The sequence below is a fragment of the Grus americana genome, chromosome 2, assembly GCF_028858705.1.
Source record: "Grus americana isolate bGruAme1 chromosome 2, bGruAme1.mat, whole genome shotgun sequence".
Taxonomy (NCBI): Eukaryota; Metazoa; Chordata; class Aves; order Gruiformes; family Gruidae; genus Grus; species Grus americana.
In genome coordinates, this window is record NC_072853.1 from 50,159,228 (window position 1) to 50,231,316 (window position 72,089).

Consider the following 72,089-nt stretch of genomic DNA (forward strand, 5'->3'; position numbering starts at 1 on the left):
GGCACCAAAAAGCAAGTGTGTTGTCAGGGCAAAGCTATGAAAGCAAACTCAGCCCTGATTTCAAACAGCCAGCTCCAAAACTGGAAAGAAATTTGAGGTTTGTATGGATGCCTTTTGTTGCTTTTGGAATAACAGAGGAAAGGATTTGTATGACAGAAGTAGTCGTGGCATAAAAGGCTGAAATAATCAGATAATGACTTCGCCAAATGCAGGTGCAAAAAGATGTGGCACATTCAAGCCACATTAAGGGAAGCCACGGGTGTTTGAAACAGAACACTAAAAAGCTGTTTGTACAGTAATTCCTGACAGAGGGGAAAAAGGGAATAGGGGTAAAAACCCCTTTATACAGAGGAATAACCTAACTGAAATCCTTTCACTGTGAGAAACTCCTCCTGCAGCCTTGACAGAATAAGTTTATCTGTGAGTATATGAAGCATGCGATGGGCTTATGTGTCAATAAAACAGTGTTAGGACTTGAAGTTTCTAGAATCACTGTGGCAGGCTGTGGAGGGCATAGATTGAAAAACCAAACACACCAAACGAAAGAGCAGAGCTGTGTAATGATGACTGCACCCCCTCTTGACTAAGCTCAAGACCTAAGCAAATGAAGCAAAGCTTGAAAACAAGGCAGGCAAACATCCAGCCAGCTGTTCTTTTGCCATCAAATTGTGAATGTCTGTTGCTATCCTTTATGACATGGCTTTAGGGGAAAAGCAGGCGAACGTGAGAGAAACACCTACATTTGTACTTTATGATCACCTGCATTTACCATAAACTGTGATCGGTAAGTACTTAACACACGGGCATGACTTTTTTTATTGCTGTGTGTACAATTTTTTCCAGGGCATCCTGAATTGATAGTGTTATACATTACACTTGCTTTTCGCTGGTGTAAATTTTTGCCTACAGTCTCCTAGCAGAAACTAAGAGAGGACTTTCTGTCCATGGTTTCCATGCCCAAAGTAGTTCTTCAGATCTTGCACTGTTTTCTAATGGTCAGAGGGATTATCTGGTACAGATATCTGGTCCCCATACAGGCTGGCTGATCATCATGCCAAACTTTGATTCTTTCTCTGTTGCTGCATGGATGGATGGCAGTAGATGGAGTTTCCCTGTGCGTGCTATTTTAACCTCATTTAACACTTGAACGTGTCCCTTAAAACATTTTCTATATAACTTATCCACAGATTCTTTTACTGCCTGCAAAGGTCTAAGCCACTGAAGAAAGGGATTTTCTAGATACTTTGTTCCATTTTCACCCCTGTCTTCTTCAAACATTCTATAACGAAATAATTGTATCTGGAAACTTAGGCAACTTTGGGTTTTGCTTATTACATGAAGGGCTGTTTTTTCATTGGACAGTTTTCATGCTGAAATACAGCATGAAAATTAGACTATGATGCTGTCGATCAAATTCAGATGGTCCCCACCTTGAGAAGAACCTGTATACAGTGAATTAGCTCAACAGCATCATGGTCTAATTTCAACAGTTCTTTTCAGTGGCTTCCACTGGCTTTCCACACCAGGCAAAACTGTTGAATTTAGTAACTTCCAACAAATAAAACCCCTTTGCCTCTTTTATAATCAGTAGAGTTCTAGTAAGGTACTAATGGGCATTTCAGATGGATAAAGCTCCCTGGCTGCAGAGTTGCTTAGACTGTTTTTTTTCTTCTTTCTTTCAATACAGTGCATGGCAGAGAAGAAACTGAGAAACCTTGGAGTCCTTCCCCGTGCTGTGCAGCCCCCGCTGCAGAAGCACAGCGAGTTCGCTTCGGCCGCAGCTCCTTCTTTTAACAAGCAGCCGCGAACCCCCTGAATTAATCTGCATATTCACATGATCGCAAATGACCGGCAGCCGGTGCTCCGGCGGCACTTTCTCAAGTACCCTTCGCCCCGCACGGAGCAGCAGGTAGGGGATCGCGGCTGGGCAGCGCGGCGCTGGCCGGCCGCATGGTTGGGAGCCGTGCCACCCCCCCGCCCCGCGCCCCGAGCCCACCCCGCCGAGCGCCGCTCACCCCCCGCCCGCGCTGCCGCGGCTCCGCGCCCGCCGGGGAGGCATGAGCGACGGAGCGGCCGCTCCGCGCCGCGGGTGAGTGCGCGGCCCTCCGCGGGGCGCGGAGGGAGGGAGAGAGGGAGAGAAGGAGGGAGGGGGTGGCCCACCCAAAGCGAAGATGATTTTATGGGAAAACTTGGGGAAGAGGGGAGGGGAGAGCGATGCGGCTGCGGGAGGAGACCCCCCTCTCCGCGCCCGCGGGGAACCCCTGGTTGTCCGGCCCCGGGAGGAGTGCGCAGCAGGGTCGCCCTCGCTGCGCTGGCGGGGGGCTCGGGGGTGCGGGAGCTGCCTTTCCCCCGTGTTTTGCACCAAGGGATAGCTCCCAGGCGCCGAGCAGCCCCACCGTTCCCTCTCCCCGAAGGTACTATCGGAGCCTTTCAGTCGTCCTTGGGTTTTAACACTGGAGGTGCAATGGGGGGCAGAGGGTTGCAAACCTCCCTCCTTTTCCTAAAACTTTTTTTGCCACTTGTGGTCTCGCGACAGGGATGCATGTGCAGAACGCGCAGCTCCTGCACAGCCATACGGCTGCGGTACTGGGCTCCCATGCCTCCCCTTCCCACCTCCTGTAGATAGCCATGTCAGTCGCTCATTCAACATCACATTGGAAAATGAGGCAAAATGGTTAAAAGCAAGCCCTGCGATAGTGTATTTGTTTTGCAACAGCGGCCTGTCCCCCTTCTCCCCCCAAGCTGGCAAGCCGGTGCCTAACGTCCATTTGAGCTACCGCCGGCTGTGCCAGCACAGGTCGGGGAGTATGTGGGTTTGCTGCGGAGATGCAACTGTAAATAGCTGCCGCACGCACAAAACTTCTGTGCGACAGTGGTGTCATGTTGAGTGGCTGGCTGCAAGCCCAAGTCCGGGCTGTTTGCTCTGCTCCTTGAAGTGATATTAGTTAGAAGAGTTTTAAAAATACTGTTCAACTTCGGTACTGAAGCCTTTGTTATTATTTATAACATAAACATTATATGTTATGGCTTTGAAGCCATAATCATGTCTGCAGTCCTGATGGCAATGTGACCTGTAAAAACCCACCTTGCATCCTGTCAGACACAATCCACTGTTTAATCTTGTAGTCCAGACCAGAGAATTTCAAGTGTGACTGCATGTGAAATTAATGTGTGATCATAACATGTAAGTGTGTTTCTGTTTTTCTGCTGTGTTTTATATTTATCTAAGGCAACCATGAACAACAACTACTCCAAAAAAAATTGTTTTGCAACTTTGATGGCAAATCTTAGCTGCTGGAAATTCACATTTTGGCTTCAGACCGGCACAACCATCCATCACTCACTCTCTGTCTCATCTCAAACCTTTAAATTAACTGCATGCTGAAAAAAATAGTGGATGTTGGAGATGGTGTTGATTTCTAAGTTGCTGATAGCCTTTGCATTTAAGTGAAAACCTGGATTTGGGGCTCAAAGGCAGTATTAAGCTTTTATTAACATTCGTAGGGTTTTTTTGCTGTGGGGAAGAAAGGTGTGCCGTTCGAAAGAAAAATTTGGCCATGACAGCTGGGCATTTTGCTGGGTGTTGAAATCATAGAAAACCAGGCTGCTTCAGAAAAACATGTGTGCATTAAAAACAGATGTTTAGATCATTAACTATCAAAGTATGGCTGACAGTGTAGTTCTACCATTTTGATTTTTTTTCCATGTAGCATGCTGTTTTAGAAGAACAGAAACTTTCTTTATGTCGATGAGCAAGCTTCTGTGTTTCATTTATGCTTTTGACTTGCATGCAGCATTCTTGCATTTTCAGGGCTGTAAATAATATTGACTGAAGTGTTTGAGCATGGTCTCAGCTGGAGAAGCAGTATGAGATCTGGCCTTCATAAGTGGTGGCCTCCTTCTAGACAGGCCCATCAGCAGTTCAGTAGAAGGTGTGATCTTCAAGACCCTCCGTGTCTCTCTCTTGCACACGTGCATGCATGCGCACACACGCTCACTCTTAATGTGTTCTTCCAAGAAGTTCCACAACTAGAGGGAAGCTAACTGCATGATTTTGATACCAAATACAAACACCCCTTTCTGTCCACTTTTACAGGATGAAGGCATGTAATTAATTTGCAGATCTCACTATTCTCTGCATACAGAAAGACATGGTCAGGCACACTCGGGCAAAGAAGTCAGAAGTCGCCATACCCCTCTTTCCCATACTCCAAAAACCTAAATTCCCCTCATAGTGCCCTTGGTAGTTGGAAATTTTGCAGAAGTCCGGAATATAACACCAGGGCTTGCATTTTGCTTAGGGAAATCCAGGTTGCATCCCAACTGAGCTGAGGGTGAAAGGGTGAAATAGTGCTGCTTCCCTTGCCTGTGCATCCAGGTTTCTTTTCCATGGGCTTCAGGATATGCTTCATCCCTATATGAAATGTTCACCTGGTTCATTCCGTGGGAAAATGAGCTTTTTTCAGTATGGATATAGCACCTGTCTTAGGCCACTAAAATAAAGTATTAGTGAGGAAGTAGTAAGGGTGTCAGAGGTAAGCCTTTAGGTTTCAGTGGTAATCTGGGCACAGGGTTCAAAGGTAAGGATGACCAAATACCTGTGAGCTTCATCATTGGGGGAGGCAATGATTTTGGAGCCATTTGGAACAAAAGGTCTAGTCTAGGTAGTTGGTCATTAACTGTTAATATGAGATCTTACAAAAACATCTTTCTATTTGTCTCGAGTTTAACCCAAAATCAGATTTTGGGGTTATTTTTTTCTCTTTTGAGGTTCTGGCTTCAATTCTTCTCTAGCAGAGCAAGTCCCACTCAAGTCTCTCAGATCACTTCACAAGCACTTTACGACAGCCATTTTCAGGAGATAATGTAATTCTTGTTCTCATCTGAGAGTCTAGAGAACTGAGATAGAGTTCAAATGACCTATCCAAAATATACAGTAAATTAGCATAAGAAATGAGACAGGGAAACAAATTATTTGCTCCAGTCACAGGATTAAATTGCCTTTCCCTAACTCACTGCAACTGCTAAGAAATTCATGGGCCATTCCTCTTGCAATAACTTGAAAAGGGCAGACATGCTTTTTATGCTTCTTTCTGATGTAAGTGGTATTAAATATGCATTGTTGCTCAGTTACCTTAAATAACTGAGCATAAATTCATCCATCTTCCACTTGAAATTCTGTTCCCAAATGTAGCAGCTGAATATTCTTTGTTTTCTACTTTTTGAAGGGGTTGGATTTTTTTTTTGCTTTTGTTTTTAGAGAAGAATCTTGTTAGCATTCCTTAGAAACTCATTAAAATGCTTCCCTTTTGGCTCATTCTCCTAATTTATTAATACCACAAATAACTTTTCTTTGGTGACCCACTTTCATAGGTATCTGAACATCTAGCAAAATTGTAAGTCATCAGGAACACAGTGTAGACTAATAAATAGCATCTCCAGACAGAGGAAAATCAAGACACTTCTTCCTTTGCCACACAGAATTCTACACACAACACATACAGAAAATATTGCTCTATTCCACAGCTTACTTGGCACCTTTAGTCTAAAAGAAAGCACTTTATTGATTGCGTGAGTACTTTAAAGGTCAGAATTCAGGATTGCATCTATTCTCCTGGCTGAATTCAATTTTTACCTTACATTCACGGTGAAGAAACTGCTCGTTGCATAAATATAAATTGAAATATTGTTTTGTGTGAGTGTTCAAACAAATAGACTTTCTCTTACAGCTCCCAGGGCAACCTCCCAAGTCTACACTGTTATCAAAACCATTAGGGTTTGACTAATATATTGGTTTTTATTGAACTATCATACCTGCTTTGTGATAAGTATAGATTTGCTTAGAAAAAGAAGATAGTGATTTAATGAGTATGATGGTCAACAGGCCACTGGAAGTGGTAGGCTTTACAGACTCTAAGTGTAGAGGCTAGGTAGTGTAGAAGAATACACTTATTTTCACACTCACTTATTTCAAAAGGTAGAGAGGTTACTTTTTGTGAACTGAAGCTGTACAGACAGACTTATCACAAGGGGCGATTAATCACCTTTTGTCCTGCAGACGCTCAAACACTGTCCATGGGTTAAGGGCAGTCTGCCCAGAGAGTGCAGTCTGTGGTTGTCCCAGCCCAAGGATACTCAGCATTGCCGCCTTCTCTCTGAATTCTGCTGGATAGCGACCCCCTAACAGGAGAGCATAAGGCTTATTCAGTGACTTCTGATGAAGCTTTGTTTTCCTTTTCAGTAAGTGTGGACGTCTGTGTAAGTGTGAGAACATCATGGTGGCGTTTAAAGGAGTCTGGACTCAGCCCTTCTGGAAAGCCGTTTCGGCAGAATTTTTGGCCATGCTCATTTTTGTCCTCCTTAGCCTCGGCTCCACGATCAACTGGGGTGGAGCAGAGAAGCCCCTGCCTGTAGACATGGTCCTTATCTCCCTCTGCTTTGGACTCAGCATTGCAACCATGGTGCAGTGCTTTGGGCACATCAGCGGAGGCCACATTAATCCTGCTGTGACCGTGGCAATGGTCTGCACGAGGAAGATCAGCCTCGCCAAGTCAGTCTTCTACATTCTTGCCCAGTGCCTGGGAGCCATCGTGGGCGCAGGCATCCTTTACCTCGTCACACCACCAAGCGTGGTGGGAGGCCTGGGAGTCACTGCGGTAATCACTTCTCCTCCGGCTCTTGAACTAGACTAGCTTAGAGCCTGAGAAAATATAATCAGTGTCACGCAGAATAAGGAGAGCTCAAGTAGAGATTTTAAGAGCTTGCTGGTTTATTTACAACATCTAGACAGGGCTTAAAGCTCTCCTTATGATGGGTTTATGCAATGTAATATCTATAGCTGTTCTTTTTATAGAAGTTCTCTTTCCTAGAACTTCTCCAAATCTGATGACAGCAGGTAATGTTAATTTGCATACAAAATTTAAATAATATATGCGTGAAATGCCATTTTTATATGGGCTGGGGAGGGGGAAATTAATTCTATACCATTATGATGGGGATTGAAAAAACATCAATTTAAAATGACATACTTTTGAAACAGATTGTGGCTTAGATTTCAGCTTTGTTCTAAACTAATAAGGAATGCCATCAGTTAGCCCTGTTGCAGGACTTATTAAAAATGCACTTGAGCCGCACACTGCTTAATTTTTAATTGAAATTTAAATTAATTAAGTCAGGGCTAATTAATGAATTTATAATTGAATAGTAAATTACAGTGATCCCAAGAAAAAAAAATGGTGAAGGGGAAGTGCAGCATTTGCAAATCCCTGTGTAAAAATAAACTATACTTCTGCAGTCTAACTTTGAAGTTCTTGTTGGATGTTACTTTTAAGCCTTCTGTTCTCAGTCCAGCAGTAGTTTTCCATGGCTCTCAAAAAAAAAATTTTTTTTGAAAAAAGGGGAGAGGGAAAGTGTTGGGGGAACCCATATCTCTAAATTTCATTGTTATCTTTCACTGTGTACCATTTAGAAATACCTTTCATTGAAATACAATTAATGTATGTGGTGGCTTTCTGATTTATGAAATCACCTTTGTTTCATCTCCGGTGTTTCTTTCCCTTCTTCCAGGTACACAGGGATCTTTCCGCTGGCCATGGACTCCTGGTGGAGTTGATAATTACATTCCAGCTGGTTTTTACTATTTTTGCCAGCTGTGATTCAAAACGAAGTGATGTCACTGGTTCAGTAGCTTTAGCAATTGGATTTTCTGTTGCAATTGGACATTTATTTGCTGTAAGTTAATGGCTACTCTTTAAAAAATAAGCCCCTTTTGTCCCTTTATGACTATTTCAGAAGTAAATGGAAAGTTCTGTGACCTTTATAGCTGCTATAGCTATATAGCTGCTATATTCTTCATGGATCCACACCAAAACCCTTTGGAGTAGGAGGAGGGTCCCCTTGGACAGGGTGTTGCATCAGAGGTTTTGTTAATTTTGCGGTAAGACTTGGGAGAGTGACAATACTTGCTGTCAAGATCAGAAGCCATGCAAAAACAGGGTGTCCCCATAGTACAAGGACCAGCAGAAATGGAACCTTCAAGATTTAATAACAGGTAGCATTTTGTGTCTGTTTTAGATCAATTACACCGGTGCCAGTATGAACCCTGCTCGATCATTTGGACCTGCTGTCATCATGGGGAGATGGGAGAACCAATGGGTAACTCTGCTTTCATGCTTCCTTCACCGTAGTGACAAACAGCTATCAGGGTTTTTCATACATCATTTGCTGTTAGTTATCTATCCCAGTACGACCCATAGAGACCATCACTGAGGAAGGCAGGCACTGACCTGCCACAAACTTAGGTACAGTTATGCTCCTCACCTAGGACTGCGGTGCAGTATGCAGCACATTGGAATAGCGTCTTGCTATTTGGGGGCCGTTTTGTGGAGGTAGTAGCTGGGGTAGAAAGGAAATCATACAAAAAGGTAAAAATAAAAAAGCAATCCAGTGAGACCGAAAGAAGAATTGAACTGCTAGAAAGAAAAATCCTCCAAGGCAGATTCCAAACCCCCCAGTCACGCTGGTGAGAAGTTATGGAAGTAATTCTGTCGGCTTCACGTTTCACCTGGTTCTGCGGCAAACTGGGGCAGACGTATAAAATGAGAGCAGAGACCCTCTGTGATCTGGTTCCCTGGGGAGAACCTGCCTCCGCAAATGCCCGCAGTGAGAGATGAAGGGGTTGCAGTCTGGTCTTTGCAGACCAGACCAGATGTTACCTGCTTCAATTTGAAAGCGTCGGCTTAACTAGGAGTGTTTGCGCAGGAAACAATTTGATAAACGGATTGTGAATGATGCAGTCATTTTCCATAGCATCCCACTATTAAACTTATTAAAAACCAATTTGCATTTTATAAAGGAGAGATGGATTGCAGCTCAGCCTCACCTAATTAAAGACAGGGAAAGCACTTCTAGGGACAGTTTCAATGCTAACTGTAAGAGCTGCATATTGAGTGTATATAGGGATTTTCTTGATTTTTAAAGTATGAAGCCCACATTGCTCCCACTGCAGCTAATACCAGAAATGGCATTGTCTTCAGGCCCTAAGGCTCCAATTCTGCAAACACGATACCATGTGTAACTTTGTTCCCAAGAGTTACCCTATTGAGGCAGATTTACCCAGTTACCAGAGAATGGCTTGTTCATACGAAAAACTGCTGTAGTTTTTCACAAGATTAATTTTCCATACTCTGAGGGAGCCTGTAATTTATAACTAAAGCGGTAAACAATAAACGAATGTACCATGGAGAAACTTGTAGGAAAAGCCTAGCTACGGTCCTGGTCACTTGGAAGGATGGTGTCTTCTCCAGTGCAGTGACATTGGCATGCCATTGACAGAAGCCCGTGGGCTTCTGCACCTACTAATGTTACACAACTGCTGCCTGTCATGCTGAAATAGATAGGTACCCTACAAAGTTGTGTCTGTCAGTTGTATTTGCTTGCCCAAATTAGATAATCAGGTAGCTGCTTGTTGGTTTCTGCAGGATCAGAAGACAGATTTGGATTATTTTGGAAATGGGAGTCTGAAACAGTGAAGTAGAACTGTTCGTGTGTATGCTAGGAAAGGTTTTGTTTCCTTAAAAGTTTGTTGTCACCTTGGGTGAAAATGAGAAATCAGTTTTCTGCGTTATTGTTTATTTTGTGTGTCATCTTGCAGACACTCCATATGTGTTGTTTACAGCTGACAGTAAGTGACGAAAATTTAGAGGAGGGCTCTTGGAAAGAAATGGCTCAATAAAACTTGATAAAACTGTTTCTCTTCAAAGATGTGGGCCTGCTTCTCAGTCATCGTACCCCTGCTAGTTTAAAAGCAAAGCTATGACAGAGCAGCTGTACGTTGTATGTGACTACAGAGCTGTATTTGACAAGTCATACATGACTCCGACAGGATCTGTGGCCTTTTTTGTTTTTTCTCAAGAAGTGTTATAGCTATGGTTGATCTAACTAAGGATGATGAACCACCTGTACTTTTTTGTTATTGGACAAAGTTTAAAAAAGTAAGTTAAATCTCCCATAAAGAAGGGGGGGGGAAAGCTGCTTTCTATTAACAGAAGGTAGGGCAGCCAGAGAGGATGCCTGTGTGGCTGTCCATGGGAGATGTCCATAGCTTTGCTGCCGCTCAGCTGGTCTGCTTGAGAAGGTTGGTAACCAGACATACAGACTGAAATCTTTTTCAGGCATCGGGAAAGTAGTAACCGTACCTCACTGACATGTCAGTGTAGGTCTCTCTTCTTTGCTCTGTGGGCTCCACTGGCTGGCGACTTCCTAAACGCTGGCACAAGAGGAGTTTTTAGGGAACAGCTGCACCCACGGATGCGAGGTGGTTTTGATGACTGGACTCAAGGTGACTAGGGAGAATTTCTGAAGGGGTTGAAATACATGTGAGAGAGAGAGAGAGACTGGGAGCAGGCAGAAAAGAAAAAAAACCATGATAAAGGACTAATGCCGTTAACCACCTAAGAGACTGCCTTTTGACCAACTTCATACGTGATTTTTTAGAGCAGTCACTTAATTGCTGATCTCCAGGTCACCATCTGTGAAACCTATGGTAGTTACACTTCTCTGCCTAATAAACTGGTATGATGGCAGATTTCATCCCAGTTCATGAAAGCCAGGGAACTATGTGACCACACATTTCTGGAAAGCAGACTTGGTTTGAATGATTGGGCATGGGTATTTCGCAGAAAGTTTTCTGGGTGAAGTCTGTAGTGACATGCTTTTCTCTGAGACCCTGGCGTCTTTATTTGCTCTAGAGCTTAATGCCTGTCTTTTTTCCACCTCTTTTTGCAGGTATATTGGGTGGGACCAATAATAGGAGCAGTCCTTGCTGGTGCTCTTTATGAGTATGTCTATTGCCCAGATGTTGAACTCAAGCGCCGTTTTAAAGATGTCTTCAGTAAGGCTACCCAGCCATCCAAAGGGAAATACATTGAGGTGGATGATAACAGGAGCCACGTAGAGACCGATGACCTGATCCTGAAGCCTGGCATAGTTCATGTGATTGATATCGACAGGGGTGAGGACAAGAAGGGAAGAGATCCATCCAGCGAGGTGTTGTCTTCTGTATGACTAGCAAGAAGCACTGAAAGCAGAGAGCAGCCTGCTAACCTGTCCACAGATATCCTTCCACCTATTAAAGAAACAGATCTCCTCTAAACTGAGCATCTACCATTTCTTAACAGGTATGGTGCGGGCAGATGTGTGGTAGTGGTGTCATCAAACCATATGCCTGCTCAGTTGGAATATTAGGACTTTCCCCATCTATTATTCCAGATTAAGAGTTATTAATACTATTTTCCTTTCCTTCTTTCTGGAAAAATCCCAAAGTCAAAAAAATAGATGGAAGCATTCTTCTTTAATAAATCAGTCAATAATGAGATGAAGATAGAGATGTTTAACATTCAGATTGACAGTTAAGACGTATCAGGAAATGCCTATAGACATGAAGACCTACTTATCAGATTGTTCTTCTGACATTTAATTGGCTGTTGTCAGCTCCGATTAGAACATCTTATCCATTAAGCGTTCTCTGTGAGGTTCAGGGACAGCACCAACAGTATTTAAGAGTTTTATCCACAGTCAAGCAAAAGGATACTGTTTCCACTCATGTATGTCACTACTGCCTTGCAAACTACCTCTGAAAAAGTGATACTTTAATAGATTTTTAAAAAAAAAAAAATCAGCCCATCAAATTTCACTCATGTGATTTGCAGTATAAATATATTACCTTCATCCCTTCCCAGGAGTAAATACGCTGAAATTGAATGTTGAAGTCTACTGTAATAAAGCTGCAAAGCATTTGACTGTACTTCATGCTCCCTCTTGCCATTGTCTATCTGGTGAAACATTCTCCTGGGGTTTGACTATTGACCATTTAGTGTTAGCAGACTCTCAAGGTCATGCAAAGAATATAAAGGCTTTCCTGTTACTTAATAACTCAAATAAGAGATATCTGAAGAAAAGAAGGCATATCTGTTTTCAGTGCACTTGTTCAAATACACATTTCTGTGCTAATTTATGTAAACTAAAGGTTTAAATTACTTACCTGCTTTCTTACAAGATGGTTGGAGATATGGGGGTTTTAATTTATTAGTAATGTAGAGGGTTTTTAACTTTTAACTGTATTGAAACACTGATTGGGAAATATTTTTTTATAACTGATCATAAAAATATGACTGCTTCTGGTTTTTTGTTGTAACAGATGCCTAACTATTTGAACAGGATCCATGCTTGTTCCAGTGTTCATATAGTCTTAATTACATCTCCGGCAAAGGTCTCTTTATCTGTTGTTAGGAAAAGATGCAAGCACTTGCAGCATTTTTTAGGGGGAAAGGGACATGAAATATGTTTAGTAATCAGTCTTTCCTTTATAGAAGTACTTTGACAGACATAATCACCCCAGCAGAACATTTCTGTAAAGCTGTTGCTGACTTACTGCTTTTGTTTCTGATCAGTGGCTTTGAGTTTTACAATATGCAGCTGCAGAGCAGTGAGGAGCATGGTATTATTACTGTAATTGTAATTGTATAGTTTTTATTTTGAAATTGAAAAGCTACTCCTGCCTATTTAGCAATAAGAGGGGAAAAAAAGCATTAGTCCTGACTGTGGGCTGTAATAGCCTTGTCTGCTCTTTGACATACTCTACATGCGATCTTTATTACAGGGAATTAGATGTTTCTAATGAGATCATAAACCACTGCTACACTCAAATCTGTGCACTATGATCCAAAGGCAATTCTGCTATCCCAGCTCACAGCACTGCATAGTCCCAGCATGTCCTGCCGTACTCATTTCCCTAGTTTCACACTTTTCTGGTCTTAAACCATGTTAGAGTATCACGCAGGCTTCCTGCGTTGAGCATGAGATTCATGACTCCTCCGTGCATTTGCAGTTGGACCACGATCTCTTCCCTGCACGCCCCCAGGCACAGCATGTGGCATACATGGGCGCAGGACAGGGCTTCCTTGGGTGACCCAGCGACAGCCCCGCTCCCGACGTGTGAGCCCTCTCACCAGACACCGGCCCCATCCCATACCTGCTGCAGCATCACAGAAGCGGCTGCCTGTTGAGTCTCGTAAAATAGCTGGTAATTGTCCTTAGCAGTGCCTCAACACAGCGACAGCATCGCAGTTCAAGGGCATGAGCGTGGTTAGGGACCTGCAAGGGACAATGTCAAATCACAGATAAGAGCTCCTTCCCACCAAAAGGACTAAGTCTCCTGGGGAAGGGCAACACAGGTGTGGTGTTTAGACCCCTCAGATGGATAAATTCCATGATAGTCTCAGTGAGAAAGATCAAAACTTGAGGGGTTTTTTCTGTCTAGACATTTGTTCTGGCTTTTTTTCCCTTTCTTTCCCCCCTTCAAATTCTGTGTTTGTTAAAGGGATGCTTTGATTAAACCTTTTGCATGGCTTAAACAGGTAAAGAAAAGAGTAATACATATAGCACTGGTGGATTTTTAAACAAAGGTTTGCATTTTTGTATTTAAAGACACTCCTTAGAAGCTCTTAATTTGTGAATTTTGCATGGTACTGTGTTATTTAAATAAGAAGCTGTGATTTGTTTAATGCTTAAGGGTCCTTTATACAAACGGCTTGATACATATTTTCCTCAGCCAGCCTGATCCTGCTGCTGAGGTGAGCATAACGCAAGCGTAGCACCACCCTCCTCAGTTAGGAGGATTTTTTTTCTGGAAACAGTCTGTATTAATGAAGTGTGCAAAGACTCAGAACCAGTCCCAGCAGAACTCCTCACTGAAGTATTAGAGATAAGATACTGAGGATCCTGCAAAGATTAGGAGAAAGAAGGAAAGCTAAAATAGAGACCACTAAGACAGTAAAGGATGTTGCCATGCATTGGACGTTAGTAGGAAAGCAAGATATGGTAGGTCTGCTCCTGCTCCTGCAGAATGAGACACATGGATGAGTTTGTCATTGACTACAGTGGAAATAATCCTGAGCTTTTCTGGGCCCTGACGGCTTCTCTCATGAACTTCCCTGTGTTGCTTCCAAAATCAGAGTCCTTTAGCAAGATATTTAATTCTGGAAGGAGGTGCTTTCAACTTGAGGTTTATGACCTACCCTAAAGTAAGTCCTTAGGAGTGGCCTTCATCACAGATGGTTCTGCCCCACCGCAAGAGATCACCATTCATGTAAGGGAACGTCACTCTTCAGCATCCCTTAGGACTCGATTTAGCTTTGACCTGCAGGGATATGTGCTTCTCTAAGTTGTTTTGCAGTGGTATCATCGCTGTACAATAGTCACATTTGGTTAAATAATAGACTAGCATGACCTTTTTATGAATTGGAAATACTTTTGCCTTAGTATGATTTAAAAATACCTACTTTAATGCTGTTTGAGTGAGATTTCTGTTCTAAAGGCCTTCAACTGTAAATTGCACCTCATAACATAACTTGGTGTCTCCTTAAAGTATTTATTGGATGGGGTTGGACATGGTAAATGTCTTTTGTTTATGATGGTGAATGGATATCACAGGAAGTCTGCCGGGCATGTCATCATTCTGGGGTCCTAAAAAAACCATGGATGAGTCTCTCACTCCCCCATGATGGCACGATTGTTTCTAATGCTATATTTGCACTTTAACAAACACATTCAAAATACTTAATGACTGGATTTCAGAAAAGAAAGGATGGAAGCTAAGGGTGGTTACACTGAGGCATACAAATACCTTTTGGGTTGCATGAACTCTGAGGAGTTTATCAGCCAAATTCTAACTACTTTCAAGAAAAAAAAAAAAAAAAGAAACCCTGCAGCATTTGAATTGCCATCATAACCCTTCCTCTGTTGAAGTGTTTGGGAGCTGTATTTTTCATTCATTCAATGGAAGTAGGAGCAAGACTCATCTCATGCAGCGTTTAGCCTTGTCACATGTATTTGCGTATGAGCTTTTAAAAATCTGTTTCATTTCTGATTATTAGTAATTAGTATCTGTTTAGAAAGCTAGATGGCCTTCAGATTTCCACCTTTCTAGTGCTTGGTGGCAGAGCAGTTGCTGCTGTGCTCTGCAACATTTTATCTGCAGTCTGTGTAACATTCAGGAAATTATACTCCATCCAGTATTTTTGATCTAAATAAAATATGTGAGCATTTACATTGTGAACTTTTCTTTCCAAGCTGAGAAATGAAAACACCGTGCACAATTTTTTGTATCTCAAATCAACCTGTGTGTATCTGAGTTTCTCAAGGACTTACTAAATAGACAAGATGCAAATATAGACTGAACTATTTGTTACCCACTTACTTGATCTAAATCATACTGATGCAGTCTCTGTAATTTAGGACAAATGAGGTAAAGCAAACTATGTACATGGATTTTTCCACAAGACTGCTTATTGCTGAAATGCTTAGTCACCATGATATCAGAACTAATGTTATAGGACTTAAAATTTCCATATGTAACATTTGGAATAATCTACTGAAAAATACACTATAAAATAATACATGATTATCTGGTTCCAACTTGTATTCTACTGTATCTCACACTACTGTTGCAAATAAATTATCATCTGTTTAAAAAAAAAAAAAGGCATCATGTGGTCACTGGAAATGTTTAATGATTCTAAAGCTCAGGACTAAGACATAAGGAAAAAATCCCAATCCAGCCAATAAAACATGTCAAAGAGGGAGATGGAAGTATGTGCAACTGATAATGAATGATTTACTGTGAAAAAATATTCATCAGTGAAGAGAAGTGATTGTGAAAGAGGTTTAATATCTTTATAGAAACGAGCTAAACCAATTGGAGGAAAAATTATGCTGGTATATGTACATCACCTATTTTGCCAGATGCTTATAAAACTCATAGGATTAGTGGATCTGAAAAGCGATAGAAATGACACTGACACTGCAGAGTCCTTTGACTAAAGCATGGCTTGTGAGACCAAGCTCCCATGAGGAACTTCAGCAATGGAAATCAGGTCCTGTAGCAATTACATTTCTGGTTGTCTGGCTCCTTGCTTGGAATGCAAAGTTTAGCTCTTAAGACACATATGACATTCATGGACGTAAATTAGGATCCTGAAAATTATAATATGAAAACCCATCACCCATCTAATCAGCAGGAAGAGTTGAGAGGAGACTCACAACTGAAGCTGACCCCTTGCAGAGGTTTGGTTCTTGCCTCCAGCTTCTTCATAGCCAAGCTCCAGCGGCACATCTCAAGAGGCTTAAGGGGGTGTATGTGTGCGTGGCCTATACACACGTGATCTGCATCTTACTGAAACAGGTTCCCAAGGGAATTTAGGCAGAACTAATAAAATTATTTTGGGGACACAATCACGTAAAGCAGGAGCCAATTCAACATTTTGAGATACTCATCAAACAGGAATCTAGGTGTCTGGGTAATTAGAAAGACAAACAAGTTGTGATGCAGAGGTAAGATGAAGAAGGGTCCTGGGAAGAACAGGAAAGCAACGGTGCGGGCAAGGGAGATCTTTGTAGTGTACATCTTTCTTACCCAGTGGTTTCTGGCACTGTGGTATCACTTACAGGACAAAAACGTGGTCCCTGTTGTATGAGGACATGCATGTAGGCTTGTGGATCATATCTGAGCCATCGAATGGGAGAGGCTGAGCCATGCTGAGTGAGTGATGTCCTTACTCTAAGCTTCAGGGGCAACACCGGCTTCAGCAGCAACAACTGCAAACAGCAACTGTGGCTCAGTCATCTGCTTAAAAAGAGAACTTAGAGTGTAGATATTCCCAATATCAGCTTCCTTTTGAACCCTCCTTTGGCTTTAGACTCCTTTATCTGTTGCAGATTGTGGTGTGTTGCAAGTGTTATAAGCTGCTTTATTTATATCAGACTGATAACTGTTATCTTGGCTATTAATTTCTTTTGACCTTTCTTACTTCATTAGAAAAGCAATCCTTACAAGTACAAAGACTGTGGAATAATCTAGCTAAAAAAGCTATCACAAGGTCCTTTTGAAAGATGAAAGGAGCTTATATTATTTCTCTCACCTTGCCCTGTGTGATGGTGAGAGGCGGAGGCTGTCTGTGGGTGTGTGTGGCACACAGAGTTCCCAACTGCTCTTCTCCACTCACAGCAATGGCCTTCATAAAATGTTTTACCTCTACTTCTCTTTTGATATGAATCTTCATAAAAAGCTCTGGCATTCATAATATGTCTAAAAGTTTGTATTAATAGACTCTATATGTGCACACACCTGTGTGTGAAAGCTGCACAGAGATGCACAACTTTGCACAGGCTTTACTCCTTCCTAGTGGTGGACAACATCAGTGGGTAAAACCAGCTGCCATTTGAGATCGCTGCGTGCCCCACTGGGATCCTGATGGCTCCATCATTTATTTCCACTTATTTCTGAGCCATATGGCTTTCAGCTTGAAGAGGGGTCATGGCTGTCTCCTACTACCATGGAGCCAGTTGGGTTCTGCTGCTCTTCCTTTCAAGGTTCATTTGCCATAAGGCTTTTTCTTCCACACTTGAGCCATTTAAAAATTTATTACCTTAACCATTTTGGAACCTTCTAGCATGAGAAATATTTTACTATTATCCCACTCTACCTCAGGGTTACCTCCATGTATTCTGTGGGGATTAGAATCATAGAATCATAGAATCACAGAATGGTTAGGGTTGGAAGGGACCTCAAAGATCATCTAGTTCCAACCCCCCTGCTGCAGGCAGGGACACCCTCCACTAGACCACATTGCCCAAAGCCCCATCCAACCTGGCCTTGAACACTTCCAGGGATGGGGCCTCCACAACATCTCTGGGCAACCTGTTCCAGTGCCTCACCACTCTCACAGTAAAGAATTTCTTTCTAACATCTAATCTAAATCGACCCTCCTTCAGCTTAAACCCATTACCCCTTGTCCTGTCACTACACTCCCTGATAAACAGTCCCTCTCCAGCTTTCCTGTAGGCCCCTTCAGGTACTGGAAAGCCACAATTAGATCTCCCCGGAGCCTTCTCTTCTGCAGGCTGAACAACCCCAACTATCTCAGCCTGTCCTCATAGGAGAGGTGCTCCAGCCCTCTGATCAGCTTCATGGCCCTCCTCTGGACTCTGTCCAACTGCTCGATGTCTCTCCTGTACTGGGGACCCCAGAGCTGGACGTACTCCAGGTGGGGTCTCACAAGAGCAGAGCAGAGGGGCAGGATCACCTCCCTTGACCTGCTGGTCACGCTGGTTTTGATGCAGCCCAGGACATGGTTGGCTTTCTGGGTTCTGAGCGCACATGGCCGGCTTGTGTCCAGCTTTTCATTTGCCAGTACCCCCAAGTCCTTCTCTGTGGGGCTGCTTTCTATCCATTCCTCGCCCAGCCTATAGCTGTGCTTGGGATTGCGCCGACCCACATGCAGGACCTTGCACTTGGCCTTGCTGAACCTCATGAGGTTCACATGGGCCTACCTCTTGATCTTGTCCAGGTCCCTCTGGATGGCATCCTTCCATTCAGGTGTGTTGACCACACCACTCAGCTTGGTGTCACCTGCAGACTTGCTGAGGGTGCACTCGATCCCATTGTCCATGTCAACGACAAAGATGTTGAACAGTGCCAGTCCCAGTACCGATGCCTGAGGGACGCCACTCATCACCGTTCTCCACTTGGACATTGAGCCGTTGCCCACAACTCTTTGAGTGCGACCATCCAGCCAATTCCTTATCCACCAAGTGGTCCATCCATCGAATCCATGTCTCTCCAATTTAGAAACAAGGATGTCATGCGGGACAGTGTCAAATGCCTTGCACAAGTCCAGGTAGATGACGTCAGTTGCCCTTCCCTTGTCCACCGATGCTGTAACCCCATCATAGAAGGCCACCAAGTTTGTCAGGCATGATTTGCCCTTACTGAAGCCGTGTTGGCTGTCACCAATCACCTCCTTGTTTTCCATGTGCCTGAGCATAGTCTCCAGGAGGGTCTGCTCCATGATCTTGCCAGGCACGGAGGTGAGACTGACTGTCCTGGAGTTCCCTGGGTCTTCCTTTTTACCCTTCTTAAAAAATGGGGGTTATGTTCCCCCTCTTCCAGTCGGCAGGAACTTCACCAGACTGCCAGGACTTCTCAAATATGATGGAGAGTGGCCTGGCCACTTCATCTGCCAGTTCCCCTTCCCTTATCCACGGACGCTGTAACCCCATCATAGAAGGTCACCAATTTTGTCAGGCACAATTTGCCCCTAGTAAAGCCATTGTTGCTTTACTTTGGAATAGCAGATCTCAGGGCACTGGAGATTCATTCATTTTTCCTCAAAAAATTCCTTTGATAATGCCAGTGATATCTCCACTATTCTGTTCCAGTGCTTAATCGTTTCTGTTTGCTTGGTATCTCAGTGCCTCGCTGCCTAGTGGTCCCATCTTCAGACAGGAATGCATGCTTATTTTGCTGTGTTTTGCTTTATTGCCTGCCTTTCCAGCTGAATGAGCTCATCAGAGCTGGAATGAGATGGTTTAGTCTCTAGACCCTCCTTCTCTGAGCTTCTTCAAGCTGCTACTGCCACTTGGGACCACTTTCTCTAGGCATCAGCAGAGTTGTCCTAGAGGAGGGCTTCTCGTCTGCTTTGACTTGCCAGAGCTGCACAGTACACAGGCAAAATCCTGCCTTAGCTTCACAGAAGAGATGAAGTCGGGTTGCACCAGCCAAACCCAGTCTTAGACAATTGCAGTAGAGTAAACAGTGTCCAGCAAAGAAGTAATCGATTTTGAAAAGATGGGACTTGGGCTTGTGGCAGGTCCCTGGGCTCTGATTTGCAAGAAAACATCAACAGGAAAACTGGAACAATGGTCGATTGGCCCTGTAAGTTCTGAACATATGCACATGAACATCCAGTAGGAAAAAGCTTAATGCTTCATGATTAAAGATGACAGGGTAGGGACAAAATGAACTCTGGAGATTGGGAAGATGTACACAGAAGTTGGACTCTGCTGCTGTTTGCCCACAGGTATTGCTCCAGAGAAACAGCTGCACAGCATCTTCTCAGAGCTGAGTCAGACCAGCTGTACAGGGTAGGATGCACACAAACACAAATGTTTCAGACACAAGGCTTTTTTGTTTTTCTCTCTCCTTCCACAGCTGCCCAGCATACTTCAGATTTACTGGAGGCAAACATTGCTAGGCCATAAATGCAGAAGCTTCTCTAGCCTCAAGACGAAAATGCAAGAATAAAGCTTTGTGTCCTCCAACCTTTTATCTATGAAAAAGCCCAGCAAATACCATGGAGGGAGCTTTAGCAAAGGAGGTCAAAAAGTCCATCTGGATCTTTCTGCATCCTCGTCATTCCTAGAGCTACCCTTAGAGAAGCGATCCATAGGTTAATTTATCACTGTGTAAATAAAATATCCCCCAACTTCTTTTACCACTAGCCTTTCTGAGTAAACATAAATATCCTGTGGTTGAGTGCAGCTGAAGAGCATCTAAGGTTTATATACAGCAGCTATTGCTATTGTGTCTGAATGGTGAGGAAAAGGTCAAAGCAAAATGATTTTATTCTCTCCCCAGTTAGAAAAATTGCTTTGTGTGTTCGTTTGGGGGCTTGGGGGTTTTGTTTTGTTTGGGGTGGGGTTTTTTGTTTGGGGTTTTGGGGTTTTTTTTTTTGGAGAGGGGCACAGAATTTGATCTTCTTTCCTCTTACAGGGCTGTTTCTTTCAGGATGCCCACACCATATTTTATGTTTTCTACATCTTGAATCCTCAAATGTTTTGCGGGATTAATTAGAACAATTCATTTTCTCATCCAGCAAAGCCTTTCACTATCCTTTATACTGGTTTTTTTTTTTTCCTTTGTCAAAGAATGTCACTTGAGGATGCTTTAACTTTACTGTTTGTTTGATGTCTTTGCTCTGCAGGATCTGACGACACCCTCCATCACATGGTCTCCATTTGTCTATATTTCCTGCATAGACAGCTGTCCCTTCAATGGGTTTAAGACCCTATGGAGACTACTGAGGTTTTTACAATGAAGCTCCAAGCATCTCACTTTCTGATTCAAACTCTTCATTTTCACTTCAGATGGTATTTTTCATAATAAAACACACACAGTTTCCATGAACTTTATTTCATGATGGACCTAGTTTTTTCTTCTGACTCCAGACCTTTTTTATAAATTTTCTCAACATTTTGCTAAATATTTAGAATTTATCATTAAAACCTCCATCTTTGAGACAATTGCCTAAATAATGTTCGTGATTCTTACATTCCCTTCCATTTGTGTCTCATTTTCAGCGTTTGAGGGGCCAAAGGTTTTTGTGTCGACTACATGTAAACACTGTGTAAAGGGAGAAAACTCACATTCTGGCAGTTATATATGGCATATGGCATAGATGGAGCCTCAGGTGCTGGAGCCTGAAAAGTTGCCATTTTACACCCCTGCACACACAAGCTTTATTCAGCAGTGAAACATCCATAGGTTTCAGAGTTAACTGAGAAATGTATAATCCTAACAACATGAGGTGAAAACCTAAATACTAAATTCCAGCTTTGCAGGGAGAAGATGAGAAATCCACATCATATCCTTCAGCCCTGGGGAAATGGCTCCCAAGTCACGCACAAAAAAAATTGCTTTGTATTGTTTGGGACTGAATCAGCTCAGAGGATATGTCTACCTAAATATTTGAAGGTTCTTTTGCCATCACCAAGACCAGAGGTGCTTTCCCTTCAGAATGTCTCCATAAGCAGAAGATTCAGAGCAAGCCGGACTTCATGTGTCTGAACTCATTTATGGGTTTAATGCAACAGTGGAAAAATAGATATAGGGTCATGCATGGCCAGAGTCGATGAGGATGCAAGCTAAGGGCAGGCAGAGAAGGGGACAAGCACTTGACAAATCAAGAAATGAGCCATGTTGCTCTGGGCTGCTCCTCAGACAGTCCTGTAGAGTCATGCAAACAGAGTTCTTACCTCCACCTTCAAGACAGGATGTGGTAGCAGGACCTAAATAACAGCAAGCTTTCCAGTTCCCAGAAGGAAATCCTATAGCTAAAGCAGCTTTCAAAAACTGAGTCCTGCAGTTCTAGGAAATGGTTAAAACTATTTTTACAATTACTTTTCTATATGCTTATATAGATGTATAATATTTATATATTTATATTTTATATATAATATTTGGGTTATATATATTTTTATATGTTTATACTTATATACACTTATATGTGTGTGTATAAATTATATATGCATATATTACAAATGGTTAAGCAATCTTGAAATGTTGTGCTTACCCCACAGATTTAATAGTAAACTTTAACCAGGAAGACACCACGGGCAGCCTGACTCCTGGTCTTCTGTTCTAAACATTGGTATTTTCCCTCTTACGAGTGTTAACATTTCTCCAGCCAACATAAAGTGTTTATTCTGCAGATAAGTCAGAAAAGGGAAAGCCTTGTCTGCTCTCATGGTTGTTACACTGACAGCATTTTCCTTGTGGTTTGATTTAACACAAAGCTACAAATGCCCTCTGTAAGTACCAAATTGTTACACCTACACTGAGTAAACATAATACAACTTGCTTTTGCTGAAACATGATGGTTTTCTCCTGTCTGCTTTGTACCTTCTTGAAGGCAAACCAGGTCATGAAGTCCTGAAGATCAGTCAGTTCATTTCTAACCATGGCTGTAGATCTTACCAGATCCTGTCCTTCAGAACATCAACTGAACTATCTAATACAGAGACTTTTTTTCTTTCTTTTTCTTTTTGTGTGTAGATCCTTCCATTTGATTGGAGCGCCTGTGGTAATGATAATCCATTGACAAAAACAGCAACAGGGATATTTTAAATTTCTTTTTTACAGACCAAACTCTACTAGTGAGGTTGATGCCTAAAAAACGTCTGTATAACCCAGGCATGAGATCTCTGTAGGTCAGCTATTTTTCTTCCGCAGACACACAAACCTAAAGGAAGGGTAGTGCCAAAAGTACCATCTTGATCATATAAATTTACACTGCGGCTGTGCCTCCCGTCTCTCCTTAATGGCAGTAGCAGGGCTGTACAAAGCCTGCTCAGCTAGAGGTGTCGTGGCTTTTTAGCTGATGAGACAGAGCTCCCTTCCCCACGCTCTCTACTGACAGCTCTCCTGACTGAGAAGGCTGCAGTGGGTGGTCTGATATTCTTTGGCTACCCCAGACCCACAAGGAGGAGATCGTTAATGAGTACCCAGGGGGGCCATATAGCTGCTATTAAATAGGGGGAAGGTTAGGTTTGGTTGCGTTTGGTTTGTGCTATTTGGTGAAAACAAGACAAGAAGGACCAGATTTGTGATAACATTGGGAAATCTTTAGAATAACTGGTGTGCCAATTCCAAAAATATTACCATTTGTGTGGTAGAAGTCAGAATCACGATATTTTGTTTCTAAAGTCAGATGAGTTTTAAATTAAAAACATTTTGCTTGTCTGGTTTTTTTAGACCTCGTGCTCATCTGTTACGACTGTGAGAGCTGGAAACATTATGATCTGAGACTCCAGAGTTTAAAGAATACACGCAGGCTGATAATCAAACAATTTATGAGTACCTACGATGTTATACATTTTCATTAGCCCTTTCCTTTTAATGATGCTGTGATTCTGTAGCAAATGAAGCAGGTGAAGTATCTCCACTGGGAATGACTCAGGGATTAAACGCTGTCAGGGGATTAGGGTGGTCATTCTTCTCGCAGCAATGCAGGGAGCTCAAAAAACCTCTGGATGGGGCTAGATCTGTTGATATGAGAAGTCTTGGACTGCGTAACAGGAGGTGGCCTCAGGTGGCTTGGAAGCTGTCTCAGATAATGGTTAACATAAATTGCCTGAGATGCTGCAGCAGCGGTGGTGGTGGTGTGTTCTGTGCAGCATGACCCTGCTAACATAAATTCAAAGAGACTATGGGAAAAATGTTTGTGTTAAGAATAAAATTTGTTTTAAAAATAGATGGTGAAATAAAAAGCATGAAAGTAGACACTTCAAAAGACATTTCACAGCAAATGATATCTCACATTGTGTTTCACATTAGGAATTGCACTGTATTTTAGTACTTTTTCTGCAATTTATCATCCCAAGGAGTCCCTCAGAACATTCCTTACATGACCCTCAGAGCTTCTGTCAAAATCCAGTTGCAAACCTATTTCATATGGGAGGCAGGAGTTTATGTTGTTAATTAGTAAGGCCAACTCGACGATGAGCTCATGGTCCCAGAGGCAGCAATAAATTGTTCTAATCTCTGTTAAGAAATGAGTTCTCCTTTTTCTGCTGGAAAACTAATGTATGAAAACAAAGCTGTAATGTTGTGCTGCGAGGATAAGTCGGTATCTTGTCCAATGACAGCAAAAATAAATTATTCAAATGACAAGATGATGTGCCTGAAGTCCTTGTTACCAGAACTGAGGTTAGCCAATTGAAGTGTGCTCCGTAAAGCAGCTGAACTCCATGGAAGAAGCAAACCTCTTGAATCGAGGTGTCAGGGCTGTGGACCCAACAGTCTGCAAGTCCTTTCCTCTGTCATCAACACAGGCAAAGGTTGTGGGACCTTGAGAAGAAATTGTCAACACGCGTGTTTTCAATGACTGACCTTCTCACAAGGAGAGGCACAGACTATGCTCACCTGCATGAGTTTCAGGCAACTGGTTTTAAGTCATTTCCCTTAGCGTGTGCTGCTGTTGAGTGCACTTGCTGTGCCAAAGACTGAAATAGTTCCAGTACTCATAGGAGTGGCAACTGCTACTAAGGGACTTCAGCAGATAGTGGGACATGTTTGCAGAGATCTAGTGGGAATAGATCCGGGTACCACTACCCTGTTCCTTCGCTTTTCAGATTACCCATCTCCCACAGAACCTGGAAAAGAGCAAGTGAGTGCTCCTCAGTGGAAAGTAACCTTAGTTAAGCGGTCTATGACAATTATTTATACCAAGCTGACAGAGTTTGCACTGATATGTTTGAAGATCGTTCATGTGATCAGTCCTAGGAGCTTTGCTCAGGAGGTAGCAGAGGGACAACGTGCCAGTGATGACCAATAACTCTTAGACTCTTCTTCAAGAGGGTGTCTGACCATTCCCACAGTTAGCTGGATAGAAAAGCAACATGCAGTGTGTGCTAAGAGCATGCGATGTCTGAAAGCAGCAAGTGTTGTCCAAGTATTTTTAGGGGACCCCTGGTATATAACACTAGTGCCATAATATCTGCAAGTGGAAAATTTCATCTTCTTGACAATAACCAGGCTGACAACAATATACAGGAGTTGTGGCATTTCTAGCAATCAGAGATGTGGTAATAGCGTTGTTAAGTTATTTAGGAAGGCTGTGAGTTTTGCTCCTTGACATAGATGTTTATCACTTTTTATTGCATGCAGTTCTGTACCAGCAGGTCAGATTATGATTACTAGGAGTTAACCATAGTATGATAACCTGGAGGTCAGGGCTTCACTGTGCTAAAAAGTGTGGAGGTATAACAAAGAATGATCTCTGTCCCAGAAGCCTGGCACTCAAACTAGAGGGTTATTGGCTAGAAAGGTGATAAAACAAACAGCCCTGGGGAGCAGAGGGAACATAAAACAGTGCAGAGGCAGCCAGGAAAACAAGGATCACATCAAACCAAGTGTGAGCTGCAGGAGATTCTCTTCAAGTTTCTGAAATGCCTCACTGACACAATAAATTTTCCAATAGATTGAACTTTTACTGTAAGTTCAATGTGTATGTTGTGGACACACATGAGAATTTGGTTCGTCTCCAGACTTTTTAAAAAAGGAAAGGGAATGACACAGAATGTGTTTGGGCTTGCAGTTGCAAAAAAATAAGTTATCCTGTATCATTATGCTAAGTACTATTTGAACACAAAGGTAATTTATCCTTAATCTCTTCCTTTATCATAGTCACAAGTAAGGAAAAAAATGCTGAGTACATCCAAAGTACCCCTCTGTCAGGGACAGATTGTTTCCCACAGTTCATGTATTAATACTTTTCCACCCTACCTGCAAAAGAACTTTGCTGTTCTTGCTCTGAAAGTCAGGAGTACATTTGTAGTAGCCTCTGCTTATTTTCCTATACTCTATTTCTACATAGCTGGATAGTTTCTCTCTATCCAGTAAGTTTGTGGCCTTCAAATAGTGTGGGGTTTTGTTAATACGGTTTTAACCAAAGAACACCTGCTGTTCTTGATTTACACATTGATCCCTGCAGCTCATTGATCACTTTTCTTATTTTTGTCTGCACTCCTGATACTAATAGTGTCAGAATCTTTTTAGCAATATAAGGCCTGGGACTCATTGCAAAAATGCTGCTGACACAGCTCCGGTGGTATACTCTGAGATTTCTACGTCTCTTCACCCCAAGATAGGATTCCTTTGCATGTACCCGCTCTCTTTTACTCACTTGCTACGGTACACTCTCCAAAGCAGTGTTGTGTGCTCCTTGGATGTAACACACTAAGCAAGAGAAATTACAGATTCATTAAAACTGTGGCCAGAAATACTAATTTTAAGCACAATGGTTCCTCAAGTTTTGACACTTTCCCTTCAAAGCAATCCAAAGAAAGACTGCAAGGGTGAGAGGCAGGGTGGCGATGGAGAAGCCAGCAGACAAACAAAAGTTTGGGAAACTTAACAGAAAACCTCCTACACCTTCTTCAGTACACAATCACTGTACAGTCTCAGAGGCACTTCTCATTCCTGGGAGAGATTCGCTGGGCTGTGGTGAAGCTTGCAGCTGCAGTGTGCCCTCTTATGGCAACACCAGTTGCTTTCTCTCTCAGTTTCATACAATGGTGTTGCGAAGGGACACAGGGGTTGTCTTGATTTTTTTGTTTTTCTCATTTTAATTTTCCCTGAAAATGAGACACGGGAAGAAAATAGTAACTCTGTATGCTGTGGCATGTTTAGAAAATAGACTTGAAGCTTCAAGTCCAGAGCATCAAGCAGTGTCCTATCTTCCAAAGAAGATGAGATAGTGAACAAAACTAAAAGAGAGGCTAAACGTCATCAGGTTTAGCGTTTGTTGATGACATGTATGGCTTTCATACCAAGGTGTATGTAAAGTGAAAGAGGATTGTTAGTTAAAGGCACTGCATTTAACAGATAACATCAAGTTTGTTGACTGAATGTTTCTGTGCTGGCTCTGTTGCAAGCCAGGCTCTGCATATGTTCGTCTGTATTGCTACAGCATTTTGAGTAAGAGGATGACTAAAGTATTGTCATTATTTTGTAAACATTCTATCATTAGAACAGAACCTGTTTTGAAGATTGTGTTCCCATGGCTTCCTCTGCCTCTGCTTCTGGTACCTTGTTCTCCTCCGATGTTTTGCCTTGTTACTTCTCAAACCTCCCCCCTTCACCACCTTGGAGCCCCTGCTGCAGTGCAGCACTCCTGCAGCCCCCCTGCATTCCCAGCAGGACTCTCCTCCTCTGATCACTGAGGATGCTCCCAGTCTCATGGCATTTTCCAACCCACAAAATCATAGTTGGAGTATTCTGGTACTCATATAGCTCATCCTTTCACATCTTTCGGATCAGAACAGCCACATCATTCTTGCTTATTTAATATTGGCCCTCTGCTCATTGAATGTTTAGAAGCACACAGAATTCCCTGAGACTGTGGCATTAATGCCTTTTACTGCAGTGGTTGGCACTGTCAAATAAAAGAGGCATCCTTCCCAATTTCCTGGTCAGCCTTAGAGACCCGATATATTCTGACCACTTCAAGTTTCCAGTTCCAAAACTGATCCAAACTCATGTGCCTGAGGAAAATAAATGCATTCCCCTGCCAGGCTCCTGGCTTCTCCATCAGAATAAAAACTGGCACCACATGGTGGTATGTGCGAGTCCTCTCCGATGACACTGCATGCTCCGAGCACAGACTATTCCTGGGATGACCCATCATCCTGGGGTGCAGGTTCATAATGGTGCCCAGGAGCCATGCACGCACACCCTGGTATTTCTGACTGCAATGTGTTTGTGTTTCTACTTTCCCTCTGGTTCATTGCCTTTTGTATTTACTTCAGCGTGCCCATTCACCTTAACATAAAAAATCAAATAAGAAAACAGTTGAAACGCTTTTTCTGTCAATCAGGCAGCTTCTGCTGCAGCTCATTCTGCTGCAGAATCTTCCTAAAATCTGTCCTTCATTACGATAATATAATAATCAGGCAGTTCCAATACCTCTGATTATTGATGCGAAGACTGATGATATTTGCTACCAAAAGGCAAAAATAGTCTTTAGAAACTAGAAACCCACCTGGAGGCTCACTTTGGATTTCAGCTGAACCAAAACCCACTGGAATGGTGCAAAAAACCTATGATAAAGCTATCCGAAATGTGGCGATTACCTTGGCCCTGCTTGCCTTAGAAATGAGGAGTGTAAGTTGATGCTGTCTGGAGTTACACCACTTCTACCTAGCCCTTGGGAACACAGTTGCATGGCCCTTAAATGTTCCTTTTGTACTTTCTGTTTGATGATTTGACAGGAATTTTGTAATTAAGTCAGCTTCCCTCGCCAAGTTACAGTTTTCTGTGTCACAAGAAATGCTTTTTATGATAGACGGGGAGCAAGGATATCAGAATCCAGCCATTCTTATTAACCTGCACAGAAGCAGTTGAGAGTTTCACTTTTTAGCATCATTCCCCCTGGTGTGTGCTTGTTTGTTCTTCAAGCCTCACATTTATTTTCCTGTTTACAGTAAGGTTTGTGCTGGGGAGGAGACTGCTGGCGGGGAAGCTCTAGGAGGAACAGAAAGGTTTCTATGCCTTTGAGATGTTTGTTCACATACTCCCAGCTTGATATACAGCAAACAAATGCTTCACACAATAAGGATCTTGTGGGCTACAGGGCCCAGTCCTTTACTGTCTCTGGTAATCATAAAACATAATGCTTTCTACCGAACGCCTCAATCTTTCTTAGCGTTATGGTAAGAGGTTTTTCTATAGCTGCTCTAATTGGAAGGGTGTGCCAGAGCTTACAGCTCTCAAAGTCAGAAAACGTCTCTTAATTTCCAGACTGAATTTATGGCTAGCTTATAATCACCTGGAACTATCAATGACCAGATGGTAGATGGAGACCAGTGATGAGTGGTGTTCCTCAGGGGTCCATATTGGGACCAGTACTGTTTAATATCTTCATCAATGACACAGACAGTGGGATCGAGTGCACCCTCAGCAAGTCTGCAGGTGACACCAAGCTGAGTGGTGTGGTCAACACACCTGAACGGAAGGATGCCATCCAGAGGGACCTGGACAAGATCAAGTGGTAGGCCCATGTGAACCTCATGAGGTTCAGCAAGGCCAAGTTGTGTTGGGTTTGCGTGGCAAGGTTTTGGTAGCGGGGGGGCTACAGGGGTGGCTTCTGTGAGAAGCTGCTAGAAGCTTCCCCTGTGTCTGATAGAGCCAATGCCAGCCGGCTCCAATATGGGCCCGCCGCTGGCCAAGGCCAAGCCCATCAGTGCCTCTGTGATAACATATTTAAGAAGAAGATAAACACTTAGAGAGGGGGAGCTTTTGCAGCCAGAGAGAGGAGTGAGAAGATGTAAGAAACTCTGCAGACACCAAGGTCAGTGCAGAAGGAGGGGCAGGAGGTGCTCCAGGCACCGGAGCAGAGATCCCCCTGCAGCCCGTGGTGAAGACCATGGTGAAGCAGGCTGTCCCCCTGCAGCCCATGGAGGAAGGATGAGGGGGTGTAGAGATTCCACCTGCAGCCCGTGGAGGACCCCACGCCGGAGCAGGTGGAGGCACCTGAAGGAGGCTGTGGCCCGTGGGAAGCCCATGCTGGAGCAAGTTCCTGGCCGGACCGGTGGACCCGTGAAGAGGGGAGCCCATGCCGGGGCAGGTTTGCTGGCAGGACTTGTGACCCCGTGGGGGACCCCATGCTGGAGCAGCTTGCTCCTGAAGGTCTGCACCCCGTGAGAGGGACTCCATGCTGGAGCAGGGGAACGATGAGAGGAGTCCTCCCCCTGAGGATGAAGAAGCGGCAGAAACACCGTGAGATGAACTGACCGTAACCCCCACTCCCCGTCCTCCTGTGCCGCTGAGGGGGGGGAAGGTTGAAGCCGGGAGTGAAGTTGAGCCCGGGAAGATGGGAGGGGTGGGGGGAGGTGTTTTAAGAGTTGATTTTATTTCTCATTCCTCTACTCTGTTTTGTTTAGTAATAAATTAGATGAATTCCCTCTCTAAGTTCGGTCTGTTTTGCTCGTGACGATGATTAGTGAGTGATCTCTCCCTGTCCTTATCTCGCCCCACAAGCATTTCGTTATGCCTTTTTCTCCCCTGTCTAGTGAATGAGGGGAGTGAGAGAGCGGCTCTGGTGGGCACCTGGCCTCCAGCCAGGGTCAACCCACCACACAAGTGCAAGGTCCTGCACATGGATGGGGGCAACCCCCAGTATCAATACAAGCTGGGAGATGAAGGGATTGAGAGCAGTCCTGCGGAGAAGGACTTGGGGGTACTGGCAAATGAAAAGCTGGACACAAGCCAGCCATGTGCGCTCACAACCCAGAAAGCCAACCGTGTCCTGGGCTGCATCAAAACCAGCGTGACCAGCAGGTCAAGGGAGGTGATTCTGCCCTTCTACTCCGCTCTCATGAGACCCCACCTGGAGTATTGCATCCAGCTCTGGGGTCCCCAGTACAAGAAAGACATGGAGCTCTTGGAGTGAGTCCAGAGAAGGCCTACAAAAATGATCAGAGGGATGGAACACCTCTCCTATGAGGACAGGCTGAGATAGTTGGGGTTGTTCAGCCTGGAGAAGAGAAGGCTCCAGGGAGACCTTATTGCAGCCTTTCAATACTTAAAGAGAGCTTATATGAAAGATGAGGGCTGACTTTTTTTGTAGGGCCTGTTGTGATAGGATGGGGCGTAATGGTTTTAAACTAGTTTTCAGACTAGGTATAAGGAAGAAATTTTTTTACAATGAGGGTGGTGAAACACTGGAACATGTTGCCCAGAGAGGTGGTAGATGCCCCATCCCTGGAAACATTCAAGGTCAGGCTGGATGGGGCTCTGAGCAACCTGATCTAGCTGAAGATGTCCCTGTTCATTGCAGGGGGGTTGGACTAGATGGCCTTTTACGGTCCCTTCCAACCCAAACTAGTCTATGGTTCTATGATTCTATGATTCTATGATTCTTTACCAACACTGACCTTGGTTTACAATACCTTCTTTTTACTTCCGTTTCATCATACCTTCCCCATCCTTCTCAATGAAACTCCTTCATCTTCTTCTCCTCCTCTTAGTTGCCCTCCCCTGTACCCTGCCTGTACACCTGCTGCCTGGGGTTGCCGTGCTTCATGCACAGCCCTTCACCGCTCCTTCCCTGGGATCGGACCTGTGTGAATGACCACTGGTGACCCCAGTGGCGAAAGGAAAGGGCTGTGTCTCAGAGAGGAAGCTCATCACCCCGCTCTCACCTCTGCTGCCAGTGGCTCTCTGTCAGCATTTACTACTTTCTCAGACTGCATTTGCCTGCCTTCATTCTTCCCTTTTTGTTTTAACATACGTAGAAAATGAAGGTGTGAACACTCTTACTTGAGTCATTACCTTAAGGCTTCTGGTTTTCTTCCTTAGCTTCCCCTCCAGCGGTCCCCAAAATAAGAGAATGAATTCTAAAAGGATAAAAACAATATAGACCTGTGCAAGGAACAGGGAAAACTCTCACCCAAATGAGTGCGAATAGCTGCCAATTCTAGTCTCTTGATTTTTACTTTCAAGGCTGGGAAACTCTCCATATATCTGCAGGGATATAAACGAGCTGATACTGGATAACACTCAAATGAATATGTTCTATAAGAGTTGAAGTATATTTTGCAGAATATGCAAACATAGTCTACTAAAGGACTTTATCCAAAATTGAAACTGAGCACCTATCTCCTCTTAACAATATCATGGAGGAAATGATTCTTTGTAATTCTCTACAATTTAAGCAGAATAAAGCAGAGGAAATTTAGGGGCAAATGGAGCTTGAAAATATACCAAGGTGGGGAGTACACAGTGAGGACACTTGGGCATTGTGGTTGTGCTGGAGCACTGTGTTGGCTCCACTTCCCCAACCATTCACACTGCTGACAGGTTCCCAGGAAGCTCCTTGGTTGTGTCAATATTCACAGGGCATCCTTCTCTCTATAAAACATCACAGTTATTCAGAGTTTTGGCCCAGAAAGATGATGTCTCCTGTAATCAAACCTGTGTGATGGTACAGTGCCTCACAAACTTCACCAAATTTTGCAGATTAATCATTATCTAATTTTTTTATTTTTAATAGAAGCAGTCTCTGTGCTTTCCCAACCAATTGAAGGCTGGAGCATGTCCCTCTGTGTGTGTTCCACTTGTTCATTTCAAGCAAGGATCTGCTTTCCCCCAAAGACATTCTGCTGTGAAAATTGTATTATAATGGATCTATGTTCATTCATGATGCTGACTATGATAATTTATCTGAGGTTACCTACAAATTTCCTTTCCTTTAGAATCATAAAATAGTTTGTGTTGGAACAGACCTTTAAAGGTCATCTGGTCCAACACTCTGCAATGAGCAGGGACATGTAATGAACTCTATGGATTTGGTTATACCTAGAAAGCAAAATGTCATCTGCAGTGACATGTCAATAAAATGTAAATCCAAGAGTTTATTTCAGTAGAGGAAACTATTTCTTAATTTTGTAGAGGAGACAAAGGAGAGAAGGAAGGAAGGAAGGAAGGAAGGAAGGAAGGAAGGAAGGAAGGAAGGATACTTTCAGAAGTATTTTAAACTATATTTCAAATTTTCTAGATTTCTAAATTGGCTCAATATGAAGAAGATTTCATAGAATTATAACCTAGTTTGGGTTGGAAGGGACCGTTAAAGGCCATCTAGTCCAACCCCCCTGCAATGAACAGGGACATCTTCAACTAGATCAGGTTGCTCAGAGCCCCGTCCAGCCTGACCTTGAATGTTTCCAGGGATGGGGCATCTACCACCTCTCTGGGCAACATGTTCCAGTGTTTCACCACCCTCATTGTAAAAAAATTTCTTCCTTATACCTAGTCTGAAAACTAGTTTAAAACCATTACGCCCCATCCTATCACAACAGGCCCTACAAAAAAAGTCAGCCCTCATCTTTCATATAAGCTCTCTTTAAGTATTGAAAGGCTGCAATAAGGTCTCCCTGGAGCCTTCTCTTCTCCAGGCTGAACAACCCCAACTATCTCAGCCTGTCCTCATAGGAGAGGTGTTCCATCCCTCTGATCATTTTTGTGGGCCTTCTCTGGACTCACTCCAAGAGCTCCATGTCTTTCTTGTACTGGGGACCCCAGAGCTGGACGCAGTACTCCAGGTGGGGTCTCATGAGAGCGGAGTAGAAGGGCAGAATCACCTCCCTTGACCTGCTGGTCACGCTGGTTTTGATGCAGCCCAGGACACGGTTGGCTTTCTGGGTTGTGAGCGCACATGGCCGGCTTGTGTCCAGCTTTTCATTTGCCAGTACCCCCAAGTCCTTCTCCGCAGGACTGCTCTCAATCCCTTCATCTCCCAGCTTGTATTGATACTGGGGGTTGCCCCCATCCATGTGCAGGACCTTGCACTTGGCCTTGCTGAACCTCATGAGGTTCACATGGGCCTACCACTTGATCTTGTCCAGGTCCCTCTGGATGGCATCCTTCCGTTCAGGTGTGTTGACCACACCACTCAGCTTGGTGTCACCTGCAGACTTGCTGAGGGTGCACTCGATCCCACTGTCTGTGTCATTGATGAAGATATTAAACAGTACTGGTCCCAGTACAGACCCCTGAGGAACACCACTCATCACTGGTCTCCATCTGGACATTGAGTCATTGACCACTACCCTCTGGTTATGACCATCTAACCAATTCCTCATCCACCAAATAGTCCATCAATCAAATCCATATTTCTCCAATTTAGAGAGAAGGATGTTGTGAGGCACTGTGTCAAAGGCCTTACAGAAGTCCAAATTTCTCAGATAAGTAGAAAGTACCCTGCTATAATGGACAGATAAATCTGGTTATGCCCACAATGCAAAGCTGAAGAATGTATGGTAACTGATTTTATTAAAGTAGAGGGGTTTCAGGCAAGAGTGGATCATTATATTTAAATTCTGGAACTATCACCGTAAGCAAGTTCTCTTATTTCCACCACCAAGCAGGAATTATATCTTAATCTATGAGCCATCACAGCAGCTGTTTGTAAGATGTTTAAAGCACCCTACCTGCATTGATTCAGCAGTTAAAAGCAAGAATAGACCAAGACTTTAAGAAAATGTGTGGGATATAGATTTTCTGTGGATAAATAAGGGAGTGTGGAGGCTTCATAGCACCCCATTAGCATTACCCAGTGTAACTGTCTCCCTTGACGAGGAGAGATGAGGCCACACACAGTCCCTCCACCTCTCCTCCATCTCTTCCTGGCTGCCCTCGTGGAGCAACGCAGCAACAAGTTTTTAATGAGCTACCTCAGGTGATGGGGACAGTCACTGCTGGACTCATAGCAGGTGAATTTATCCCACTGCAAATGGCTGATCCCAATGCCCAAACAAAGTTATTTAAAGCTCGCTCATGTATCTTCACATAATGCTTTCAGGTGCTGCATAGACACACTGTTTGCTTTAGGTATGCAAAGGGGTCGATTAATCCTGTGGAGCACAACCGGTGATGACTGGCAGCACACCCCCAGCTAGCTCCTCATTAAGGCGTGTGGATCGCGCTGTGCATTTGCCCTCCTTTGAATGGGATCCTGGGGGCAAGGAAAGTCATCCTCCCTCTGTTTTCAGATGCGACCTGCTGCCTGCCTGCCACCAAGCATGCCTTTCTCAGTAGCTTTGAGCAGCAAATATCCACAGCAGTGTGATGGTAGGTGCTGCAGGTTTGCTCTCTGGAGGCACAGGCTTTGGAGCAGACACTGCATCTGAATATCCTTTTGCAGAGCACGAATTCAGTGGAGTTAAAACTATAGGTACTTTGCAGTGGAAAGAAGGGACCACAAAGGTATCTTATAGGTACAATAGTACCAGTTATTCAACAGAGGTGTACAGGATTTCAGTGTTTCTGTGGCTGTGCTTTTAATGGCTCTGAATCTCTATTTTAATTGCTCATGACACTATGAGGCAGCTGTTTAAAATAAATTATATTAATTGCATAGTGTTAGTTAAAAAGAGCTACACAAAGCAAGACTGGAAGCTTAGGCTTGGAAGGACTCGGTGTACATATCGCTGCTCTTCCCACCACCTTGAGATCACAAGAAAGCTTCACCTGAGTTCTGCCAATCATGCAGTAAGGTTAACCAGAGGTGCCGAGGCAGGTGGAGTTTAATGGGGTGTGAGTCCCACGAGGTGACCTGCACAGAGTGTTCTGCACCCACATCGCTGCTGGAAGAGTGGCCTCTCTCCTGGCCTTCTCCCTATATTCTAGTTAAGCTATGATGGTGTGTGTCTCTAGTTGCTGTGTGGAAAACCCCAAGAGCTTATGTAGAGGTGTCAAGGGAACTGGGGTGCCCAGGCCCACACCAGCCTGCACGACTGGGAAGGATGGAAAGCCATTTCTCTCCTCTCCTGCCATCCTGAATTATTGTCTGTGCCATCCTTTTGCTTTCTCACAGGGGATAAAGACCACCAGGAAACACATTTAAAAATCATCTGTGGCACACAGAAGGAGAAGAGAAAAAGTTGTTGGTACATTTCAGCAAGCCTCGTTAAAAACATCTCTAGGCACTACAAAGTGCATGTTATCAATATGCATATGTGATGTCTCTGAGGCAGAGTTGCCTTTAAGGTACATATTCAGCAGGACAACATTTTCCCATGTGAGGCAAGGAACAACAGTGAATCATATGTGTGGGAGAGAAAGACCTTCTGGCTATGTACAGTATTTATTCCCTTTTGTGTCTTGCTTCCCCCCCTCCCCTCTTTTATTAATGGCTTTTGCAATTACTGGGAACAGGGTACTGCTAGCTGGCAGAAAGTGGTGACTTCTGCAGTTGATTGTTTGCAGGAAGCTGGATGTATAGGGGAAGGAAACGATGCTCGTGCGCTGGCTTTGCTCACCCCTCCGACCCCCAAGCGAGAGCCGGCCAACACGCTATTTGTGTTTGGCACTTGCCTCCCCAGCTGAAAGTCACGTTACTTGACCTCACATAAATACACATACAGATGTAGAAATACAGAAGGTGAGGCCTGCAGTGCACACATTAAAAACTCCTACTGAAGATGTCAGCAGGGGGCCCAGAGAAGCTGATGCAGATTTAGAGGGAATCTGAAGGAAAAGTATGGCACTCTGCTCCGCCTGCAACCGTGCAGGGTGGGTAATTGGACTTGTTTTTTTATTTCTCAGCCTGTTAAAGAGGAGTTCAACCCTATGAGTGTTTGCACTGGAAAGCATTGCAAAAAGCAGGCAGATGCACCAGTGCAGGTGATGAATGCTATAGTATCTTATGTTAGCTGAGTTTCTGGTGAGCTGACGGGACGGCATGGGAGTTCAGCATCTCCCTAAGTGCCAATCAATAATTGTTAATGGATGTGAACAGTAACATGCAGTCAGTAGACAGCAGGTTACTCATGGTTTTAGCAGTAAGTTGCAGCCAAGCAAGACAGAGTACCCAGGAGAGTGTAGCTGTGGTGGAAGAACCCCCATGTCCTAGCAGTGAGCACGTTCTGGCAGTGGGGAGGTTATCCAGGAACTGTACCTCCAGCGGGTCTGGGGGCTGGCAATGTGCTTCCCATGGATCGTGGCAGAGGTAAAGGACAAGCCATTTCAGAAAAAAAAGGCTGTTAAGTTGGTTTTAATAGAATTATGTTGTCTAGGAGCAGCAAGATCCAGTACCAATGTGTGTTGATGGAGAGCTTGTGCAGCTGTGACTGTACCAGCTATGGAATCACATATACTGACGGGACAGAAGCAGTGGTCAGCTACAGCTTCCTTACAGTTCCCTCTTCTTGCCTTCCCTGCCCGGTTTCCCTCTGTTCAGCTACGTGTGGATTTAGAGACTCCTGCTGAAGCCAAAATGTCAAAATGCAAGATGTTGTATAAATATGGGAGTATGTGACCTAACAAATTTTAACTCTGAATGGAGTAAAAGAATTTAGAAAAAAACATGAAAGCTGACATCACCAAGCTGGCAGTGCTATCATTTGCAAACACTAATATCAAGATATCTCTGATTGGTAAGTTCTGCTGTTTGCTCCCTTTTTTCTCTTGCTGGAAAAGCAGAGGGACACTGACAAGAGGGGAAACGGTCCAGGGAAAATGGACAGGCGCAGTGAGCAGGGTGAGGCTCATAGGAGAGGCTGTGAGAGGGGTCGCAAGAGGGAATCAGAGCCAACAGCTCATTGATGAGAAAAGAGCATCTGGAAAAGAACTGAAAGGTTTTGAGGCACCAGCGAGTAGAAATGGTTGGCAGTTTCCTGTCAGCATAGAAAGGGTGTTATTCTTTTCTGCGGAAGATGTCCTTTTAATAACTGCCCATCAGATAATATTTCTTTGAAAATTTCCAATTTTACCTGACTCTTATTTTAAATTTGTGTTGGGGAGGAATTGTCGTGCAGCTGGGAGCTGACATTTCTGGCAGGCTCTTATCATTCACGTTTTCTACCTAGAGGCAAAGAGCGTGAGATCCTTCCAATCTGGGAGTTACAGCTGGGCTGACGGGGAGGCGCTGAGCCTGGCGCTTGCTTCCAGCCATCTGCCTGGAACCCTCACACCATGGCAATTCTCTTCCCCTAGGCAAAAGTCAGGCTGACAAGAGCCTTTCAAGACGGCAACCAGCAAATCAAATAAAGTCTTTGTTCCTTCAGACTGGAATGTTTCCCTTTTCTGCCCAAATGAGACATGGATGTACAAACAATTTTGTGAGAAAAGTCTGACTCTACCAATGACCTTAGAGAGTACAAAGGTCCTTTGGTAGCTGCTTGCCTGCACTTCCACTGGCTAAATTTCTTGACAGACCAGCTATTTTGTCCCTGAATTTCACATGGTTGTAAGCAGGACCAGCTGCCCTGAGGAAAAGGCTCTCCTGTACACAGTTCTGTCCCTGGGAGCGCTCAGAAACAAGGAATATGCTTGGCTTCCCCTCTCCTGTGCCTCCTCACTGTGCCCATCACGGGCATTTGCTCTGCTTTTACTGAGACAGCTCTCTAGCTACCACAATTAAGCAGGGCACGGTAAAATGAGTATAGCCTGGCATCATTGCTGATATATATAACAGACTGCAAATTTCACTGGCTACGTTAAGGACCATTAGCCAGCCTACCTGACTCCTGCAGGGTCTATTAGTTTCTGCAGAGGGCCCCACAGACCAAGCTCTATGAGCAGGTTGACCCTGTAGACTGCTTCCCACTGGACTCCAGCTGGAGCATCCTCTAGAAAAAGATGATTTTAAGAAACTAGGAGAAAGCTTCTTCTTAATACCCCTGAAAAATAAAACTTGATGGAGACTTGTTTTTCCATTCTACTTAGAGTACTGTGAGTTTGGGCACTGATCTTCAAGAATGAGGTAGACCGAGTGGCCATAGGAGAGCAACAAGAATGATCAGGGTTACGAGGATGATGAGGGGACTGGAATATCTCTCGTATGAGGAAAGGCTGAGAGAGCTGGGTCTGGTTAGCCTGGAGAAGAGAAGACTGAGAGGGGATCTCATCAATACTTATAAATATCTAAAGGGCAGATTTCAAGAGGATGGGGTCAGACTCTCTTCAGTGGTGCCCAGTGACAGGACAAGGGGCAACGGGCACAAACTGGAACACAGGAAGTTCCATCTCAATATGAGGAAAAACTGTGAGGGTGACCGAGCACTGGCACAGGCTGCCCAGAGAGGTTGTGGAGTCTCCTTCTCCGGAGATATTCAAAACCTGCCTGGACGCGATCCTGTGCAACCTGCTTTAGGTGATCCTGCTCTAGCAGGGGGGTTGGACTAGATGATCTCCAGAGGTCCTTTCCAACCCCTACTGCTCTGTGATTCTGTGATTCTGTCATCAGAGGTCTAGAAAACTGGATACTGGAAAGACTGACCTGATAGTTGACAGACCTAAATAATTCTTAGTCTCCAGAAGAGAGACCTGGAAGAGGATACTGACAGGTAAAACAGGGTCCTGTGTGATGGAAGGTTTAGGGAATAATGGATTTCATTTCAATCAAAAAATTCATACAAAATGCTAGGAAAAGTTTGGAAATGATAAGGGTAAATAATGTATCATTTGGAGAGTTTTCCACATAGATATCCTTGGAGAACTTCAGGAACAAGTTAGAGAAAGATCTGTCAGAAATGGCAGTTGATCCTGTCTTGGATAGGGGAAAGGACCAGATGACTTTTTTATGTTCTTTGCAGCATGATGCTTTTCTGTTCTATGCTTTTTGACAGAAAACCATGGGTTGGATTTGCATAGTTTTTCTAGATGCTTAAGTTGGTCAGGAAGCAGATATGTAGAGGGAATCCAAATGTATAGGGGGGAAAAAAAAAAAAAGGTGGGTAGAGGAAGTCTGGGCAGCTTCAGACAAACTACACAGACTGTCTGGATCCTTAGCAGGGGAGACTCCAGGCAGCTGCTCCCTGGGTATGCTAAGGACCCGGGTGTATGCCTGAGAGTTATATGAAAAATGTTCTCCGGGTGGGATTGATGTATCTGCTATTTTGGCTTTGCCTGCACTACATTTACCTGTGTTAAACAAACAAAGAAAGTGCTCTAAGTATTGCTCTAAGAATGAATAATAAGTGGAACATTTCTTCTTTTGTTAGTAGCTTGTGTCCTTACTTATTAAGTCTCAGGCTGAGCAGCCAAAGGGAATGTTTGAGACATAAATGCCAGAGGGGACTCCCACTGCTGAAAGCAACCGGCAAGCAGCTTGAAATGTGCTACTTCTATTCCTGGAAGACCATGTTGATCAGAAATACAAGCTCTGTGTCTTTTACTCTCTGCCCTCTCTTCTCTTCCCCCTGCTCCTCCTCCATCCCCTTGAACAGCATTCAGGAAGTTCAAAACTCATCCTTAATTGCAAGCCAGTGACCAATAAAGCAAAATTGTTCTTTTGTCTTTTGCTAACTAAATTAGCAGAGATCAGTTTTGGAAAAAACTCCTCATTTCAGTTAATGGTAAGATGAATACTAAGATTTCCCCTCCTTCTCTGTCTCTCAGTCTTTAGATTCAGTTTTTAAATCACTGCACCAAGGCTTCTACTCCTTGGAAAAATCTACAAAATGAGATTATAAGAGAAGTATCAAGTCTATCAAAATTCATTTGCCTTTTCAAAACCAAATCTCTCTCTCATAAAAAAAAGAACATGCTTATTCAATACTCTGAAAAGTAACGACTGCTTACACCAGACCATCATGTGTCTTTCAAGTCATTTCCTCATGAAAGCTTCCTCTGCCTTACCAAAGTCAAAGCCCCCAGACAAAGCCAAGCTTTGTTAGTCTTGGCAAGAAACATGAGTTCCAGCGCTAAGGACAACGCAGGAAAAATTTCCTACCCACTTTTCACATGCCTGTTAAGATTTTTAGCCCTAGCACAGCTGCTAATCACAACTGCTTGCTATCACCCAGAGAGCAAGACACAGTCTTTCAATCTGTACCTGACACTTCCCAAGAAACTAATTGGAGCCAGTGCAGATATTGTAAAGTGCTCCCTTCGCAAAGCAACTGCATGACAGAGAGCTGATCTAATGTGGAATGAGCAGTGCTGTGCTTTACTTTATGACTACTCACTCCTGCAATTATTGCCAGATGTTTGCAAATGTTCTGTAAGTCTCCCATCTAACGTTAACTGCTCCTTTCAAATTTTTTACAGCATTCAGAGACTGAGGGTGCTGTTCAGCTAGTGCTGGCAAGAAAGAAAAGGGGGATTAAATAGCTCTTTTCCTTTTGTTCTTTCTGCTAATAGAAGCAGGGATGAAACCACTTGAGTGATAGGGAAGTCCACAGTGCTACTGAGACACATGATAAGAATTTGATTTTCAGGTCTCTTATCTAAACAATATACCTCAGCCTCAGTAATGTGAGCTGTACTTCTATTTAGTCATGTAATTGAAAAGACTGATATTTCATTGCTGGTGTATGTCATAATTTTGCAAAGAAAGAGCACCTACCTATTCAGATAATATTTATTAATATACAGATTAAGTGGCTCAGATAAAAGTCTGTTGACACCGTTGCCTAATATACTCCTATTTGCAGGCTGCAGAAGTCAATGTATTGACCACTTCATCCCGCTTTGGAACAGCTGCTGGAGGATTTACCTGCAATTACCTACTGAAAATGAAATAAAAGATTAGTAGAAATAAGATGTCTCCTCAGACTTACGGCTCCTGTTGCTAGGGAAACCTTAGAGTTAGCATCCTGATTAGGGCAAACTGAACCTTTGTTAGCATCAGTGTTCAGCAGATGTGCAGATAGCCTGTTTGTCTGGCCAGGGACAGTGATTGCCCACTGTGGTCTCCTGGTTGACCGAATAGCCCGTTCTGATGGTGCCTCATCCAGATACCAGCTTACAAAGATACATAGCAGGGACTGCGTAACTGAATTACACTAATACAACACCAGTGAGATTAGATGGGTAAAAGGGAAAGGTTGATGGAGGGAGGGAGATTAATTACATTTAATACCCACTAGTATCAAACAATTCAGAGATATCCAGGCACCCAGTGCCTGCCAACCACTCCTACAAGAACACATTTCATACAGGAAGAACAGTGATAGAGAGACATCAGTCAAGTGAGAGCTTGGCAATAAAACTTGCAAAAGGACTTGAAGTGGTGGAGCAAGGCCAAAGAAAATGAAAAGTATTCTTATATGCTTGTGCCTGGGCCTCCAGATAGGAAAAGCAGGTGATTATGCAGAAAGCAATGGAGATGGGAAGGGAAAGAGTATTTGTGTTGGGTTTGCGTGGCAGGGTTTTGGTAGCGGGGGGGCTACAGGGGTGGCTTCTGTGAGAAGCTGCTAGAAGCTTCCCCTGTGTCTGACAGAGCCAATGCCAGCCGGCTCCAAGACGGGCCCGCCGCTGGCCAAGGCCAAGCCAATCAGCGCCTCTGTGATAACATATTTAAGAAGTAGAAAAACACTGAGAGAGAGCTTTTGCAGCCGGAGAGAGGAGTGAGAAGATGTAAGAAACTCTGCAGACACCAAGGTCAGTGCAGAAGGAGGGGGAGGAGGAGCTCCAGGCGCCGGAGCAGAGATCCCCCTGCAGCCCGTGGTGAAGGCCATGGTGAAGCAGGCTGTCCCCCTGCAGCCCATGGAGGAAGGATGAGGGGGTGTAGCGATTCCACCTGCAGCCCGTGGAGGACCCCACGCCGGAGCAGGTGGAGGCACCTGAAGGAGGCTGCGGCCCGTGGGAAGCCCACGCTGGAGCAAGTTCCAGGCCGGACCGGTGGACCCGTGAAGAGGGGAGCCCACGCCAGGGCAGGTTTGCTGGCAGGACTTGTGACCCCGTGGGGGACCCCACGCTGGAGCAGTTTGCTCCTGAAGGTCTGCACCCCGTGAGAGGGACTCCATGCTGGAGCAGGGGAACGATGAGAGGAGTCCTCCCCCTGAGGATGAAGAAGCGGCAGAAACACCGTGAGATGAACTGACCGTAACCCCCACTCCCCGTCCCCCTGTGCCGCTGAGGGGGGGGAACGTTGAAGCCGGGAGTGAAGTTGAGCCCGAGAAGATGGGAGGGGTGGGGGGAAGTGTTTTAAGAGTTGATTTTATTTTCTCATTCCTCTACTCTGTTTTGCCTAGTAATAAATTAGATGAATTCCCTCTCTAAGTTTGGTCTGTTTTGCTCGTGACGATAATTAGTGAGTGATCTCTCCCTGTCCTTATCTCGACCTGCAAGCATTTCATTATGCCTTTTCTCCCCTGTCTAGTGAATGAGGGGAGTGAGAGAGCGGCTCTGGTGGGCACCTGGCCCCAGTCAGGCTCAACCCACCACAGTCTTTTCAACGTTCCCCCCCCTCAGCGGCACAGGGGGACGGGGAATGGGGGTTACGGTCAGTTCATCTCACGGTGTTTCTGCCGCTTCTTCATCCTCAGGGGGAGGACTCCTCTCATCGTTCCCCTGCTCCAGCATGGAGTCCCTCTCACGGGGTGCAGACCTTCAGGAGCAAACTGCTCCAGCGTGGGGTCCCCCACGGGGTCACAAGTCCTGCCAGCAAACCTGCCCTGGCGTGGGCTCCCCTCTTCACGGGTCCACCGGTCCGGCCAGGAACTTGCTCCAGCATGGGCTTCCCACGGGCCGCAGCCTCCTTCAGGTATCTCCACCTGCTCCGGCGTGGGGTCCTCCACGGGCTGCAGGTGGAATCGCTACACCCCCTCATCCTTCCTCCATGGGCTGCAGGGGGACAGCCTGCTTCACCATGGCCTTCACCACGGGCTGCAGGGGGATCTCTGCTCCGGCGCCTGGAGCTCCTCCTCCCCCTCCATCTGCACTGACCTTGGTGTCTGCAGAGTTTCTTACATCTTCTCACTCCTCTCTCCGGCTGCAAAAGCTCCCTCCATCTAAGTGTTTTTCTACTTCTTAAATATGTTATCACAGAGGCGCTGATGGGCTTGGCCTTGGCCAGCGGCGGGCCCGTCTTAGAGCCGGCTGGCATTGGCTCTATCAGACACAGGGGGAGCTTCTAGCAGCTTCTCACAGAAGCCACCCCTGTAGCCCCCCCCGCCACCAAAACCTTGCCACGCAAACCCAACACAGTATTACACCCTCCTTATGTGTACACTCTCCTTACGGAAGGAGATGTCACCTCTTTACACCATCCTGAGGAAAAGACTCCTTTGCATTTCTGGATGTCAAGGGAATTAATTTTAGGAAATCCTGACTCTCCCACTTTCTCCCATATTGGGGAACCCCCATACTGCGGAACCCTCTTTGAAGATCTCAGTGCCTGCAGCTTCACCTAGGGGACAAAGGTGGGTCCAGCACAGCCCTCCTGACACTGTAAGACATCGAGGGGGGCCCTCACCTGGGTAATGGCAAGAGAACAGGTTTCAGACAAGTACAGAGGCTTCAGAAGACAAGTTAATGCTTTTTGTTTGTGGAGTTTGAAAGCTGTCAGGGATCAGTCTGCCAGTGTAACTGAATTAACTGCAATCAGTACTTGGCTGGATTCAATGAAACAGATGCTGTTGTGTTTTCGTACTTAGACATAACTTCTGCTTCAACTCTATTAGAGGTATGACTTTTAAAAATGCCCTAGTTCTCAAAAAACATCGTAAGAGAGCTACTGTATCAGATGAGAAAGATGGTGGGCCATTTTGTTTTTCCAAGCTTTTGCTAATATAGTGCATTACCCATCATTTCAGCCAACACAAATACTCAACTTGAGCTACATGTAAATTAGAGTGTAAATCTATAAAATTATTCCATATTTAAATGATTGGATTACTTTGCCTCTGCCCTTTGTAAAAGAATCACCATCCTTAAGAGGAGAAATGCAAACGTTGCATGATTAGTTCATGACCAGAAACACCAAAAGCAAACCACTTCATTAGTTCTTTCATCTTTAATGATACCTAAGTGCTGACTTTTTAAAATAATCTGGGTTTAATATCTTAAATATGCACAGACGTTCTTGCATTCTTCTATCCACAACTTCAATACCAAAAGAAACATTATAAATGCCAGGACTGTAGGAGTGTTGAAAGGAAAATTACATTCAGAGATCAGGAAATATTGCTTGTCTGTGTGCTTATGACACTTACTTCTTAGAGATTTGCAAACTTTAGCACTGAAATTTAATGGGTGTTAATAGCTGATCTCAAGTCATTTTAGCTGCAGTGACTTAACTACTGCTTCCAGCAGCCCACCACATCTTTCTGTAGTAGATTACAACATGCTGTGTAAGGTGAGGAGAAAAGGAGGGTGAGCCCGTTCCTTAGCCATCACAGGTCACAGCTAAATGAGTCATTACACTGAAATTGTCCCACAATGTCCCAGACTGTAACCAGTGAAGTGCAGTTCAGCACTTGCAGTTATGAGAGTGCTGCATTTCTAAAAAAAGAACATAAATATTCAGCTTTTTGCTCAGGTGGAAAACTCCTTTCTGGTCTCAGTAATTCTAAGTAAACTGTCATCTAATTGCTAAATATGATGAAAACAATTTATTTTATTGTCTTACAACTCTGCTTAACTCATGAAAATTTTCTTCTCACATCTTTGTTTTTCTTTTTTTCTTTTTCTTTTTTTTCTTTTTTTTTTCTTTTTTTTTCCCCCTCAGCTGCAGGGAAGAGACCTTCCATTGGAAAATTGTGTGTGTATGTGTGTGTGTATATGTATAATTATTTCAGTATCCAGTAGTGATTTGGCCAGCTCATAGTGGTTTAACAGCAGAAACTTTGCTACTTTTGAGCACACCAGAACGTTTCATAAATGTAAGGAATCAAAATATTCTCATTTGTAATATATTACAGTATATTCTACTCATAGCCACGTATCTCTTCTAAGAATTAAAAGTTCGGTAGTAACAGAGTAAGTGAATCTTATTATGTATGGAAATACAGCTGAAGGGTTGCTGTTCTAAATATAAGAAGAAGATTTCCTTTGTTCTTTTTCCCATGAGTTTTTGCAATTCATTATAAGTTCAGTCAGAAGACAGTCCAAGGCATAAAAACTTCTCCTTAACCCAAACGAGTAAAAACATAAAGTTGGGTCTTTTATTACCTACATACCATACAATAGCACCTCAGTGCTATTCACACCATGATTTTAGTGGGTTGACCCCGGCCAACAGCCAAACACCCATACAGCTGCTTGCTCAGTCCCATCTTTAATTGGATCTCTGCCTTGATTTTATGTTTTGAGAAATTTGCAGCCACTTTTGCTCCGAGTGGCCTTCCTGCTGTGTTCCTGCCTGTCGTTCCAGTAAGGACTGATCAGCAGAGGGCCTCTCAGACCTGGAGAGTGTATACAGCGGTCAAGGTCTGCTGCGCACCTACTGCCTTGTACTGGCACCCAACCAGAACCCGCTCACTCTCCTCTCCCACAGGACAGGGAGAAAATAAGAGGAACTCAAGAAGACTCGTGAGAGAAGATCCTCTGTTCCTCTGATGGTGCTGGACATGTTGTCCCAGAGGAGAAGAGGAAGGTGGGCTACTGCCTTTGAGGACACCATGGCTGAGACAGAGACCCAAATCCCAACTCCAGTGATCACCCCAGTAGGCAGAAGGAACACTGGAAGCAGAGGTCAACAGCTCCATACCAGCATTCCTTGTTAAAAGAGAAAGGGAGGATTTGTGGCTGCATTTTTCATTTCTGGAGCAGTAAAGTGCCCTTTTCATGGCAAATATTCACCATCAAAAAGCTGGGAAATAGTGCCAATTTTAGTAGCACATGTAGTATATGGATGGAGACTATAAAAGCCATCAGCAGAAGACACACATAAACCGTTTTTAACTCCATACACAGAGGAAGTTCAGCATTATGTGGCTATACATCTGCGGCGCAATCCAAGCTGGGACAGGGCCTTAAATAAAAGGGCACCATGTTAGCTGTGGTTTTCATGATACTTCCCATAGTCTGCAACAACAAGAAGTTCTGGAATTTCTGCTCCTGGCCTTAAACTCCAGGCTGCTCATATTAGCTGCTGATATTAGAGGAGTTTTCACTGTAAGAACAGTAAGGAAATTCTGAAGCAGTGAAAGAAAAGGTGTCTGCAAAACTAGGATAAGGGAGGAAGGAGACCACAGTAAGGCACAGAAGAGACTGTATATGCCTAGTAAAGAAAACGTTTCAGTGCGTACCTTAGTAAGGAATCAAAACAGCAGAGTGATTCTACCAGAGTACTTTAGCAACAGGACGTTTTCTTTTCTAGATTAAGTTTATGGATTACCAGAACTCTTTAAAAAATAATGATCGGAGACAGGTGCTGTCTGAATTAAATGAACAACCATTGCACACAGAAGCAGCAACCTTGAGGAAAAACACATTTGAAAATATTCCTCGCAAGCATTCATCAAGCTAGAATTTTGCAGTTCTTTTCATGTTCCTTCTGTCCAAAGGATAGCTCCTGGTAATGTCTGTTCTGGTGATGAAGGTAAAAGTAAAATTTATGCTCTGAAACAGAAAGGAAAGAGACATCTTCAGACTACTTTGAGATTTTGTAGCCTTGCACCAAAGGCAAAACAAAAACTAAAAGTGAAATCTTAATTCCATTGAAATCAATGGCAAAAATCCATTTATTTCAGATATTTTAGGATTTTATACCAGAAGGGCATCAAGAAGCTCAGAATACAGACTATGGGTATCAGTAACCATACCACCACAGCAATCCTAAGTTTAATATACGGGCTGTGATACAGGTGAGTGACCCTGCTGAGATCCTACTGTGGCTGATGTAGGTAGTTCAGGGCTAGTACACTGAGTGCAAATGTAAGCATAACCTAAGACACACAGAGCAACAATTAATATGAACTAAATAAACTTTTCCAGGTAATGACATTTTGTTGTGTCAAAGACTACGCCAAAACCCAAGCAAAGTAAGAGCTTCAGTGAAAAGTTCCACTTGTCCATGGGAAGACTCTTTCCTTAAAATCTGCTCTTTTTCTAATAGACCCTGCCTTCCAAACAGTGGAATTTGAAGCTGAACATCTGTGAAATGAATATTTTCAGTTCATGCTAATTCAGAATGTGCTGCAGGCAGAAAAGGTGCAGCAGCTGTGAGCACCACAGGTTCTGGTTGGGTGCCAGTACAAGGCAGTAAGTATGCAGCAGACCTTGACTGCTCGATACACTCTCCAGATCTGGGAAGACCTCTGCTGAGCAGTCCTTACTGGAGTGATAGGCAGGAGTACAGCAGGAAGGCCACTCAGAGCAAAAGTGGCTGCATGTTTCACAGACCATAATATCAGGGGAGAGATCCAGTTGAAGAATCAGAATTAGAAAGTCTAAGAAAGTTTGTGATGAATAATCCAATGACTTGAAAGAGATACTGGAAACGCATAAGTTTAAGAAACATCCACAGAAGCCAAGAATAAGCTTTGACCACTAGCAGGATTGATTTTCTATTCAGCAAAGAGGCTGCACTTGGAAAAAAGTTTGGCCCTGGGTTCCCTGTATATATGTGTGTGTATATATATATAAATGCAAGGGATGGGGGGAACTCTTGATTAAATGATTCCAGTGTAGGAAGTGCCCAATAATTATTAAATGCTTGCTTATATTAAACAAGCAGCAACAGGTCAAATCCTATTTTGAGGACCTGTTGTGTTAGATGTTCTATGTGAGTTAGATATAACAGTAGGTGTTACACATAACACTTGGTAGCTCTTTTTGAAAAGATTACATCAGTTGAAAGACAGGCAAAAGCCAGACAAAAGGAACCAGTATCTTCATTTCTATATGTATACTGCTAACTATATTTTGCAGCAGAATTGTAGAAAAGGAGGGGAGGGACTGGGGAAAGGGAAGGCTGGGAACAGAACAAAAGGAGAAGGGGACAGTGAGGAGGTACCTGCTGAAGATGAACAGGGCCAGCTGAGGTCAAAAAGAAAGAGGGACCAGCCATGAAGCAGCGGCAGGAAGGTAAGAACAAGTCTGACTTGATTAAATCTAAGTGAGGCAGGAGTTGTTCTCGCCGCTGCAGCAGGAAGCAAGGTGGCACAGGTCACCACTAGCCTGAAGAGCTGGAAAGACTGCTGATCACATTCAGTAGAAGCATGAGCAGAGTGTCCCACAGCACATGATAAAATGGGGCAAATATCCCTGAGTCCTGGAATAAACCCCTGGGCAAATAGGGAGGGAAGGAAGGAATGAAACAAGGTACCACAAATGCCAAATGATCTAGTGAATTAAAACCTTCCTGAAAAGGTAAAAATTAAGAGTAGGAGACGGGGCTCCTTCCTTATGTCTCCAGTGGGACAACACCAGCCATCACCTTTGTCTCCTCTCAGTCCAGGTAGGACTCCTGAGCTTGTGAACTTGAGAAATACACTCCAGTAGTTTGAAATTCTTTTGGCCTTGTTCCTGATCTCTTGGGGATGGAGGGAGAGTCCTTTACCTTTTCAGCCCCCTATAGTTCTGATGGTTTATCATCATGATGCTATTTGAGCATAAGATAGTTGTGAAGAGATGACAAAAACAGCCTGAGAGCCTACCACGTGATCATGAGGCCAGGACTCTTCCATGTTTGCTCTCAAAGCTGTGACCCCCATCTCCCATCTCAGGGTTACCTGTGGTGACCACCCACTCCTGCAGGCAGCCAGGTGTGCAGGAGCTCTCCTTTCTGCTGCGCTCCTGGAAAGATCCTGATGCAGAGACTGCAGTTCTGCAACTAACTACCTTATATTTCAGTCTCCTCACTGACAGTGGCCGCCCATCTCCTCTTGTATTTAACTACAAGAGTTTATGTGGGAATAGAGAGATGCTGTAGTGGCATTGCTGAAAACAGTGCTCATTTCCTGGGCTAAAAAGAACCAGATGCAAAGGAGGCATCCTGGGGAACTGACCCTACGAGAGGTACATACACACAGAAGGTATGTATATTCCTCCTCTCTTTCTCATTATTCTTTAGGTCACATCCATCCAGTAGAGTTTAGGGTGCTGCTTTCTTACAATAAATAGTGGTAGGTCTAACAGAGGGAAGAAGGGAGAACACTTTTTCTTGACCAAATTAAAACCAGTCCTACGCAAACCCAGGTAAAATGGATGAATATGCATATGCTAGTTTGAATATGTGGTTTGTCAGCTATTTGCCTACATGTATTTAACACCCACAGAAGGCCTCAGGCAGCAGCCATACACTTTCTTCCACTTGCTTTTTGCAGAGATCTTACAGAAACCCCAAAGGAGTTAAATCACTGCCATTATGATGCTATGAATGACTGATAAAAGTATATTACTCTCCAAAGCATTGGTTGGCTTAATGTAAGCAGAAGTGCAGCTAGTGCATAATGACTTGGGACTAATTCTGCTAGATCCTCACCTAAAGCCTTTAGAAGCCCAGGAAAGTTGGCTTGTGTTTGTTATGTAGTCATTTTCTTCTCTTTTCTTCCCTGTTATGTGCCTCAAAGAGTGATACAAGCTGGATCTCAGGGTTAACCACCGTGTTTCAGTACCTGTATGTAGGTGCAGATAAGTGACAAAATAGGGAAGACAATTCTTTCTGATTTCTCCATCTTCTTGCCCCACCTGTTTGAGCCAGCTGGCAAATTAGTTTAATTTGGATGTGCCTACTCAACAACAGTAGCACATATTTGTAAGCTGAAACATCCTCTGATTTTTCAGCTTCTTGACAAAAGAAAAGGTATTTATTTCCAGGACACCATGTTAAACTGTTTTAAAATAGTCAGTATACCCTGACTTCGGTGAAACCATTTAGGGAATGGTTTATTGTAAGTAAGTAGCAATTTGGATAAAATCTTGATTCTGTTGAAATTAAGGGTAAAAGTAACTTCCATATGAAATTTATTTTAAGAGAAAGAGAATGTGAAATCCCGTTTGTATATACTATTTCAATTGGGGCTACAGTAAATGTATAAAGTTCTGCAGCCATAACGGAGAGATGCCTGGGTAGCAAAACACATCTTCTTAGAAATATGAAGGAACTTTTGTCAAAGGCACGCATCTCACAAAGATTGTCACGTGTCCCCCCTCCCACTTTAGGATACAACATATATCTGCATGACTTAGTGAGAGTTCTATCCATTAAAGCTCTAGAGATCATTTGGAGAGCTGATAATTATTGAGACTTTCATGTTTCTATCTCACTGGCTTATCTCCCTTTAAAACATCGGAGTATAGATGAGTGCTGACTATATGGCTATCTTGATATGACTGTTTCCTAACAGACATCCAGTGTCATGGTAATTTGATGTCCAATATCAATGATGGTGCCCTTTTCTTTTGAGTGCAAAGGGGTATCCTTTTACTAGGTAGCAAACTGGTGAGCACGCTGAGAAAAGAGAGAGAAATGGGGAGGTCAAGCTGTGCTTATTTACAAGTTTTGTTCTGAAGCCCATAGAAAAAGAAACGTAACACATGGAAAATTTGCAAAGTAATACATGAGAACAACAGACGAAATGGCTTTCAGATGGAAGAGTTTGGGGGCAGGATATTACTGAAGCAGGAGATGGAGGTAAAAGGGGATGGTGCAGCACCACAGTGTTGTGCAGGGCCGTGGGGAGCTCCGAGTTCTGCTGGGTGCCATGGCGGGGAGAAGCAGCAGTCTGGTTTGGCAGATCCTAAAGCCCAGGGCAGGCATGAGCTGCTCCTATTGATTAAAAAGAAAAATTATCTTCACATCAGTATTTTAGAGGAAACGTCAAAAGCATTCTAGAAACTCACACAACAATGAGGTGTTCCTATTCAATAAATAGCACAATTCCTCCGTCATTGGGGAAAATTTGATATTTTACAAGACTCTTAATGGCATGTAACCAACTGGAGCAAAGCCTCTTTGTTACTTGAGTTCCTAGACATTGCACGTTTTTAATGGAACAGTTGGTTTAAAAATTACTATTATAAATTTAGTCACTTAAAAAACAACCCTTTTCAGTTCAAAAGTTTTGGATGTTGCACTGTTACATTAGACTTTTTTCAGCTACAGTAGACTTTTTCAGCTAAGATGAAAATTTGAATGGTGACTTTTCTTCCTCCCACCCTCTCAATAAAATGCCAATGTATCCTCATAATCAGTTGCAGTATTTAGAGTAAATCACTCAGTACTGTATACTTCAATGCTTTTTTTGGCCTGTTTTTCACTTTTGTAATAAAACTAAACTAGATTTGCATGCTTTTTGGGTTGGTTTGGTTTCTTTAATTTAAACAGTATCTTTTTGACTCCTGCCGTTCTGATGTGCCAACTTTTAATACCGAAATATCCACAGAAACCCAAATATTAGCCAGACTGATCCCCTCTGTACAAGGCAAATGAGCGTTCTGTAAATACAAACTCTGTTTGTTGATTTCCAGCGTCAGACTTCTCTCTTCTTTGCACTGGAAATAACAGTAAGAAAATTTCACTTATCTGTGCATAATCACAAGCCTTGCCCTGGGGCCTGCAGAAACAGAATTGTAATGCTACAGCACAAGAAAGAGAAAGTGCTATAGGTGAAGAGAGATGATGAAATGGCTTGCAGACACAAAGGTTGAGGAGCAGTCTCTTCCAAGGTCCTTGCTGACATCCCTCAGTCAATGTCCCTTTCCTCCTGGAAATGCTCCTTGTGGAGCATCACAAGTGGAAACCATGGCTAGAAATCCTGTTATGCACTCGATTTTCATTCTGCTTTTTTCATCAAAGCCACCTGGAGACCAGGGGTTTCTTTGACTTGTTCTTCCCTTCATTAAACTGCTCCAAATGCTTCTTTTATACTTTTAAATCCAGGTTCTTGCCTGTTCTGAGGCACTTCTCAGATCCTCTTTAAACTATAAACATCAAGTTGTATAATCCCAGTTATGGCTACCCCTCTCTTTATGTATATAGAAAAGGCAGTTTCTACATCTAAGATGTGGCAACAGATGCAAAGACTTAGATATAATTGCAGTATTGTCACCCTTAGTTAATGAAACATTTGGAGTAATTAAGAAGTAGTAATATAGCAGATTAGGAACACACATTGGCTTTATTATGTACAGTTATTACACTTGTATCTTGACTTAATTTTTGCTGAGTTCTGTATTTTGGGAACATAACACAAAATTAAATATCAGGGTGGCTGTTTGTAAAATCTTGGTGAGTGGGTGTTATTATCTTTATCATCTGTTTTATCTGTTATTATCTTTATCTTCTCTATCATCTGTACCTATAATATGGCTATTATTATAACCCAGTAAGGCTATGAAACTTAGCACATAGAGTTGTAGCACTATGCTGTAAACAAGCATTTCATTTACACAGAGGTTTGGGGTTTTTGTTGGGGTTGCTTTGTTTTGTTTTGTTTTGTTTTAAATAAAGGTCCTTAGGGAGTAAATTCTGATGTTTGTCTTGCTCCCCTGAGGTCTGTCAGCCAGCCTGCAGAACCCGGGGAACTCTGCCTGCAGCGAAACGCCGCAGCTTCAGAAACAGCTGGCGAGCTCTGCACCATGTTTCCAGGCCCTCCTGCCCAGCAGCTCCCCAGTTTCTCCTGTTTTGGATGAGAATTGTCAAATGGAGTATGCAGAATAGAGAAGTCAGATCTTTGCTGTGCATCTGATCTCCAGATGGGACCTTCCAGCCTGTTTCCTGGAAACTCTTTCAGGAAGCAAAGGGTTGAAAGGAGTGGGGAGGCAACCATACCAAGGTTTGGGGATGAGGCACGGAAACAAAGTTGTTTTAGCAGCAGTGCTGTTTCTCCATCTTCTGACACTGTTCTTTGATCAGTGGTTGAAGCAAGCAGCTCTCCATGTGCTTATTTGATGTTGGCTTCATCCTGAAGCTTTGCTGCCCTACTTTGAAAAAATCCCATCTTGGCAAGAAAGGCAGAGATGAAGATGCTACAGCCTGCAGCAACCACTGCCTCATTTCCTGAGTCAGCTTCTCTTTGGCTGCCACCAGATTTCAACCTGAGGACCTGTGAGGCCCAGCTTCATTAGTGATAGCACTGGTAAAGGGTGGCATTGGCTTGGTGAAGTACACATGGATATTATTATATCCAGAATCATGATGCATCATGAGGCAGTGATTGAGCACACTATATGTTAACTGCAAGCAAGCCACTTGCTGTTATCATCTTCAGTCTCCATTTAAATGATTCTGCTCTGAGATATTCACACAAAGTCTTACCGATGCCTCTGTCCTACTGCACTGCTCCATGCAGGAGAAAGGAAACTGGGATAAAGATATCATTTACCTCACCAAAAATGTGTGCTTTCTGAGCTATTCCAGAGAACTTGGACATTGATTAGCTGGGAGTAAGCAGCTAGAAAGCTTAAAGATCTGCTAATGGAATATCAATACTACAAAACTTGCAGTTGAAAACTCAGGATATCCACTCAAAGGATCCTGTGGGATCATTGTACTTTCTTTTGAAACCTCATTATACTTTGGTCATCTGGATTACTATTATTTTTTAACTCCTGGATTACTCTTTTCTGAGAGGGAATTTTTTTCAGTAAAATCCACCAGAAACAGAGCAAAGAGGTTCTCCAATTCCTGATGGAGGTCTGAGGTGTTTTGCTTGTTTGGAATCTTCCCCCCAACACTGTTGGGATCAAGCTGTTTCACATTACCTCTGACTCCACCCCTGTCAAATTCCATCTTCTCTACTACCTTTTCACTAGCAAGACAGGCTGGCAGAAGAAAGTGCAATAGGCTCTAAGCTGTGACAAGGTATGGGGCACATCTTCCTTTTTTTTTTTTTTCTTTTCATTGTTACCACTGCTGGCCTCCAGGAGCTGAAGGGGAATGGGTCAGACCTTCCACTTTGACACCACATCTAGTATCCTTCTGCCCTCTATAATACTAAGAGGGCTGGTAGAAGTTTTAGCAGCACTCTCTTGACTGATGGTGACCAACAGCAGCATCTAGTGGCTCAAGATTTTGGTCTGAAATCTTCAGACACGAGGAATTTGCACATTGCGATGAAGTATAATTTCTCCAAAATCACAGCACTTGTGAAAGTATGCCATTTGGCAGCCTTGGTGCACAGAGAGGTTTCACAGCTGGGTGAGCAGTTTGAATGCATCACCTCTTGTGTGTACACCTGGTGGCCTCCATGGAATGACTCGAGGTCAAATTGATAGCGAGCATCTGAATACTGAGAGATGTGAAGAACAAAAGAAGAAAGAAGCAGAAGCAGTGTGGCAGCTGTGGGGCAGCCATGCTTACAGAACCAGACTCATGAGCAGCTTCCTCCGGTGCTGCCTGCCCATCGGCTGCAGGCTCGCCCGGGAACAGAGCAGCTACACAGAAGTCACTGGGTATATGTGTGGTTGGTAAGCATCTCTGTTCAGTGTCCAAACTCAGCAGATGAGCCCACAAACCAGCTACTTGCCTGGTCAGAAAAATAAACACCAAAACTAAATGCTGATTCCAGACAGACCATATAGCAAATTTTGTCATGTATTTTGGGAAGGGGTCTGATTATCAGACTCTAATACCTTGTATCCAAGTGGACTTTCTGGTCCTGTCTGTCAAGGGTTGCTAAATGAAACAGTTACAGATATTTACAGAGGCTTTCTCCATTTTCCTGGACCATTTCCCTTGACCAAAGAAACTCTCTGGAGAGATGTTGTGCATTAATTCTGCACCTAAGTTTCTTCTGGGGAAAACTGCAGAAAGGGAGGGCCAGATTTCTTTCTTCCAGTAACGCAGGCAATATATATGTTATGCAGCTGTTTCTTGAGAACATTACCGTTTTGGAGAGAGGGCAGTTTCTGCCTGTTTGTATTTATGTCTATTCAAGGGGTGGCAACATTAAGATTTTTTTTTTTATTTTAAAAAAAGCCAACACCTTGGGAGGTTCTGGTGCCTGCCACTACCAGGCTGAAAGTGGAGGTCTTCTTGCAAATTGAATGACTTGAATACTAAGCCCTGGCTGTTTACTGTAAACAAAGATTAGTGTGGTTTGGCGGATAATTAATCTCCTGATAAGCCTATTTACGTGCAGCCCACCCTCCTCCTCTACTATCTAATTTCTGGCTCTACTGTATTAAGTCTACACACATATTTAAACATTTATGCTTGTATTCCACACATAGTTGTTTCCAGTCAGCAATGGGTCATAATCCCTGCTTTATACTTACTCAGACTAGGCTTGCATATGTGAATGTCTGGCTTGCTTGGTTTTAATCCACATTTTTTCCCCTAGTACAGAGCAGTTTGGCCCTCTGAGCCAGAAGGATGAACCATTTGCTGCTACTGCTTTGCTTTACGTACGTATGTGGGTTTAAGTGTAATTATTTTACATGGGATTTCTCACCTGGCAGTGAGTCACTGTGATAACAGGGTCTGTGTAATTACCAGCCTGATACAGGACTTCATCTAAACACGCCTCTTCAAGCAGATTTGAGTCTCCTTTCTGCCTGATGTTTGGGTTGGGGTTTTTTTCTAATTTGAACCAAATATTTGAACCATTCCAAAATACTCTGGGGGTATCTGACCCTGAATGGGTGCTGCCCTCCTTCAAACCCCTCCTTTTCCCAGCTGCCAGGTTGCCTCAGGACAGGGAGCAAGACTCCTTTCAACCACTTCCCAGAACAGAGTGGCTCAAAATGACCAGCAACCATGCAAAGGGGAGATTAGACCAATTTAAATTAATTCTACGTTTGAGACGTAGCCACGGGACAAAGCCAGAGTTCAAAATGGTCACAGAAATAGCCTGTGTGCAGAGGGAATAGTCTGTATGTAGTTTTTGCAACATTTTTCAGTGCGAAGAAACAAGGGAGTGTAGCACTCAGATTTTGCACAGAAGTCATCCCTGACAAAGTGCAGCAGTTCATTAACAGATACAAACCTGTATTACATCAAGTTATCAGATTTGTCTCTCAGTGCTCGGCTCCTTGCCTTGGTTGCAGTTTCTGTAAATTACCTGGGAGCTTTTGAAGGCATCAGTGCCTTTCTCTGTTGTGTGTGTAACAACATTAAAGCTGAAATTACTTTCTTATAGGTTTAAAAATAATATCCCAGTGCCTGCTTCAAATCTGGCTGAAGTTAATAGGAACTGGCTTAAGTGAGTTTCAGTCAAGGTCTGGGGATTTCAAAAAGTTGTTCAGAATTACCCGCATTTATTACATTATTACGTGGTTGCCTGAGCTGTAGCAGGTGAGGGTCCCCTAGCCACGACGGTTTTGTGAAACAGCAGCTGGCACCAGCAGTGCTCCCCAGGCCAGGAACCGGTGGAGGGAAACCACCGCTGCAGTCACACCGGCCAGCTCAGCTCAGCTCCTCCTGCATGACATGTGAACTCCGCAAGACACAGCACATCGTGGGGCAGCAGCAAAGACCTCGACTCCGTCCCCCTTTTCCCCCTCGGCCATCAGAGAGGGTCAGTGAGCAGCCAGGCGGCATTAGCCTGTTCAGAGCACTGGGCTGCCCCGGGGTCTTCTCGCTCCGCTCCAGCTGTCAGTTGTACCTGTGCACATCTGCAGCCTCATCGCCAGTGCTGCAACGGGTGTCTCAAACAGCATCCTCCGCATCCTTGGCCTCCTCCTCAGCCAACGGGATTGAGATGAACACGTTCTAGGAACAGGAGTGTTACAGTCTGGTGCCTTCCAAGAAGTTATTGCTTTGCTAGAGAATCCCAGCGGAGAATCAGCTCTCTCCTGGGCCGGTCATCAGACGTACGTATAGCACTAATAGTGTCTCTGCCCTCAGGAAACTCACTGTCAAGAATTTATACTGGGGCTACTTAATACATTTTTACTATTTTCTGCTGGGTAATTTTACGATTACGATTTTATGATTAGGAAGGGAGCATGGCGTTTTCTGCTTTGCCAGGCTAGTCTGTCACAGCGTACCACCGTCAGAGGGGGAAACTACAACCTCTGCCTGGGACAAAGGGAGAATAACCAATAAAGCAAATCATTTTGGGGCATGCGGAGAGATCTGGAAGGTATCTATACTCTGAGTAGGGTATGTTAGCCAAAAAAGTAGCAGTTAACAGAACCAAAGCTCATAAGATTTTATGGTAGTTCCCTGACAAAGCTCCATGCCTTTTGGAGCTTGTCCAATTTGCAAGAGGTGAAGGAGCATGTAAGAACTGCGACAACCGCTTTTGCACAGCTTAGTGCTCACGTTGGACTCTGTTCATCTCTACCTGCTGTCAGTCTGAGAAGCACTGTATTATGGGAGATCCTGCCTGCAAATTTATAACTTAGAAACTCCATATATAAGCTTCCTAACATTGCACTTGTCATGTTTTTCAGCCAGCCCTGGTCCTAAGCCTGGAGGTTGCTGCCAACACCTTTACTTCAAAACATTTTAATACATACACCTCTCTCCAGTTCTTGAGTTTCTGATGTGCTGAAGTGATTTTTGTGCTGTTATTTTTGGAAATGTGGGACAAGGGAAAAATATCTTGCACACTAAAGATACAGTTGACCCTTTGAGACTGATTCCTTGCCATATTCTCTTTCAAAGAGGTGCTCTCCTAAAGTAAGCACTCTGAGGAGGAGGGAGGGAGGGAGCAGCAGGTCCAACCACAAAGCCTCATGTTCGGTAGGAGAGAATTGTTCCTGCCAGAATGTGAAACAATTCCTGTATCCCTGCCAAAACAATTGCTTGATGTGTGCTCCCTAATAGCTCATAATGAACCACAAACAAGCTTTTAAAGTAAGGATAAGGACACACATGCTTATAATGTTCATAGACTGAACATCCAGAGAACTGAACAAAGAGCCAAAGAATAGCTCAGCTAAAGGGGGATGCAGTGTGCTCCTCAGCACTTTGCTAATTAAAATAATGGGTCTCTGAATTACAGTATTTCCATTTGGGGGGGGGGTATTTAAACACTCAGATTCTTCCAAAGAAGCATTCCTCCAATCAGTGTGTCAGAAGGAAAATAGAGCCCTGATCCTGAAAAGAAATGCACATAGGTGGTTCCCTCCCTCCCTCCATGAACTCAGTGAAGATTTGTGCAGGAAAAGGGCTCAGCCAGGACATTTGTTTGGGATCACATAAGTCCTACTGTAATGTGGGCTGTTGGTATTGTGATATAGAATGTTTGACCTACAGCAGCATCTGTTTAATACACTTGGCACTGATAGCCTGGTTCAAACCTACTGAAATCTGACTACACCTCCCCATTGACTTGGGTGGCCTTCAGTTTCCATCCTCCCTTTTTTTTTCTTTAATCTCTTCTTAAATATTTTTAAAATAAGCCTGTTTATTCCTGTAACAAACCAGATTTTAAAAGGAAATTAGTGGATATCCAAAGCACTTGCCTAATGCTTTCCATTCACATATCTTAATCATATGAAGAGTTGAATACATGTGGGTTTTATATCCACTTTTGACCACTGGGATAATAGAAGCACACAATGTCCAGATGACTAACCCAAGGTCAGAGTAAGTCAATAACTTAGAAAGAAATTCAAGTCTCCTTAATTTCCCAGGTCTTATCCACAAGGGAATGCTGCCTTTTACATGAAAGGAGCGAAAAAAGGTTTTATTCATTTACGGGAAGAAAAAACACAACTATCCCTGAGGATGACAATAAATTATTAGCCCAAACTTCACAGAAGGTTTTTATGCTGTATAATTTGCAACATTCAGCAAAATTCAACAGTTACAGCATTAAATAATAGAGAGAAATTAAAAGCTATAAGCAAAAAGGGGGGAAAAAATAGTTTTTAAATAAAATGTGGGAAGCAATGAGGAATCAGTGGGACAGGAAGCTGCAGGCAAAAGTATTGAAAGGGACTGGAAGAGTGAAGTCTCTCGCAGCAAGATTTATATTAATCTATTTGTAGCAACAACAGTTACCCAAGTTGAAAGATATACAGTGCATAGACATACATACAGAGGAAGCAACATGTTAAAATACAGTTTTAGGTTGAGCTTGAGATAGCTCCCTCTTGCCTTAATTCACACAAATATTTCCAACGCAGTTGTTGGTACTATCTGTGTGACTAAAAAGGGAAAGGTCTCTGGGGCCCAGGCCAGCTTTTAACTTGGCCAAATGCTAGACAGCTGGAATATATTTTTAAATGTAATTTTTTTCTGACTACTATTTCCAAGGGCATTCTCAAAGAAAGTCTGTTTTGTTTTTTCTCTTATTTTTAAAAGTTCAAGCCCCAGCAAAAGCAACAAAGTGCTAGAGGAGAATAGGAACTGCTAGAAGGAAACCTGTGATGGTCGATGCACAACCTGAGACCCAGAGTGATGCACCCTTCCTGAAGCCAGGAGCTCTGTTTGACCTACTCTTGCTTTTCTTCGTACACTGCACACCAATAACAGGCCAGGTCCATGCCCTTGTTCTCTATATGTTCATATATAGCATAAAATGCGGCATAATTGCAATTGCTAATTACCCATACCGCCACTGATGCTGTATGCACATACGGATGCAGCTGTTTAGAGTACATCCCAGTATATATCAGCTGTAGAAGTGGGTGAACAGAGGACTAAGTTATATCAGGCATAGGACTCTAGCAAGAAACCTGTATGGAAAGAAACTGTTATGTGGAGTCAAACCCAGAGGACACAAAGTTCTCACTGAAGCGATGAAAACCAGCCTCTTAGGCAGGGCATTGAACTCAAGGGAGTTAGGTTCAATTTTCCAGCAGTTCAGCCCCAGATTTGTTTGATTCTGAGCCAGTTGGATAGATACATCAAAACACAGGCGCAGACAAATCAAAGCCCATGAAAATTATCTACCTTCTTCTTATACAAGGTATCTTCAACACCAGCATTTTTCAGAAACCAGTAGCTGCTTCAGGCAGCCACTGGAACTCCAGATGAACTCCTCTCTCCGATCAGTTGCTTGGTGATGAGAGGGCTATGAATTGGAGTGAGGGCATTGGGAATTTTTCCCAAGAGCCACATGTTTCTTTATTACTAATACTAGGTAGTATTTAATTCACTTTGGTATTAGCAATTACTGTGAGGCCTGAGCTGCTTGCCCCTGTGTTAATAGAAGGTTTCCCATTGCCTTCACTGGATGTACAGCTGGGTTCGGTGCACAAATAGCCGAGGCATGTTTTTCGCTACTGAGCCTATTATTCATCCTCTATGCTTATGTTGCTTTCACAACAAAATTCAGAAGGTGGGTATGCAGAATATCATTTAGGCATATGTCTCTGGAGGCGCATGGGGAAAAAAAATCACTAATGGAGTCATATCCTGGCATCACCAACCACTTTCCCCCTTAAAAAATAAACTAACAGCATTTTCAGTACATTTCCAACCACTTTTGACCCCGCTGATCCCAGAGGGAAAAGAGCTATGGAAAACTATGCCATTTCAAGGAAGGGCTGTTTCTGAGCTGTACCAGTGCAGCTGCAGTAAAGGTTACCAGGCCAGAACATGCAGTTGCATTTTATCTAAAAGTTTGTTTTCCTTGCTAATACATGCAGGCAATTATAATTAATCTAAACGGGTCGGGAATTCCAGCCTAATCTAAGATCATTGTTGGACATTTTTGTGAAGACACGTGGCATGTTGTTGCACTCAGATTGTGCTGTAGATGTTTACTTGTCCCAGTCCTTCATCTAGGACCTCACTTAAAACATTACACATGTTAGAAAAGCACAGTGAGAATAGCTCCACCGTATAAAGAAGTTTTGTAGATAAAAAGGTTGGCAGCTTAAAAGGTCAAGTTAAGTGAAATGTAACAACTGCATTTTTCTATCCAGAAGTCCCATATTTGGGTTTATATGCCCTAGAAGGTTGGCCAAATGTCCTTTATTGTCCTGTTACACTTAAACCTTTAAATATATTTATACCTATGAATCCTTACATGGATGACTAGCTGAGTCAGGGTGGGAGACTATGTTTGGTATAGTTTTTTTAATGTGCCAAATTCTTGATTAAATACTTTTTTTTTTGCTTCAGAAAAGGGACAATAACTAATCAGTTGTACTGAGAGGGAAAAGCCAATAGGCATTAAAATAATAGACTAATCTTACCAGGATTTAAAACTTGCTGTTTTCACAGTATGATGCAGATTGGCAAAGAGGTCCAAAGCAGCTAGAATGTGTAATTCACATTGCCTTGCAATTGCTCTCAACACATGCAAAAATTCATCTTCCTTCTAGACTGTGCTGACTTTTGTACAGTTGAGTCTCATATTGATGGTACAAAGAATTCAGAAAAGACTGAGATGGGCTGTTATTTCATCAGTAGAGGGAAAAAAAATATGGCGTTTGCACAAGGAAAATATGTTGTCTGTCCAGATAGCATAGCTGCAGAAGTTTTTGTATGCTCTAAAATATTCAGAGTCACGTATTTGCTTGTACTTGAATACAACTTAGAGACCTAAGAAATTATTTTTTTCACATTAATCCTACAGACTTATTTATCTCAGGTTTGTGTATACTGAGCAAAAGGTTTCAGGAGTTCAGGGAATCCTCACGAGCTATGAATTAAGACGTAGAATTATTACACATCCTGTAACAGCAGCACTCTATGATACACCAGCCACATCCAAACCAAACTGAAAATCTTTACTGGTACCCTGCTCCAAAAGCTGTTCAGTTCTTCACAGTGTGGGTAAGTGCTTTGTGGCATTGCGTGGTGGCATTGTGACCCTGCAATATCACCACTATGCTGAGACTCCAGAGAGTCTTCCCCGTGACGAGTCATGGGCTTCTTCAACAGTTACCTCTCTCCAAAGATCAAGGATGCCCAGGGACTTGACCTGTATGCTACAGGTACAGGTTTACTAGATATAGCTTAAGGACAGCTGGAAAGATATAATGGAGGTGTCTGTTGGGAGAGTCCCTCACCAAGGGTTCAAATCAACTGAGCTAAGAAAAAAAAAAAGTCCATTTGTCCTGGCATGGAAAAATAGCTGGCTGAAAAATGAGGGGGAAAGAGCAAGGATAAAATACGAGTTTTGATGAAGGATAAATGTTACCAGGGCAATCCCACAAGATCTGTACTGGGATCTGTGCATTCCAAAATTGCCAAATGTAATCTGGAGAAGAAGGTTAAAAATGAAGCAAGGAAGTCTGCACAAGACACAAAGTTATTTGGGATAGTGAAATGTGCAATTGACTGCAAACAGCTATGGAAAGATGTCACAATACTGAGTGATGAAGCAATAAAATCACAGATAAAATTCAATGAAAATCACAAATGAAATGTCAATAAATGCAAGTAAAGTGCATGCAGGAGAAAAAAACAACTCTCTGTATGACTATATACACAGTGATGAACTCTAAATTAGCTATTAGCTAGGGGAATTAGCTATTACCAATCTAGCAAGATATCTGGGAGTCATTATGGGTAGTGCTTTGAAAAGTCAGTGCCATGGTAGTGAAGTTGCAAATAGTGCATTGGGAATAGGGAAGGAACTGAAAATAAAACAGATAGCATACTTGTAGCATTATATAAATGCATGGTGTGTCTGCATCTTGACTACTACTGGTAATTTTAGTTACCTCTTTCGTAAAAGCATATGCTAACATTAGGAAAGATGCTGAGAAGAATCACAGGGAAATAAAGGAGAGCAAATAGGTCAGGACATTTCTACATGGAAAAAGGGATGATGGAGCAGGTATATGAAAAAGCAAACAGTAGGAATGGGCCTTTCTAATGGGAGCAGGAAGGTGGAGTGAAAAACACCTCCACGGGGCTGACAGAAACTCCAGGAAAACTCCGTATAACTTTTGTCTCTCTCCATCTCTCTCATCCACAGTATTCATTTTTTTCCTTTGTGGTAACTGTTTGAGACATAACATATGCCTTGTAACACTGTGGAGATGAGAAGTAAGTAGGACCAAAGGATCCAGCTCAGGCTGGGGTCCATTGGGTGAGCACAGAGCTGAACACCTACCTCTCGCCAGAGCCCAGGCTAGGCAGGGAAGCTGGGACGCTAAGGGTGGTGTGGGATGGACGTTATCCTTCTCCCTGCAGTGCAAAGACCAAGTAGGAAGGGGAGATCCTTGTCTCAAGAGGAGTTCAGATTTTTTGAAGAAGTTCCTTTGAAGTTCTGGGGGCTAGCTGGGCAATGAGGAGTTATTTCTGGAAGCTGGTAGAAGCCCAAGACTGGTTTTGTTGGGCACTGGCATGCAAGGACTTTGTGAGGCGACAGAAAGTTACACTTCAAACAAGGATGAGGGGAGCTGACAGATGGGCTTTATTTGGGAAAATAGGTTTATATGGTGGAAAAAGATAAGGGCAAAGAAGAAAGGGGGAATAAATGGTCAAATCTGAATACTCAGACAATCAGTTTAATTATGAAGTAGAAAATCATGGATGGTACGGAGAAGGCAAACAGGGAATGATTATTCAATATTTTCTGTAAAACAGCCTGAGTAATGATCAGATGGTAGATTTAAGGCAAACTTACTGAAATACTTTTTTACCCCACAAGACATAATGATACTGTGGAAATCACGATAAGATGTTGTGGAGGCCAGTGGGGTTCAAAAAGGAGCAAATAAACAGGCAATTACTGACCTGGAAAAGATTGTGTTGTCAATTTTTCATTTCAACTAGTACCACCTGTACCTTCCTCTGCTATCAAAGCAGAAGTCACTAAGGACCATCTTGGAGCCTAGAATGTCCACCACTGTGCATTAACTTTCCCATGTGGAAAAGCACTGAGTGTAAGTGGGTATAATTCGTACATCACAAAGCAGAAAAAAAAGCAATGTCCCTATGCTATAAATTAGCCCTTTCTGGTTTCTTCTACACAAAGCTGTAGGAACACATAAAGTAGCTCTTAAAGTACGTTTAATGGAAAAAGTACTGCTTTACATGGAACCTCTCCATTTCAACCTTTGAACTGGATTTCTTACAGTAAAGAGTATACTAATTTTGATGCAGACACCAAGGACAGGAAAATCAGGCTGCTACATGGCAGCCTAGGAAGTATTTAATTTGACTCTGAGCACGGTTTGGTTGAAAGTCAAAGGCAAAACTCTTTTTAGGTTCAGTGGGATTCTCACTGGGCTATTTTTCTTAAAGGAGGATTAGGACATGTTTGGTCACCGAAGTGCTACCATAGTTTCTATTGAAACATTAAACAGGATTAAAAAAAAAAAAAAACCACCCAAAAAACACCCAAACAACGACCGAAGCCCCCTACATTCAGATTGTTATAACTGTCTCTCTGTCTGTATGTCTGTCTGTCTGTCTCTCTCTCTCTATCTATCTATTTTGCCAGTTAAAGAAAACCACATTGAATTTCTTGGTTTGCTTTGCTACTTTGAAGAATTCTATCCTTTTTGTCTCCTGATTATTATGTCTATAGTGTTTCTCCATAGACAGCATGGGATGTATAGACAGATTCATAGACAGATGCATGCATAGTCAGATATGTACCAGTTCCACTGTCTTGCAAGGAACTTCACAAGTAAACCAAATGCTATAATGTCTACCTGGGCATCGCCATGTAAATTAATTCAGGGCACCTATTCTGCCAGGGGCCTGACAACTGTGTCAATTTAATGAAAAAAGTGATGCTAAACTAACCAACATAAAGCTAGTTCACCTTTCTATCTGGACAAACCCAGGCTTGGTCATGTGTGTTGCATACTTGTGTTCATGGAGACTCTTTCTCTTGGTTTTTAATCTGGCAAACAACCAGCAAGCTCAGGCTAAGAAAATATGTTAGGCAAAAGCTCTTTTAAATATATGCCTATATATATTTATGTGAGTGACAGCAGCAGTCAGCATCGCCTCCTTGGAAATATATCCCAAATTCTGGAAAAAAAATGCCGTTGCTTAGAGAATAATGACATGACCGTACTTCTTTTCTAGGAGCTGAAATCACTATTGTGACTCAATTAGCCCATTCAGATAAGGAGAGGGAGAGAATCTTCTTCTTCTTTGGTGGTGCAGAATGCATGTATTTATGAGGGAAGTCTTCTTGAAAGAGCATTGCATTGCCACTGCAGTTTCCAGGGGAGACAAGCTTGATTTATTTCCTTGGTGCAGCTGCAACTTGTTGTCCCTTGAAATTCTTAAAAATAGACTGGTAAGCTATTACCATGTAAAAGAGAAATAGAATATATAGTTAATGTCAAGACATATTCTTGCTGTATCAACATAACTTTCATGTTAATCCACAGTTAATCTACCCATGTATTCACAGCTTCTTGGACGGAATTTGCTTGAGTTGCACAAAGCCTTTCCTTTTCTCTCTCTGTCTCTCCCTCCCTTTTCTCATAATAGTGTGGTTATAAAGTAGGAAGTGTATTACAATAAAAGAACCTCAAACTGAGGTTCTATTCCAAAGATCGATTACAGCATTAGTCCAGGAGAGCAAGCTGCCAAAAACTGAGCAGGAGGACTTGGTGATAGGCCGTATTACTCAAAACGTGACACGGGAGAGGAAGAGCCAAAGCATAGATCCTCTACTGTTGGAGGGTGCAGCTCAGCAAACAACCAGTGAATGGAAAACTGCTCTGCTTGCCCTCTGCCAGGCAGCAGTAGGAAAGCTGCTGGAAATGCTAATACTGTTTTGTTTTTTTCCTAACACAAAGATCTTCCACAAAAGGGTAAGGTTTGCACCTGCTTTAAAATAGGTTGTTAGAAACGTGAATGATTCAAATGAATTCTCTTGTGTCAGATAATTCAGAGACCATGGAGAAAAAGCCACATTTTTCAACTGCAATACCTTTTCCTGAACTGGTGGAAAAGTACATATTCATCAGCTCCACCAATACTCTGAATCTTATTTAAACAAATGTTTCTCCCACCTGCAAAAAAGCCACAGATAAATCTAGTGAATATATGCTATTTATGAAGCTCTTTCTTCCCATAAAAAGCAGATGGATTATATAAAGTTATTGCAGTTTTGCTCCTAAAAGCAATGTGACCCGTTAAGGTTGTTAGGATAGGTAGGAGAGAGTACCTGGCTCTGGAACGTGCCCAGGAGACAGGGATTTAATTGCTCTCCATCCTAGATTTCCTGAATGTTTCCTCCCTATCACTACTTTTCAGTTCTTCTCCTCTAAAGTAAAGATAACACTCACCTACCTTCTGGGATGTTGGCAAGGATAAATATATTAAACATGTTTAGGTGCTATGGCACAGAAAAGAAATTTATAAAAGTGTCTAAGATAGATAGTCTATTCTTCACTGCAACGTATACAACTCTTGGCTCCCAGAAGCACTTCCGCCGAGGAGCAGTGATTCATATTTGGCAGACGGGAGCAGAGTGATCAGGCCGAACAGCCTCTGGAAAAAATTCTCTAATACGTTCCAAAATATTAATCAATGGAATGCTCTTCTGCCCACCTTAGACTCCACGTGTGATCTTAACAAAAGTATAATGCCAATGGATTTATCTCAAAGATGACTGTGCAACACATTAGATACTGCACTGGAATAAACCATTATAGCCTTAGTGAAAGTATACTGAATTATAACACTGAAAAGATCTGGTCTAAAGTTTAATTGACTGAATGTATACTTCATGTCTAAACAGTTAAGAGAAAGGTACTGTCTCTGGCTGTATATACTTACAGGAGAGTGAAATATTTCTCCCCAACCAGAATCCAAGAATAAACTCTGGATGGTTTTAAATCTTTGAAATAACACATATTTCCCTAGTTTGGGTACAGGTAAGTTAAGATAATTAACTTTAACATACTTTAGCCAGAATGTTAAAAGAAAGAAAGATGGAAAAACAGAGAGAGAACAATTATATGATTTGGTTTACTAAACTGATTACAGCAACTTTTGCTGTTTAAAGCAGGAACTAGGCTTATTCATAAACATATATGTCTTTCTAAAGCACTTTCTCAATCAAAGAATCAATCATCAGATTCATATTTTCTCTTTCTTGGCTGAACAGTGACAAAATATGCAAAACAATGTATATCTATTTCTAACAATATCCGTTTACTAAAATGCTTTTGGGGAAGGAAGACCAAATGAAGAATCTTCCCCACAAAACCAACCCATCCCACAGTCGCTCTGACGTCCAGGTCCCCTTGGGCAGGGTTTGCTGCTCTAGTTAGAGAGAAGCAATACTACAAGCCGATTCCACTGATTGTATTTCTCAGTTTCATTGGAAAATTCCTGCTAGAACAAGTAGTCTTCCTGATGTGTGTTGCTATGGTATGACAGTTATCGCCGGCTGTGTGAGGTATTTATTGCTGTACTGTGTCCCCCAGAGTTCAGAGGCAAATGCATAGATCAAACTTGTGGCTGGTTCCACTTCTCTCTTACAACCTCTGACAAGGCGACAGTGATGGAAGGGCTAAGGATTTCATGATGGTCTATACCACCCGCTGTCGGCCAAAATAAACCCTCCATGCAAGTGGACAAGAGGAAAGCAAGTGAAGAACTGTGTCACAGACTATAGCTTTGCCTTGGAAGGATAATGCTTGCCCAGCTATTTACACATTGTTATGCAGATCCATACAAATCTAAAAGGGGTCTAAAATCTCAGTGAGCACGTTTTACTCACTTCTCCATACAAGTAAAGCTTTTCTCTCGGCTCAAAGAAAGGGAACTGTCATTTTTCCTTGTAAAGGAAATGACTAGGGCATCATCAAAAAAGTGTCAGCAATTTCGTACTCTGAAAGGAGTATATTTCCTCTCAAAAGTGAAACTGGGATCTTCACCCATCCAAACAAGTGGGTCCCATAGAAACACCTGGTTCTAGTGAGGCTGAACACATGAGCAGAATTTACAGTTGCAGCTCTTTCTGATATACTGTGTGTTCTGAAGAGCTGCAACAGAGGAATAGGTCTTGTCCCCTGGCTGAAAGACTGAGCATTACAGTTGCTCTGTCGAGGCAGCTGAGCATCAGGAAATCTTTTTTGCCAGAGTCCTGGACTTCTGAAGTGGATGGTGCTGGTAGTGGTTGCTTCGGGATATGAGCTGCCCTCCACAAAACAGGTACGAAGGCATTCCTTTCCATGGCCAACTCTGGCTTCCCACCACTGTCCCGCAATGCTTTATTAAGTACTCATGGCACCCTAACAGACTGTCAGCGCATCCTCTGCTGTGCCAGGGACACCCTCATGAAATGTTACCCAGTTGCTAAAGCCTTTGTGTAGCCAGTTCTTGAAAACAGTAGGCCCAGGATTTTGTTGAGCTGGTTAACTTAATGGACAACAGGAGCCCAGAAATTCCCCATGAACACCTGAAGTCACAGCCAGAGGCATTACATGAATCCCAAATAAACCCAAGCTTTACAGGGGACTATGTCCTGTTATATATTTTGTTGTCTATTAAAAATCAATCATAAATAGAAGGAAGAGGGGGCAATCAGACTCAGCTCAGTTTATTAAACACAAAAGATCACTACTAATTAGCAAAACAAAGTTACCATAGTCTCATGTCTTGGTTTCAATACATGTGCCACACCAGCTGAGAAAGGGACAGAAGGATTATCTACTAAATTGTATACCCCATTTATTGACTACAAAAATCCTAAACTGCTTCCTGATTTCCATCTCCTTATTTTATAAGCAGAAGGGGAAGAAAAATACAATAGCACCTATGACAACAAATAGAAGAGGAATCTTCTCTGATTTTCCTTAAAGTAACAAATAAACATATAAACTGGGAAAATATGTACCGAGAACAGTTATTCATACCATAGAACAAGAAAGCTTTTTGTCAGCAACACGGGAAATATGAAAAGGAGTTAACTAGGCTACAGGTCAGGGAGAGTTCAGCTGACAAAAATAGCGGAGTAGCAGAAGTTTGCCTCAGAGTTTAGAGCAGCAGTGGTAAACTTTAATAATAGTAAAGTGTTTAATACAAATACCGCCTTCACTAGATCTACAGTTGCAGGCCTGTGCTATTGATCGCATAGTATTATATTGATGCATTATAGCTGCAGGGGACAGGAACACCTTATTCCAGGGAACAGCCAGCATGCTGCCATGTTGATTTAGCCTCTTCCTAACTGCTATGCTTTCAATACGTGTAGTTCAAAATGCAGAGAGTACATATATTCTCCTTCTATTTCTTCTCTAAAATATCATATCAGCTGAGTGAGTTTGCAGTGTCAGCAACAACGCACAGTTATGCACTCTTTGATGATAAATTTTGGACTGTGTCTCTCCTGTTCTATTTTTCAACCATTTTTTGCCAACTCCACTTCTAGCAAAAACAATGGCATCATGCAGATTAATTAGCAGTTTTAAAGGAAGGAACTTCTGTCATAACAATAGGTACAGAAAAATAAAAGCATTGAGATAATTTCTGTGTCTCTAGTTCCCTCAGCTTTGAGCTTATGTAAAATGTTATGAGACCTGACTATTCCATAAGAATATTTCCCCCCTTGCTTCCAAACCTATCTTAAAGGACTTTAAATAATTTCTCAACCACCCACCCTGCTCCTCTGAGTTACCGCAGCATACTGTGCACGTTCTGTTGATGTGTTTAAGGCAAAGATGCTCAAATAACCCAGCTTTCTGCAGCATCTCCCACACCTGGGGCTCTGAGATTAGAGGCTTTATCCTCCCCAGGCACCCTGCCTGGAGGTTCAGCCGCCTCTCCCACCATTGTGTGAGCTGCCCCTGGAATGCACAGGCGAATTCCTCGGACATGTCATCTCTTGAGTCCCCTTTCATCCAGTGGAGGATGGAGACAGGTGTTAAATCAGTGCTAGCACCCACCATACCGCAGATGCTGGTGGGGAAAAATGAGAAGCAAAAGACAATATCCCTTTTGTCCAGGCTGTAATTTCTATGTTAAGACAGAAATGTGTTGCTTCTTCACATTCAGTCAAGTTCTTTGCCACAAACTCCTTGCACTCCATCCCCTGTTTTGGATGCCTCCAGAGACTAGGATGAACCTTTCTTGGCACAGTGATCAGGAATAGGTTACTTGCTAGCTGCACAGCTTAACAAAAAAAAAAATTAAAACATACAATTTTGAGTATGATTGAGAGGGATTTTACTCCCTCTACCAGAAGAGACAGGTCCTTCTCCCATTATCCCCCAAAGGTTAAGAAGCAGAGGACATTCTGGAGCATCCTGCACAGATGTAAGTTTAACCTTGAAAGTGTTTGCTTCTCTGCATTGTGTAGCTTAAAATGAAAATAATCATGTTGAAATCTTTGGTATAAAGGTGATAGAGTTTTCAATTTCGCCTTGTTATTTCTTTCTCATATCTTCTACTGCTCACAACATTTAGTTTTATTTATAGTTAAAACACTTTTGAAAACATCTTTACAATTATGGTTCCACATCCTAAGCAGTTCATTAAAACACCAGCCTTTAGTGCAATAAAATCCCTGACAAAGTAAACAAAAATCCCTACATGAACTGTAATATGTGCACTGTTGAACTCACATATAAAGAGTACATATAATAGATTTAGGATTAAAGCCAAAACCAAAGGAACATGCATAGTTTTCAGTCATCACCAACTATCACATAGCAGTATAACACACCCCCAGCTGTACATTCTGAGCAGTGGTGGCATTTTATCTAAGTCTCCTTTCTAGTTGCTCAGCACCACCTCCAACCTCCCTTTTTGGACACACAGAAAGTCTCACTCCTAGGCTTACCAAATCTCTGCAAAACAAAACAAGACATTGCAATGAGATGCATCTACTTCTTGCCACCCATCAGCTTTAATATCGGACTCCTCAGTCTATCCTTCAGTTCTCTGGGTACCAGTGGGTATGGAAAAATCTCCTTGCATTTATCCAAACATGACTTTACCCTGATGGTAAGCTAGTCTTCTCTGAAAAGCTGAAGTAACAGCTCCGCTGTGGGTTGTATGACAAGTCTCCAGGGAAAGATGGCCATGTGCATCTGGCAGATGGAGTGAAGCCCATGGTAGCTGCTCCATCATTGTGGCCATGAGGGTCAGCAGCAGCGTTCTGCCCCAAGAGAGCAGTGTCTTGGCTTGGGTCTGGAGTAGAGGCTTCCCAGAAAAAAAAAAAAAATCCCAGAGGAACATCTGCTTGATTACAGGCATCACCAGAGGTGTCCTGAGCCATGAAGTCACAGCCTGAGGGTATGTTAACCCATGTCTGCCTGTATTGGTCACCATGAGGGTTGCAACACTCAACAGCGTCTCCTCCGTACAGCCACTTGGAAAATGGCATTGGCTGCCTCACAAGAAGTAGATGTATGGTGGGATGAAAATGGAGGAACACTGGGAGGTATATAGCTCAGTCCCCACCTTGTGTTATCCCCCTGCAGGCCATCATGGAGCAGCAGAACAAGTCACAGTAGGGCACCCGACCAGATTTCCTTGGTGCGTATGTCAAAACATGTGTCGTGGCAGCAGCTTACTCAGCAGTTGCTAATACCTGTGTGCACACTACTCGTGCAATAGGGGCTGCAGATCATGTAATGCAGGATATGCAGAAACCACAATAAGTGCCAGATGTGAACATGCCTCAAGTTGCATTGGTCAAGCCCTTTGCCTGCCCCAGGGCCTTGGGTAGGTGTGGAAGGATGACTCCACATCCTTCCTTCCTCACAGCTTTTCCTGAGCCAAGATCTGGCCTGGCACAGGGAAGCACAAAACCTTTTGTTCAAAGCCAGACTCCAAGACCTGAACTTGCAGGGAATTAGCAACCTGAATGTACACCTGAATCCAAATTTCCAGGGTGTGGGCTGAAACAAAAAATAATGGGTTGAAGCAGAACCTACTCTAAGTAGTCCAAAAAGTTAGGGTTCAAATTCTGAGCAGCTCTGAGGTTATTGCTAAGCTAAATATGCAGGTTGAGGTGACAGGGATCAAGTTTGCCTGACTTTCCAAGTGATGTTTCTTAGACTTGGCCTT

The 72,089-nt window shown here is 43.2% G+C and overlaps 1 protein-coding gene across 3 annotated transcripts; it reads left to right on the top strand.

The window, feature by feature from the left end:
• Positions 1-1,696: 1,696 nt before the first annotated feature.
• AQP4 (aquaporin 4) lies at positions 1,697-15,540 on the top strand. Of its 3 annotated transcripts, none has more exons than XM_054817544.1 (5): positions 1,697-1,909; positions 6,242-6,656; positions 7,567-7,731; positions 8,074-8,154; positions 10,786-15,540. In XM_054817544.1, the coding sequence occupies exons 1-5, from the start codon at positions 1,845-1,847 to the stop codon at positions 11,062-11,064; spliced, it is 1,005 nt and encodes a 334-aa protein (XP_054673519.1). In that variant the 5' UTR covers positions 1,697-1,844; the 3' UTR covers positions 11,065-15,540. The 3 variants fall into 3 exon arrangements, with proteins under 3 accessions (XP_054673519.1, XP_054673520.1, XP_054673521.1); XM_054817545.1 differs by having other exon boundaries at positions 1,752-2,089; XM_054817546.1 differs by having other exon boundaries at positions 1,835-1,909; positions 6,246-6,656.
• The last annotated feature ends 56,549 nt before the right edge of the window (positions 15,541-72,089 follow it).

Coding starts and splice junctions, on each gene's coding strand:
- AQP4 (XM_054817546.1), top strand. CDS start 1,835: ATGATCGCAAATGACCGGCAGCCGGTGCTCCGGCGGCACTTTCTCAAG. Junction 6,657..7,566: donor GAGGCCTGGGAGTCACTGCG/GTAATCACTTCT, acceptor CCCTTCTTCCAG/GTACACAGGGATCTTTCCGC. Junction 8,155..10,785: donor GGAGATGGGAGAACCAATGG/GTAACTCTGCTT, acceptor CTCTTTTTGCAG/GTATATTGGGTGGGACCAAT.